Genomic DNA, 72,089 nt, shown 5'->3' with positions numbered 1-72,089 from the left:
TGGGGCGCTCCGCTCCGCTCCTTCCCTGAAAGTCTCGGGGGGATTCGTCAAGCGGGGGCTTAGAAAAAGGGGGGGTCCCTTAACGCATTTTCCCCATGCATTTTTCCATAGGACCTTTAGTCCGAGCTACAGCCCGAACGGCTGAACAGAATTACTTGTAATTTGGCAGAGAGGTAGTCCGCAGGTCAAGGATGTGCCTTTTGTAGGTCTGGTGTAAATCTGTTCAGTAGTTCCTGAGAAAATAGCATTTAAAGCAATATATATATCTGTAAGTGCGCTCCGTGCGCTTACGGTAAGCTTACCGTACGCGTACGTTGCCGTGCGCGAGCTCAAATCTGATTGGTTGTCACATGACTGTAAACATTCGAATCGGACGAAATCAGGAAGTGTTGGCCGCCATTTTGTGTGTTTCGCACAGAAAAAAAAAGGGAGATAACGTGAAAAGGGGGCAAAGAAGAGAGTTACAGACCCCCTAACATTTGAAAGGGGGTCAAACAAGGACACAAAAGTACGAAAAATACATTTATTAATTTTAAAAAAAAATCACGGAGTGCGCGTATGGTAAGCTTACCGTACGCGTACGGCAGAAAAAAAAAATAAAAAAAGAAATAAAATTCAGATTTAAGTGTTTAGATATTAGGGGGCTCTAAAAAGAGCCGTTGTGTTTAAGAAGTGATTTTTTAGTGAAAGAGCCGTTGTGTTTATGAAGTGATTTTTTAGTGGTACCTACAAGTAAGTACTGATGCAGAGTCTAAGGTTCAAGAGGAAGACTCTGTTCCCTTCATCAGTGAAGTGTAAACCATCTCCTCTATAAATGTCTTGCATGTTGTAACGCAAGTTGTTGTGGTAAATGGAACCCATACCATAGTCTCGGAGGAAAGCAGAAACAGATTTGTTGACGTGCTTTCTTGCTTTGTCAATCTGTGGACAAAATTGATTGGACCAGTTCCATTTTTGCCTTTGGCATATGTTAGAATACGCAAAGGCAGTTTTAGGGAAAAGTGAAAACAGTTGCGCAAAGGTCTCCTTCATAAGCATTTCCAGACCTACCCCAGTCAAAGTGCCTAGGTCATTGCCACCACAGTGCACTATTATGAGGTCAGGGTGTTGGATTTGCATGAAGGATTTCACCAATGGCATCAATTGGTGCCACTTTAACCCTCTCTGACCAATCCATTTAATGTCTACATTTGGCAAAGCAAGGTCTCTCACCATACCTGTTTTCTCTGCATACTTTTCACTCCAGAAGACATAGCTGTGCCCTACAATCCACACTGTGAACATCTTCAAAGGAGATCTGGATGCACTCAGGAGGTGTATTTCAGTAGAATGGGAAAATGAAATGAAAGACAGTTTGGAAATGGAGGCATACATATTTTTTTTAAATAAAAAGAACTCATTGGCTGTTTCACACCATTCTACACTAAAAACTAGGCTGTATGTGTAAATTTATAGAAGCATGTTTTGTATTGGTACAGAAAAATGTGTTACCAAAGAACATTACTATGGATTTGCTGTTAGGTTTGAAAAGTCAAGCACTCTTGCTCTTTGGAAATGAAACATCGTGTGGTGAACTTCTGACCTGACTCCACACAGCAGTGTTCCATGAGCTGTTGCTATGGTAGCAGGCAGAAGTCAAGTTGGGGGAAGGGTACTTTTGGAAAAGGGTTGGTTTTCAACCAATAGAAATGTGTGATTTCATTTGAAAAAAAGGGGGAAGCACTGAGATTTGTAAATTAACATGTATATGTGTGGAAAAAGAGAGGGAAACATTGCCATTATCTGGTTCAGCTGAGAGGAGAGAGGTGTACAGAACAGAGATCCTGGCTCTGATAATCTGCTGTTTGAGTGCCACATTTCTTTCACAACTAACTAATTTTAAAGGTGAGTTATGAGTTTGAGAGGGGATGTATGTGGTAAATTTAGAAATGAATAATAGAATTGGGATTCCTTTTGTTGAAGTTGTGTTTTTCATTTTGTGTTTTGGGAGAAATTTAAATGTAAGGAACATGTAAAATATTATGGACTATGTTTTCACCATAAATTAAGGTGTACTGGTATGAATGAGGAATACTGTTTTCTGCATAGAATCAGAAGATGACTCTGTGTGCAAAGAGGAATTGTTGACAGAGATTTAGGTGCCAATTCCGATCCGGTAAAAACCGGGTACGAACCGTCGGACGGAGCCTTTTCTCCGTCCGACTCGTACCCGGTGCGAAATCCATCCGAAAATGCAAGTACGATTCATACGGAAACACCATTTCCGTACGATTCGAACAAAACACCGACCGAACAGAAACTAAACACAATTCCGATCCTGAAAGGAGCCGACGTGACGTCGGTACGCATCCAGCCTACGTTTCACGAACCAGGAAGTACGATTCGAACCGACGTCATCCCGCACGGAAAATATTTACCGGCTGCCAAAAACTGCCGGGAAATCAGGACGACACACGCAAGGAGCAGCTGGACGCGACGAACAGACATGGACCCGAACCTACGTGCCATCCCTGCCCTCCTAGCAGTCCACCTGGCGTACAGGAACCGACGCAGACGCCGCAGAAGGTCAGCACAACAACCAGGGGCAAAGGGGGGGGCAGGGGCAGGACACACAACACCAACACATGGTACCAAATCACACATGGCCTGGACATACCTGACCATCAGGGCCTGGTCACTTCCAGGGGGTGGGGGCAAGGCCAGCAACGCAAGCGTCCGCCACAACGGAAGTGGATGGTCACGCGAACCGGTACGTACCCTACCCAGGCCGCAAGAGCGTGGGTACGGAACGTACCACGCGTCCCCCTACGTCACTCCAACAATAGCGGTACGGCCCGTACCCACGTCAGAAAGGCCTTGGTACAGCTCGTACCAGCATTGCTGGGGTCATGTAGGGGTACGCGTGGTACGACCCGTAGCCACGCCCCCAAGGCCTGTGTACGGTGCGGACCCCACGGCCCGCAACAATGGTGGGACGCACCGTACCCACACACCAAAGGCATGGGTACGGCCCGTACCCAGGCACGCAGAGCGTGGGCAGGGGTATGTACGGACCGTACCCCCACCCGTGGAAGTACGGCCCGTACCCCCACCCGTGCATGTACGCCCCGAACCCCCACTCGTGTATGTACGCCCCGAACCCCCACCCGTGTATGTACGCCCCGAACCGCCACCCGTGTATGTACGCACCCAAGCGCCACCCGTGTATGTACGCCCCGAACCCCCACCCCACCCTGGTATGTACGCCCCGAACCCCCACCCGTGTATGTACGCACCCAAGCGCCACCCGTGCATGTACGCCCCGAACCCCCACCCCACCCTGGTATGTACGCCCCGAACCCCCAGCCGTGTATGTACGCACCAAACCCCCACCCGTGTATGTACGCACCAAACCACCACACCAGCCGTGTATGTACGCACCAAACCCCCACCCCAGCCGTGTATGTACGCACCGAACCACCACCCGTGTATGTACGCACCGAACCACCACCCGTGTATGTACGCCCCCGAACCCCCACCCCAGCAGAGTATGTACGCCCCGAACCCCCACCCGTGTATGTACGGACCGAACCCCCACCCCAGCCGTGTATGTACGCACCAAACCACCACCCGTGTATGTACGCCCCCTAACCCCCCCCAGCCGTGTATGTACGCACCGAACCACCAGCCGTGTATGTACGCACCAAACCCCCACCCGTGTATGTACGCACCTAACACCCACCCCAGCAGAGTATGTACGCCCCGAACCCCCACCCGTGTATGTACGGACCGAACCCCCACCCCAGCAGAGTATGTACGCCCCGAACCCCCACCCGTGTATGTACGGACCGAACCCCCACCCCAGCCGTGTATGTACGCACCAAACCACCACCCGTGTATGTACGCCCCCGAACCCCCCCCCAGCCGTGTATGTACGCACCGAACCACCAGCCGTGTATGTACGCACCAAACCCCCACCCCAGCCGTGTATGTACGCACCGAACCACCAGCCGTGTATGTACGCACCAAACCCCCACCCCAGCCGTGTATGTACGCACCGAACCACCACCCGTGTATGTACGCACCGAACCACCACCCGTGTATGTACGCCCCCGAACCCCCCCCAGCCGTGTATGTACGCACCAAACCCCCACCCGTGTATGTACGCACCTAACACCCACCCCAGCCGTGTATGTACGCACCGAACCACCACCCGTGTATGTACGGACCGAACCCCCACCCCAGCAGAGTATGTACGCCCCGAACCCCCACCCGTGTATGTACGGACCGAACCCCCACCCCAGCCGTGTATGTACGCACCAAACCACCACCCGTGTATGTACGCACCAAACCACCACCCCAGCCGTGTATGTACGCACCAAACCACCACCCGTGTATGTACGCACCAAACGCCCACCCGTGTATGTACGCACCAAACCACCACACCAGCCGTGTATGTACGCACCAAACCCCCACCCCAGCCGTGTATGTACGCACCGAACCACCACCCGTGTATGTACGCACCGAACCCCCCCCCAGCCGTGTATGTACGCACCGAACCACCAGCCGTGTATGTACGCCCCCGAACCCCCACCCCAGCCGTGTATGTACGCACCGAACCACCAGCCGTGTATGTACGCACCAAACCCCCACCCCAGCCGTGTATGTACGCACCGAACCACCACCCGTGTATGTACGCACCGAACCACCACCCGTGTATGTACGCCCCCGAACCCCCCCCAGCCGTGTATGTACGCACCAAACCCCCACCCGTGTATGTACGCACCTAACACCCACCCCAGCCGTGTATGTACGCACCGAACCACCACCCGTGTATGTACGGACCGAACCCCCACCCCAGCAGAGTATGTACGCCCCGAACCCCCACCCGTGTATGTACGGACCGAACCCCCACCCCAGCCGTGTATGTACGCACCAAACCACCACCCGTGTATGTACGCACCAAACCACCACCCCAGCCGTGTATGTACGCACCAAACCACCACCCGTGTATGTACGCACCAAACGCCCACCCGTGTATGTACGCACCAAACCACCACACCAGCCGTGTATGTACGCACCAAACCCCCACCCCAGCCGTGTATGTACGCACCGAACCACCACCCGTGTATGTACGCACCGAACCCCCCCCCAGCCGTGTATGTACGCACCGAACCACCAGCCGTGTATGTACGCACCAAACCCCCACCCGTGTATGTACGCACCTAACACCCACCCCAGCCGTGTATGTACGCACCGAACCACCACCCGTGTATGTACGGACCGAACCCCCACCCCAGCAGAGTATGTACGCCCCGAACCCCCACCCGTGTATGTACGGACCGAACCCCCACCCCAGCCGTGTATGTACGCACCAAACCCCCACCCGTGTATGTACGCACCAAACCACCACCCCAGCCGTGTATGTACGCACCAAACCACCACCCGTGTATGTACGCACCAAACGCCCACCCGTGTATGTACGCACCAAACCACCACACCAGCCGTGTATGTACGCACCAAACCCCCACCCCAGCCGTGTATGTACGCACCGAACCACCACCCGTGTATGTACGCACCGAACCCCCACCCCAGCAGAGTATGTACGCCCCGAACCCCCACCCGTGTATGTACGGACCGAACCCCCACCCGTGTATGTACGCACCAAACCACCACACCAGCCGTGTATGTACGCACCAAACCCCCACCCCAGCCGTGTATGTACGCACCGAACCACCACCCGTGTATGTACGCACCGAACCCCCACCCCAGCAGAGTATGTACGCCCCGAACCCCCACCCGTGTATGTACGGACCGAACCCCCACCCGTGTATGTACGCACCAAACCCCCACCCGTGCATGTACGCACCGAACCTGCTATAAGAATGGGGTGTGCAAAACACCCCCAGCAGTGCCCAGACACAGGAGGGGTGGGTGCAGGGTCCTCCCAGCAGTGCCCAGACACAGGAGGGGTGTGTGCCTATCACTCCCAGCAGTGCCCAGACACAGGAGGGGTGTGTACCTATCACTCCCAGCAGTGCCCAGACATCGGACAATATACCCCATCAACAAGTTCAGTGACCTACAAGGGTGATACCCCAGATGCAGGCGGAGCCATCGCTGAGCCAGCATGGCTATATTGAAAGGCAACCCTCACACATCCAGGAAATGTAGACACAGCACAGCACAGCATTTGGGAGACACCCTGCAGGAAAAATGGCCTGGGCCACAGAGGACGGAACACACCTTGGGACAATGTCACCATACAGTGAGAGCAAACATGACCAAATACCATTTGCAGAGACCTTTGTGATGGCACGCAGATGGCAGGGTACACCCCATGAGCAGCACACTCCAACATTTCACAGACCCCTAACACATTATCACCACCCCAACGCAGGGAGCACCAGCACCAACAGCAAGTCCAGGAAAGCATCAGTGTGCAAAACAAAAAGAAAAGGCTTTATTCAGCAGGAAAATATATCAGAGAAAATGTCCACTATGTACAAGGGCCATGGGCCAGCCCAGCAGCAATGTCCGGGGGGGGGGTACACATCGGGACGTGTGTCCCCTAGCTTGCCTGCACAGTTCACAAGTCCATTTCATCCACAGAAGAGGGGGCATCAGGGGGGAGGGTGGAAACAGGCACCGCAGGGACAGGAGGGGAAAGGGTAGGTGTTGTGGGTGCAGGGAGGGATGAATCTGCCACAGGGGGGGTGCCAGCGCCAAAGGTGGAGGACAGAATGGCGCTGCACACGTCGGCAAGTTCCCCCAGCGACTCCCCCGTACCCAATCCAACCACAGGCCCCAAGGAGGGGGGGGGGGCAAAGGGATGGGTCGCAGCGCCACTGGGGGAGGGTGTGGACAGGGTGGGGGACTCAACTCCCCTGGCCGGGTCCCGCCTCCACCGCTTGCGGGGTGGTGTCATCCTGGGGCTGGGGGGCACACTCGCAGTGGATGATGCTGTCACTGACTGTTGGCCAGGAGAGCTAAGGGGAGTGGATTTGGAGGGAGTGGGTTGTGTGGAATGCGGACTCCCACTGTGGCTGCGTGTTCTACGTTTCCCCCCCGACCCAGTGGGTGTGCCTTCCTCACCCTGTGTGTGCGTGACAGGAGGTGTGCGCTTCGACTTCCCTGGTGGTGTGGTGCCTGTGTCTGTTGGGGTGCGTGCACGCTGACGTCTGGATGTGCGTGGGACAGGCACGGGAGTGGGAATTGTGGATGGGGCAGGGGTAGGGGGTGTTACGCAGCGCTGCAGGAGATCCAGTGCTGCAGTCAGTGTGGAGTCTATGGACCTCAGCAACTGCCGTTGGTCAGACTGCGCAGCCGACATGCCCTCCATGTATGCCTCCATCTGGGTCAGCACCTGGGTGTGGGCATGGAGGACATTTAGCATCGCAGTCTGACCAACCTGCAACTGCCTCAGGATGTCCACAGACTCCGCACTCACCGCAGCAGTGGTGACAGGGGCAGGGGGTGCGGTGCCTGGCAGGAAGGAGACATGTGGGGACCGAGCACGGAGGGAAGGGCCACGAGCATGTGGGAGGCCGGTGATGGAACCTGAGGTGGCGGGGGGATGTGGAGGGCTGCCATCAGCTGGGGGGGCAGACTCCGCCACCTCTGGGAGCTCAGCCTCGGACCCGTCTGCGTCATAGTCTGTGTTGGCAGTCAACAGGTCCTCCGCCTCACTCCCTTCGGCCTCCGTGCCACTCCATGTGCCAGACAGGACAGCACTGCTGGTACTGGTGCTCAATCTCTCCTCCCGGTCCGTGCTAGTGTCTCCTTCCGTGTCCCCCGGCGATGCTGTGGGCAAGGTGAAGAGACAGGAGAAAATCAGACACCTGTACACTTATGTCACATGAGTCAAATATACATAGGTCACATTGCATAGCCTGAAAAGCAACAGGAGTAACACCTACAAAACAATGTACACATGTAGGCCATGGAACACACAGTTTTTCTACCCACCATGCCACTGAGACACAATGGAGATCATGACACAACAGCAAATCACTGCACCTGAAATTTTAGAGAGGAGTCAGCCTCTGGGGACAAATGTGCACAGCACCTGCACCACACTGCGTCGTCAAAAAGGGATGAGCATGAATCATATCCATTTACTCTTGCCGCATGCTGCAAAGGCAATACATGAAACCAGGCCACACATGACAGGGTCACTGCACCTTGAGCGTATGTCCAGTCAAACATCACACACAGGCTAAACCCAGCAAGCAGGATGAAGCTTCTGACATGTAGGCCTTGTACGCACAAACCACCCACACCTGAGACAATCTCATTGAGACGGAGAAAGTATGTACACCTCTTACTCTGGGATGGAAACACATGGCCTCCACTAATTCATGACTGTAAACACACAGCCCCTGGTGGCCATGTCCACACATCATTGACAGGCAAACATCATCAGATTGTCTCAACAACACACACAGGTAATGCCCACTGTGAGTATGCACAAGCAAAATGGGTCCCCCTGTACAGTGGACACATGTAGCAACCTGTAGGTCCTAACAGTTGAGCCCAGGGTACAATGCCACCCTACGCAACCCATGGCAAAGACACAGTGAATGGCCATATTGTTGGATGACGCACATGATACCTAGGAAGAGGTGCCCCAGGGCACAGTAGTGCCCACACTCCTCCATGGTCCAGGATGGACATGACTGCAAATTAAGCAACCGTCCCTGCACTTAGCAGGCCTCCCACTCAGGCACATCATGTCAGAGGGCACACAATTGGACATGCATGCTGGAAGGCTGTACATTTTGGAGACACACCCCTATGTCGTGATTCACAATCAGTGCCAAGTGACATGGACACCACAATGACTGAAATTGGCCATGGCACACGCAAGGTCCCCATACCTGTGGCACATCACCCCCACACATGATGCTGATAGCATAGGGCACCTGCATGAACTGCCTGCATAAATAACCTTGTGCAAGAGTGGCGACAGACCAGGGAACACATTTCAAGGAGGGGAAGGGAGGGAGTGAGAACAGCACTGTGCTACTTTGTGGAGAAGTTGACGCACTGCACAATCAAACCCTGGCAGTGTATCCATGCAACTGCACACTTACATTGGCTGGGGACACACAACTGACACACATGTACCTACCCCCTTCCTGCTGCTGCCTCTCCTGTAGGCGCCTGTCCATATCGGGGAAGACCACCGCCAGCACACGCTTCTGGATGTGGGTCAGACGACGGCGGCCACGGTTCTTACGGCTCTCAGGTGAGTCCCCCAGCAGGAGCCGTGCAATCCTCCTCGTCCAGCACCGGATGTCCTGCCAGCGTTTCCTCACCTGAGACAGGCTCCGCCTCCGACCCTCTGTACCCCTCACGGCACTGACGGCTTCCCTCCAGATCTCCCCCTTGGCAATGGCGCCTACCTGTGAGGATGCAAAAGAGAGAATACATTAATCCACATGAGCAAAGACACAGAGACACACATATAGAACAATCCTCATTATGAACAGGCCATGGTATGCATGCAACTAATTGCACCTTTGTCATAGGGACATTATCCACTGTGGAAGGCCAAATGCACTACGTGCCAGTGGAAGCACACGGGTGGCATGAGGGGTACCACACACTCACTGACCAGGGATCACACTGTGCCTCACAGGCTACACCAGGATTATGTACAGCACCTCACAGCAGTCACCTGCCCCAGCACACTGATGCTACCTCAGCAGAGTACACAGACACACACAGGTACAGGACAATCACATGGCATTGCCAACTGCGGGTACACACCTCACTCTGCCCATGTGCCAGTAGACGGGGGTGTCACAGGTGTGGGGCTGGCTCAGCACGGCATGCACACAGCACTGCTCCCTGCTCACATCCGATGGCCAGGCCATATCCATCCCTCATGCTGCTTGTGTGCAACACTCCCCATATGCACTCACCCACATGACAGGGGACTAACACACACACCAATGTGCAGGGGACGAACACGGCCTTTGGACACTCACAGCACAGGTACACTGAACAAACACACATCCATGGGTACTGACACCTGTCACACTGGGGGGAACACAGGATCACATCAGGACTGTGGAAACAACATCCCCAGGAGGAGTATGCAGGCAGAATGTGGCATGCACCTTGCATTCATTGTCACAGTAGGCACTATGCAAGTGAGGAGTGCACACAGGAAACACAGCATGCTCTGCATGGGTGACATGAGGCCTTCCACACCCTGGGACCCACTCCAAACAACAGTGCATGTCTGTCACACATGGACACAATGCCAGAAGTCACTGTCACACAAAAGGGGCACAGTCTAAGCTAGTGGAGTCTGCACTCACCTGAACCCCTGGTCGACCATACAGGCTCTGGAACTGTGGGAGGATCACATCTATCAGGGCAAGGTTCTCCTCCTGGGTGAATGGCTGTGACCTCTCCACAGTCCTGGACATGGTGCCAGAGGAATCACTATCAGCAGCAGTGGTCATGGATGAATGGATGTGCAGGCAAGTGCTCTCTCATGGGACCTGGCTGCCTTATATATGCCTGGCTGGCCTGTTCATGTATAGGAGTACAGATTGATTGGTCAGTCACATTAGCATCCTACGTTTCATCCAATCCCTTCAAACCTACCCCAGTGTGTGGCTTTGCATGGTTTCAGTTTTGATAATGATGTCAAGTCAACATCCACATTGCAACAATGTAGATTCTTTCAAACTGACTTCTGCTGTGCACCTGGTGCTCAAATTCAAAAATTTAACTCAGTCTCCATGGCAACCATCAGGCATTTAGGCCCTTATACTTGTCCCTCATGTGTCCCCTATGTGTTTTCATACATTTACACACAGGTACGGTGCGTTCCACGCCCTAGGGCACCCCACAAGCAGTGATACCGACCGTACATGCGCTTGTACGGTCCGGATCACAATATGGGCGCTGGCGTATGCGTACGCCACAGTAGTACGGACTGTACACGCGCTTGTACGGTCCGGATCACAATATGGGCGCTGGCGTATGCGTACGCCACAGTAGTACGGACTGTACACGCGCTTGTACGGTCCGGATCACAATATGGGCGCTGGCGTATGCGTACGCCACAGTAGTACGGACCGTACAAGCGCGTGTACAGTCCGTACTACTGTGGCGTACGCATACGCCAGCGCCCATATTGTGATCCGGACCGTACAAGCGCGTGTACAGTCCGTACTACTGTGGCGTACGCATACGCCAGCGCCCATATTGTGATCCGGACCGTACAAGCGCGTGTACAGTCCGTACTACTGTGGCGTACGCATACGCCAGCGCCCATATTGTGATCCGGACCGTACAAGCGCGTGTACAGTCCGTACTACTGTGGCGTACGCATACGCCAGCGCCCATATTGTGATCCGGACCGTACAAGCGCGTGTACAGTCCGTACTACTGTGGCGTACGCATACGCCAGCGCCCATATTGTGATCCGGACCGTACAAGCGCGTGTACAGTCCGTACTACTGTGGCGTACGCATACGCCAGCGCCCATATTGTGATCCGGACCGCACAAGCGCGTGTACAGTCCGTACTACTGTGGCGTACGCATACGCCAGCGGCAATATTGGCCCAGGGACCCTATACACGCGCTCCGAGCGTATGTACGGTGCGTATAACAACTGTCAGTGGTGACAGGCGGCACACAGACAGGAATGGAGCGGACAGGTATTGCCAAGGGTGGACACCAATGCATTGTCTGTGCAATACCACCTGTGTGTGACACAGGTGTGTCAGGATGTGATGTGGCACTTTACCCCTGAGGTGTGGGCAAAGCACATGTACGATGAGCTGTGTACACATGTCGTGTGTGATGGTGCGCATTGTACCACACATCCCCTGCACTCCTTTGACATGTGTGCATGTCGTACACACTAGTGGAGCCATGAGTCACTTGCATGTCCCAGTCACGGACACCCGCACCTGTCCCCTGATGCCAGGTACACGGAATATTACATATGACACGTGTATGGCTGCGTTGCATGCTGCAACCATGTCATGTGTGTGGCATGTCTTTCCATGATTTTGCTGTAGGTGTGTGATTCAATGTGTCAGCAGTTGCTGCTGCCAACATGTGTCTGTGTGTCGATGGGCATGGCACACTGTTCCGCACACCAGCCCACATATGTGATTTGCCATGAGGTGTGTATGTATCCAACTACACGGAGTATCAACACAAGTACATATCCACATGCTCCCTATGTATGTTCTGTCTCGACATGTACTCCTCAAAGGCAATGTGTGTGGCCTGTCCTATTCCTATGACATGTGACCAGTGCATATCGCATCCAACTACCTGTCTGTACCATACGCATACTACCTCTGCACATGTGTGGATGTCTGTGAATCCTGTGATGCGTGTGCATGTTCACTTACACTGGCCCACAGCTAGTCTCATGCCATGTCATCGTGATCTTGCCCCCCTCCGTTAGTGGCTGTCCCTTGGTAGGAGTGTAACCTGACTGGCGTTCGTGTCCAGGAACTGTGGCACAGACCTGACTCACAACGTGGCATATGTGTATTGGCTGTGTAACATGTGCTCAGTGCATTGACGATGTTGTTGTACAGTGCTCACTCTTAGGTGTTCCTTCCATTTCACTGCAGGGCTCCGCCTCTCCCTCGACGTATGCCAGACATTGCTGCCCTGCATGAACGGGACTGTATACGCCGCTACAGATTCAGCCAACGGTTGATTGATGAGTTGACTGGCCGGCTGGAAGCACAACTCCTCCCGCGCCACAGGTATCCAAGTGCACTGACACCCAAGTTGAAGGTGATGGCAGCCCTACATTTCCTTGCCACGGGTACGTTCCAACATACCATTGCTGATGTCGGGGGCATGTCCCAGACGATGTTCAGCCGTGTTCTGCATGATTTCTTAGAGGCCATGTTGGTTCACCTGGATGAGTACATTAAATTCCCAAATCGTGAGCAGTTGACAGATGTCAAGCGTGAGTTCTATGCCCTGGGAGGGATGCCCCATGTCATTGGGTCCATAGATGGGACACATGTTGCGTTGGTACCACCACAGGCACAGGAGGTGGTGTATAGGAATCGCAAACATTATCACTCCATTAATGCCCTTGTGGTGTGTCTGTCCAACATGGTGATTTCACATGTCTGTGTTCGCTTTCCAGGATCAGCACACGATGCCTTCATCATGAGGCGTAGCAGGGTGCCAGAAATGATGCTGCAGCTGCGGAACGAGCGAGCATGTATTGTTGGTGGGTAGACTCTGGCAGTTCAGTGTTTGGCGTCATCTTCCAATCTCACTGCCTGTGCTGACACACTTCTGTCCATGATGTTTCCTTGTAGGGGACGCTGGCTATCCCAACATGCCATGGCTGATGACGCCTGTCCGCAACCCCAGCACGGCTGCCGAGCACCTCTACAACAACGCACATGGGCGGACCAGGAGAGTCATTGAGAGGACGTTTGGACTTCTGAAGAGCCGATTCCGGTGCCTCCACAAGACCGGCGGAGCACTCCCATATGCCCCGGTGAAGGTGTGCAAGATCATCATCGTCTGCTGCATGCTGCACAACATGGCAGTGGAGGAAGCTGTTCCACTCATACTGGATCAAGATGACCAGGACCATCCACCCGTGGAGGATGAAGGGCTTGGTGACGGGGCAAGTGATGTGGAGGAGGAGGAGGCTGTGGAGGACATGCGGAGTCGGCTCATACGCAACTTCTTTGCTTAGTGGTGAGTTCCAGTGTCTGAGTGTGCACGCATTGGGCCGTGTGTGGCATGTGTTGCAATGTGTGTGTCCATCTGCATGTCTGCCAAGTGAGTCAGTGGTGTGTATTGAAGTGTCACTCAAGTGATGGCGCAATGGAAGGATGTTGTCTGAGGGTCATCATTGTCACCTGTCATGTTAACAACATGATACGTGTTAAGTACATGCTTGCGGATGTGCTCCTTTGTGCTGAATCCTTGTGTGTCTCTCTTCCACAGGTCCATGTGCATGCTGTCTGCTGGTGGCATTGTTGTGCTCCTGCTACTCCTCATGAACACAGCGACATGTGCTGATTCAGCGTCACATGCACGGGCAAGTGTTGAAATCTCCTCAGGGTAAGGGATGCCTCACGTCGTTTTGGGTGTGTGAATTGTTTGTAGTCTGTGTGCACTTCTCCGGTTCATGTGTGTTCCATTTGCATACATGGTGATCCTACATGGGGAACATGACATGGGGCAGGCTTCACCTGGAGCCATGCTCAGACTTGGTGACTGTCATGTGGCAGGGGATTGGGGATTGTGATGAGGCCATCATTGTGTGTAACACTGGCCTCGGAAACATACAGGTTGCACCGGGTTGACATGGTGTGTGATTGCCCCATCAGGGCCTCAATGGTGTATAGCGGCCTCTCCGTGGCAGCAGGGGGTGTTTAGCTGTTATCCGTCACTTGTGTGCCAGGTCAATGGGATGCCAGCATCTGTGTTGCAATGGGGGGTGCCAGTGTTGCTCCCACATGTACATCCACATGACCTGTGTATGTGTTGACAGAGTATCATTGTCATTCCAACACACATGACTAATAAATTTGTCCCTCTGTCTCCAAGGTGCCTCTTCCCTGTCAATGGTGCCCTGTTGCCACTGTGCGTGCCGCAGGTCTGGCATAGTTTTCATAGGTGGTGCATATGTGTCTATGTGTAGAGTGACAAGATGCTAGGGGTTTGTCAGGGAGTGGGAACTGTATTATGCACAAGATGCACAGTTCCATCCACCTCAAGGCAAGAGAGACCATCCCCCAGGGAAACTACAACATCTGTGTAGAATCCTACCCTGCAGTCTACGGACATGTGCCTCACGACTCCCATGGTACTTGTCCATATCCGGAGTGCATCTGCACAGCTCTGCTACTGCGTCGGGCAACCAGGCCACATCAACGTCCTAACGGGATGGGGGGAATGTTTCACAGCCAGCTGCAGGATGACCTTCTAGATCCACGCCCACACTCATGATGCAGCCCACAACCCCAACACAACCATGTGGCACAGTGATCCTAAACTGCATTCTGGCATCTCCATGCATCCAACCTTGGCCTAGCCACCATTCTCAACATCCGCCTGACGCAAGCATGCTGCACATTGTAGGGACACATGTCTAGACATACCTGGGAGCGGCAAGCCAGGTCACTCCACATGATCCCTGACCTCTGCGCATGACTGTTGCTCCCCTGAATGTGTCTGTAGCCACAGTTGTGCGGGAACCACTCAGCTGGTTGGGCCCAGCACAGGTGAGTTTGGTACTCCATGTCTGTATCAGATGAGACATTGGGACCCATGTGTGTCCTGGGCAAGACTGCGACCCCACGGTTTGGATGGTTGGAGTTAATTCTGAGATCAGGCATGCTTTGACTGTACGACACACACATGTATTGTAATAATGTAGAATCACGGCATCATCTTGTAAGTGTGATTAATTTATTTGTGGTGGGGTACGGGTTTGTGGGGATGACAAGAGGTGCACAGCGGGAGTGTAGAATCCAAAGTTCACTGGGGGAGTTGGTATCCTTGTCGTAGCAAAATGTCAGAGTCCATGCCACAGTCTTCGTCAACATAGGTCAGACAGTGACCAGCAAGTCCATGTGGCAGAGAATGTCATGTGCTGCTATTGGGCCAGAGGGCCAGGTGCCAGGCCAGGTGACCTGGGAGATGGTGATGTTCTGCTGACTCTCACAGTCTTTTTCGTGGACGACCCACCTTCCTGCGGGGACCCTCGGAAGCAGTCCGTGACGATGTCTGTGACGCTCCGTCGGATGAATCCTCCTCCTCCTGATCCCTCCCTGTGTCTGGTAATGGCCTTCGCCTGGTGCCACAGGGAGGGTTGCCCATGTTGTCGGCAATCCGACGGAGTACACCGGTCATTTGGGTTTGCACCGCCACGAGCTCAGCCTGTCTATCCTCCATCCTTCCTTGGTGTTGCAGTTGACAGGCATGTTGCTGGGACTGCAGGGTCTTCATCTCCTGGAGGGTCCCCTTGATGTCATTGAGGGTGGACGCAATCTGGTCCATGCCCCTGGTGTCACGCCGGTATGTATCCAGGATGTTGCTGACCTGGGACACTACCGGGTCCTGAGCTGCCTGGTCAGGTTCGCGCCTCCGCCGTCCTCCACTCCCGCCACCCCTGCCCACGTGCACCTGGCCTGCCGTTGTGGGTGCATCGGGTCTCCGGGACCCCTGAGGGATGGCATCTGCGTTGCCGCCTGCCTCCTCCTGGGTGCCCGGAGGACCGTGTCCCTCCTGGGCAGACTGGCTGGGTGGTCGTGTGCGGGCAGGGCTCCTGGACGTCTCCTGGGATGTGGCAGGAATGGGGGTGGTGGTTGGCACAGTTGTACCTGACGCAGGTGCTGCAGGTGGTTGGACACCAGAGGGGCCAGGTTGGTCTGGGTCATCCACGGAGTGGTGAGAGTCATCGCTGGCGGTGGGGTCATCATCCCGCGGAGCCTGGTCCTGTGTGACTTCCCCCCCAGTGTTGGGGGGTGTTCGTCGACGTTGACCTGTGTGTGAGAGAGACAATGTTAACAGTGTCACATGTGGCATCCATGTTGCATGCATTTCTGATTTGGCACTCTTCCTCTGGGTAGTTGGATCTGTCCTGCATTCCTCTCACAGTGCACTTGTGCATGGCTATGTCCCTTGGCCACAGCTGTCAGGGCTTTACGCATGTGTGAGACACAATCTTAGTTGATGCATCTATTTGGGTACACAGTCAGCAGTGTGGTGTGCGGGCGTAGCGAGCCATGCAGAGGCGCCTTACGTGTTGCACTGTACGTGGCCAAATGGTGTTTTGGCAAGGCAATTTGATGTTGCAGGTAGGGGACTGAAGCATTTGTGACAGGGTTCTTACCGACACGGTGGGTGGGTATACTGGGTGTGTGGTTAGGTCTGTGCCTGCAGCACGGATGGACTCGTGCACAGATTGACACATGGACCGGTCTTCATCTACGGAAGGGGGGGTTGAGGCACTGCCAGACCTGGTCTGCATGCACACAGTCCACCGGCTGACGAGTGGACATGGCCACACCACCCAAGGGTGATTTAGTCTCCCTGTGTCTCCCTTCCTCCCTCCCTCTGTCACCCTCCTCCCTCCCTCTGTCGGTCTCCCTCTGTCACCCTACTCCCTCCCTCTGTCTGTCTCCCTGTGTCCCCCCTCTGTCTCCTTCCCTCTCATTCCCCCTCTCCCTCCCTCTCTTTGTCACTCTCTGTCACCTCAGGCCAGCTTCCTGGGCACACACAGTTAGCCGGTCTTTGAATGGCCATTGGCTTGTTCATGTGAGTTAGTCCCTGTTCTCCGGGCACCCATTGGGCAGTGTGTCTGAGTGTAGGCTGCTGCTGTGGCGGTGTGTGCTGAGACTCTATCAGAGCGATGCATCTTCATTGTCTGCTGTTATGTGCAAATTGTGCCTTCAGACCCATGGCATCCTGCATGGCAGCCATCATTTGCAGGCAAGACAGTACTGTGTGGGTACACACAGTTTGTATGGCTGTGCCCTGGGCCATATGGGCTGAGGGCATTGTTGTGTGCTTGTGAGTTGCTCAATGTTAGTTTTGCTGCCCCCACTCCCAGCATCGACCACATCCTGTGTTGTGTTGGTGTTTTGTGTGGCCTGTGACTTGGCATGGCCCTGATTGATGCATGGGGCATGGAGGTGCCAGTGGCATGTGTGTGTTTGTGGAGTGTTGTTGTGTCCGGTGGTGGCTTGGGGGGGGTGGCATGCATGATTGATTGTGTATGGCATCCCCCCCATGTGAGGTGAGTTGTTTGTGTACTCACCAGGGTCTGGGAGTCCTGGCAGTCCGTGTAGTCCCTCCACCGCCAGCGTGGACATCACCTTCTCCTCCCAGGGATGGTATTGTACCGGTCTGGGGGGCGGCCCTCCTCCAGTGATGTTCCCCTGGTTGTGATTGTCAGTCATCTTCCTCTTGACCGTCCTCCGCAGATCGTACCACCTGGATTGGCACTCGTGCCTGGTCCTTCTGGTTGTCCCAACAGCATTCACAGAATCGACGATCCTCTGCCACATGGCGGTTTTTTCGGATATGCTGGTCTGTCTGACCAATGTCCCAAAGAGCTGTGGCTCGACTCTGAGGATTTCGTCGACAAGGATCTCCAGCTCCTCCTTTGTGAACTTTGGATTCTTGGTGGTGGACATGGCGTGGGGTGTGGTTGTGGGGGTGTGGGTGTGGATGGCTGTGGGTGTGTGGGTGTGGTAGTGGAGGTGTGTGTGTGAATGTGATGAGGGGGTGTTTGTGTAGGTGGTTGTGTGAAGGTATGCAAGTGTGAGGTTCAAGTATGGTGGTGTGGGTCGTCTGTGGGCTCTGGCAGCAGTGGGTCTGTTGCAAAGGCTCATGGTTTGTGTGTGTGGTCCATTTTTATTGGTCCATTTGTGGGTGTGGCTGTGTTTGAAATTTGTGTGGGTGTGTTATGAGGAGTGATTGAGTTTTGGGCCTCTGTTTGGCAGTTTGGCAGTTGCAGGTGAGTGTATGTGATGTTTGTGGGGTTGTTGGGCCTGTTTGGTGGTGTGGGGAAACTCTACTTGACTCTCCTTGTGTAAATATGGTTTGTCCGGGTTCAGTACGTGTTTTTTTGGCGTCAGTACGGTCCGTACATGCACTGGTGGGGGTGCGGTCCGTACATTCCCTGGTGGGGTGGTGGTTAGGTGCGTACATACACGGCTGGGGTGGGGGTTTGGTGCGTACATACACGGCTGGTGGTTCGGTGCGTACATACACGGCTGGGGGGGGTTCGGGGGCGTACATACACGGCTGGTGGTTCGGTGCGTACATACACGGCTGGGGGGGGGTTCGGGGGCGTACATACACGGGTGGGTGTTTGGTGCGTACATACACGGCTGGTGGTTCGGTGCGTACATACACGGCTGGGGGGGGGTTCGGGGGCGTACATACACGGGTGGGTGTTTGGTGCGTACATACACGGCTGGTGGTTCGGTGCGTACATACACGGCTGGGGTGGGGGTTTGGTGCGTACATACACGGCTGGTGGTTCGGTGCGTACATACACGGCTGGGGGGGGTTCGGGGGCGTACATACACGGCTGGTGGTTCGGTGCGTACATACACGGCTGGGGGGGGGTTCGGGGGCGTACATACACGGGTGGGTGTTTGGTGCGTACATACACGGCTGGTGGTTCGGTGCGTACATACACGGCTGGGGGGGGGTTCGGGGGCGTACATACACGGCTGGTGGTTCGGTGCGTACATACACGGCTGGGGGGGGGGTTCGGGGGCGTACATACATGGGTGGGTGTTTGGTGCGTACATACACGGCTGGTGGTTCGGTGCGTACATACACGGCTGGGGTGGGGGTTTGGTGCGTACATACACGGCTGGTGGTTCGGTGCGTACATACACGGCTGGGGGGGGTTCGGGGGCGTACATACACGGCTGGTGGTTCGGTGCGTACATACACGGCTGGGGGGGGTTCGGGGGCGTACATACACGGGTGGGTGTTTGGTGCGTACATACACGGCTGGTGGTTCGGTGCGTACATACACGGCTGGGGGGGGGATTCGGGGGCGTACATACACGGGTGGGTGTTTGGTGCGTACATACACGGCTGGTGGTTCGGTGCGTACATACACGGCTGGGGTGGGGGTTTGGTGCGTACATACACGGCTGGTGGTTCGGTGCGTACATACACGGCTGGGGGGGGGTTCGGGGGCGTACATACACGGCTGGTGGTTCGGTGCGTACATACACGGCTGGGGGGGGGTTCGGGGGCGTACATACACGGGTGGGTGTTTGGTGCGTACATACACGGCTGGTGGTTCGGTGCGTACATACACGGCTGGGGGGGGTTCGGGGGCGTACATACACGGGTGGGTGTTTGGTGCGTACATACACGGCTGGTGGTTCGGTCCGTACATACACGGATGGGGGGGGTTCGGGGGCGTACATACACGGCTGGTGGTTCGGTGCGTACATACAGGGCTGGGGGGGGGGTTTGGTGCGTACATACACGGCTGGTGGTTCGGTGCGTACATACACGGCTGGGGGGGGTTCGGGGGCGTACATACACGGCTGGTGGTTCGGTGCGTACATACACGGCTGGGGGGGGGTTCGGGGGCGTACATACACGGGTGGGTGTTTGGTGCGTACATACACGGCTGGTGGTTCGGTGCGTACATACACGGCTGGGGGGGGTTCGGGGGCGTACATACACGGGTGGGTGTTTGGTGCGTACATACACGGCTGGTGGTTCGGTCCGTACATACACGGCTGGGGGGGGTTCGGGGGCGTACATACACGGCTGGTGGTTCGGTGCGTACATACAGGGCTGGGGGGGGGGTTTGGTGCGTACATACACGGCTGGTGGTTCGGTGCGTACATACACGGCTGGGGGGGGTTCGGGGGCGTACATACACGGGTGGGTGTTTGGTGCGTACATACACGGGTGGGGGTTCGGGGCGTACATACGCGGGCGGGGGGTGGTGGGGTGTTCGGCGCGTATGCGGGCACATGTCTCCATGGTTGCTATGGGAGTTCGGTTCGGACGGTGTTTTTTGCGTACGGTTGTGAAATGGGGAGGACGGGAGGGATCGTACTTGCGCAGTCGGACTTTATTTTTCCGCACGGTGGGTTTCTCGCCCGGGGACGTGTCGGTGACTTTTCCCGACCCGAGGACGTGTGGGGAAATCTTCCCAATGCGATTCGTATGGACTTTTTTCCGTTCGAATCGTACTTGGCAGTTTGTACGCTACTTTGACGATTCGGACGGAAAAAAATCCGGATACGAGTCGGACGGGGAATTTTTTTACCGGATCGGAATTGGCACCTTATTTGGTGTTACTCTGGTAATTGTAGATTTGCATTACTAGGAAAGGGGCATCTTTTTTACTGTAGAAGTAGACTCTTAGCACACACCCAGCTGCATATCCTGTAGAATCAAGCTTAGTATTTACAACTGAGTTGTGTTTGAGGTTGCAGTGAGTAATGCAAATACATTCTACTCCGGCCTATATCAAGGAGCGCCTACAACTGTACTGCCCGACGAGATCACTTCGGTCCTCGGACCTGCAGTTGTTGACTTGCTCTCGGTACAGGCTAGTGACGAAGGGAGGCAGAGCCTTCTCGGTATTGGTTCCCCAGCTGTGGAACAACTTGCCTGGAGGGCTACGTGAGGAAGGAAACCTCTTAAAATTTCGAAAGAGCCTGAAAACGCTACTGTTCAGGAGAAGCCTGAGCATGGCTTAATCCAATGCGATCTTTTGTTCTGACCTGTTGTGTTATTGTCCTATTCCATCTTTCCGGGCGCTTAGAGGCCTGCAGGTGATTAGGCGCGGTATAAAATTAAAATAACAATAACAATAACAATAAGGCTGGTTGCCTTTGCTGGAGTGTAGTCATTCACCCAGGTTACACATGTTCCTGGTCTCAAAACGCTGTTTGGACATGTGCTGTTTTCAGATTATGAAAAGTGGATTGAAAAAGTGTCAGACTGTAAAAGTACTTATCACTTGCCAAAAAAAGAGTAGTAAGTGTGCTTTCAAATTGGCAAAGAAATTTCGTTTTCTGCCTAATATCAAACCATGACTCTGTGTGCAAAGAGGAATTGTTGACAGAGATTTATTGCGTATTACTCTGGTAATTTTAGATTTGCATTAGTAGGAAAGGGGCAGCTATTTTTCAGCAGAAGCAGACTCTTAGCACACACCCAGCTGTTTATCCTGTAGAATCATGCATAGTATTCACAACCGAGTGGTGTTTGAGGTTGCAGTGAGTAATGCAAATACATTCTACATCACTAAGGCTGGTTGCCTTTGCTGGAGTGTAGTCATTCACCCAGGTTACACATGTTCCTGGTCTCAAAAAGCTGTTTGGACATGTGCTGTTTTCAGATTCTGAAAAGTGGATTGAAAATGTGTCAGACTGTAAAAGTACTTATCACTTGCCAAAAAAAGAGTAGTAAGTGTGCTTTCAAATTGGCAAAGAAATGTCGTTTTCTGCCTAATATCAAACCATGACTCTGTGTGCGAAGAGGAATTGTTGACAGAGATTTATTGCGTATTACTGTGGTAATTTTAGATTTGCATTAGTAGAAAAGGGGCAGCTATTTTTCAGCAGAAGCAGACTCTTAGCACACACCCAGCTGTTTATCCTGTAGAATCATGCATAGTATTCACAACCGAGTGGTGTTTGAGGTTGCAGTGAGTAATGCAAATACATTCAACATCACTAAGGCTGGTTGCCTTTGCTGGAGTGTAGTCAGTCACCCAGGTTACACATGTTCATGGTCTCAAAAAGATGTTTGGACATGTGCTCTCTTCTGATTCTGAAAAGTGGATTGAAAATGTGTCAGACTGTAAAAGTACTTATCACTTGCCAAAAAAAGAGTAGTAAGTGTGCTTTCAAATTGGCAAAGAAATTTCGTTTTCTGCCTAATATCAAACCATGACTCTGTGTGCAAAGAGGAATTATTGACAGAGATTTATTGCGTATTACTCTGGTAATTTTAGATTTGCATTAGTAGGAAAGGGGCAGCTATTTTTCAGCAGAAGCAGACTCTTAGCACACACCCAGCTGTTTATCCTGTAGAATCATGCATAGTATTCACAACCGAGTGGTGTTTGAGGTTGCAGTGAGTAATGCAAATACATTCAACATCACTAAGGCTGGTTGCCTTTGCTGGAGTGTAGTCAGTCACCCAGGTTACACATGTTCATGGTCTCAAAAAGATGTTTGGACATGTGCTGTTTTCAGATTCTGAAAAGTGGATTGAAAAAGTGTCAGACTGTAAAAGTACTTATCACTTGCCAAAAAAAGAGTAGTAAGTGTGCTTTCAAATTGGCAAAGAAATTTCGTTTTCTGCCTAATATCAAACCATGACTCTGTGTGCAAAGAGGAATTGTTGACAGAGATTTATTGCGTATTACTCTGGTAATTTTAGATTTGCATTAGTAGGAAAGGGGCAGCTATTTTTCAGCAGAAGCAGACTCTTAGCACACACCCAGCTGTTTATCCTGTAGAATCATGCATTATATTCACAACCGAGTGGTGTTTGAGGTTGCAGTGAGTAATGCAAATACATTCAACATCACTAAGGCTGGTTGCCTTTGCTGGAGTGTAGTCAGTCACCCAGGTTACACATGTTCATGGTCTCAAAAAGCTGTTTGGACATGTGCTGTTTTCATATTCTGAAAAGTGGATTGAAAATGTGTCAGACTGTAAAAGTACTTATCACTTGCCAAAAAAAGAGTAGAAAGTGTGCTTTCAAATTGGCAAAGAAATGTCGTTTTCTGCTTAATATCAAACCATGACTCTGTGTGCAAACAGGAATTGTTGACAGAGATTTATTGCGTAATACTGTGGTAATTTTAGATTTGCATTAGTGGGAAAGGGGCAGCTATTTTTCAGCAGAAGCAGACTCTTAGCACACACCCAGCTGTTTATCCTGTAGAATCATGCATAGTATTCACAACCGAGTGGTGTTTGAGGTTGCAGTGAGTAATGCAAATACATTCTACATCACTAAGGCTGGTTGCCTTTGCTGCAGTGTAGTCATTCACCCAGGTTACACATGTTCCTGGTCTCAAAAAGATGTTTGGACATGTGCTCTCTTCTGATTCTGAAAAGTGGATTGAAAATGTGTCAGACTGTAAAAGTACTTATCACTTGCCAAAAAAAGAGTAGTAAGTGTGCTTTCAAATTGGCAAAGAAATTTCGTTTTCTGCCTAATATCAAACCATGACTCTTTGTGCAAAGAGGAATTGTTGACAGAGATTTATTGCGTATTACTCTGGTAATTTTAGATTTGCATTAGTAGGAAAGGGGCAGCTATTTTTCAGCAGAAGCAGACTCTTAGCACACACCCAGCTGTTTATCCTGTAGAATCATGCATTATATTCACAACCGAGTGGTGTTTGAGGTTGCAGTGAGTAATGCAAATACATTCAACATCACTAAGGCTGGTTGCCTTTGCTGGAGTGTAGTCAGTCACCCAGGTTACACATGTTCATGGTCTCAAAAAGCTGTTTGGACATGTGCTGTTTTCAGATTCTGAAAAGTGGATTGAAAATGTGTCAGACTGTAAAAGTACTTATCACTTGCCAAAAAAAGAGTAGAAAGTGTGCTTTCAAATTGGCAAAGAAATGTCGTTTTCTGCCTAATATCAAACCATGACTCTGTGTGCAAACAGGAATTGTTGACAGAGATTTATTGCGTATTACTGTGGTAATTTTAGATTTGCATTAGTGGGAAAGGGGCAGCTATTTTTCAGCAGAAGCAGACTCTTAGCACACACCCAGCTGTTTATCCTGTAGAATCATGCATAGTATTCACAACCGAGTGGTGTTTGAGGTTGCAGTGAGTAATGCAAATACATTCTACATCACTAAGGCTGGTTGCCTTTGCTGCAGTGTAGTCATTCACCCAGGTTACACATGTTCCTGGTCTCAAAAAGATGTTTGGACATGTGCTCTCTTCTGATTCTGAAAAGTGGATTGAAAATGTGTCAGACTGTAAAAGTACTTATCACTTGCCAAAAAAAGAGTAGTAAATGTGCTTTCAAATTGGCAAAGAAATTTCGTTTTCTGCCTAATATCAAACCATGACTCTGTGTGCAAAGAGGAATTGTTGACAGAGATTTATTGCGTATTACTCTGGTAATTTTAGATTTGCATTAGTAGGAAAGGGGCAGCTATTTTTCAGCAGAAGCAGACTCTTAGCACACACCCAGCTGTTTATCCTGTAGAATCATGCATAGTATTCACAACCGAGTGGTGTTTGAGGTTGCAGTGAGTAATGCAAATACATTCTACATCACTAAGGCTGGTTGCCTTTGCTGGAGTGGAGTCATTCACCCAGGTTACACATGTTCCTGGTCTCAAAAAGATGTTTGGACATGTGCTCTCTTCTGATTCTGAAAAGTGGATTGAAAATGTGTCAGACTGTAAAAGTACTTATCACTTGCCAAAAAAAGAGTAGTAAGTGTGCTTTCAAATTGGCAAAGAAATTTCTTTTTCTGCATAAAATCACACCATGAGTCTGTGTGCACACAGGAATTGTTTTTAGATATTTAATTCGTGATGGTTTTATTGTGATTTTCACTTGTTGGAAAGGGGTACATATTATTTTAAGATTTGAAAAGATCATAAAAAATATAGTAATATATTTAAATAAAATAAAGGAATTTTTTTTTAGTTTCTTTCAGGTATTGCTGAAGAGCAGTGAACAAAATTTAAGATGCCTACAAAATCCAGAGTAAGGAAAAACCAGAAAAAAAATCTATATTTGAAGACAACTGGAGGACCCAAGTTAGTTGGAGATGCTCATTTTGGGAAAAAGAGAAAGTCTTCTGGTAAGCAGACAAAAGATTTTTTTTAAAATATCTTCAAAAAAAGGAAAAATGTACAAAATGTCTGTACTGGAAATACTGTTTTAAATAGAAAACTACAGGAAAAAATTGAGCATTTAGTTAATGCAAATATACCTTCAGAAACAATAAAGATTAACTTAAAAAGAAAAACAGCGTTTAAAGAGATTCGTAGAAAAATGTTTCAGAGAAGAGTTATGTCCAATTTGATAAAGGATGTGAAGAAATATAAGAAAAAAGCGAAATTTTATAAGAGAAAAAAAGAAATTGAAGCCATTGTAGCAAAGGCTTTAGAATTAAAAAGGAAACTATTCATTTTAATTTTGAACAGGAAGCGTACATTAGATAAAATGGTCAATGTACTGAAATCACAAAGCAAAAGGAAAAGACTAGTGAAAAGAACAAACTTTTGTAAAGTGTGTTTAGGAGAATGGATGCATAGTTCAAGTACTGAACCTTTTTTTAATGAAGAGAGTTATCTTCAAAGTAATAGTTTGCTGCATGCAGTTGACACCAGAGGTCGTGCTTATGAAGTGAAAAATGGTTGTATAATGGAGAAGGAGAAAATGGTTCCAAGAGATGAGGAACAAGTGATGGCGGATGAGGTTATGGGGAGACGTCCTAAAGCCCCATTGTATACTTGGAATTGTAGTAGTATTTGCACTGTGCGTCAGGAATCTATTGATAAATTTTGTGAGTTTCTAAGAGAATATAGTAACAAAAGTGTTAAACAGAAGATTAAGGTGCTTCAAAGTCTAGATCCATGCAGAGTGAGAGAGAATACTCATTTGCAAGGACACTCTCTGGCTTGTCTATCTAGGAAAGTGTGTCAAAGTGTTTTTCACCATTTTAGGATGCTGGCAGTTCATCATACTGAAATGAGAAAGTTTGTGAGACGATTGTATTTTGCTAAAAGTCCAGCAATAAAGTTAGATGAATTGAATAGGGCTCTGTTCCGTGGATCAGTATCAGATGTAGAGAAGGTTACTGATGAAATTCAGTTTAGTTACTTTGGTCCAGAACAAGAGAGTGCAGGTAATGACACAGTTATCGAGGAAGATGTGGAAGAGAATGTAGAACCCTCTGTAAGTAAGAAATTTGATAATCAAATGACAAAATTTGCAACCATCTCTAATGAAAGACCAAATATTACTTGTATTTGTTGCCGCAGAACTCATTATAAAAATCAAACCAGGAATGTTGATCTCTACAGAAAAAGTGAAGAAGAAGATAATTATAAGTGGAAGGATTTTGCAACATATATATTTCTGGAAAATTGTTTTGATTTGGGTGAAGATCAGCGTATTTGTAAATACTGTTATAACAAGTTAGAAGAAAATAAAATGCCAGCAAGAGCTGTACATAATAATTTAGAATTGCATGATATTCCTGCTGAACTTTCTGATTTAAATACTTATTAGTCTATACTCATTCAATGTGTCCATCCGTTCCAGACTATAGTACGTATGGAGCCAAAAACTGGTAAATTACCTCCTTCAGATTTACTGAGAGGTTTAAAAGGAAGAGTGGTGTATTTGCCATTGGATTTGAAAAAAAATATGGAAACTATTGATACAGATACTTTGGAAACTGAACCATTAGTTATTCTGGTTAATGGTGTACCTACAAAGAGTAAGAACATTTGGCAGGAGCTGGTAGATGTACGAAAAGTACAAAGAGCAAATTTGTATTTGAAAAAAAATAATAAATGGTATGAATCAATTTATATAGAAGAAGAAGAAGAAGATTTACAAGAAGACACAGAAACACCAACTGGTCAAATTGAAAAAGTGGACAAGTCAAAGGAAGAAGAAATTTATGAACATTTTAGCATACATCCTCTTCATTCAAAAAAAGTTATGGGAGACACTATTGATCTGTTTCAGATGAAGAAAGCAAAAGGAACTCCCGTGAGTGTATGGGAGGAGAGCTTGGAAGCTCGATGTTTTCCCCAGCTGTATCCTACAGGAAAAGGAGGACGATACGATGAACGTCCAGAACAGATTCCAGCTTCTGAGTATCGGACTACAAGACTATATGCAGAAGATCCAAGATTTCGTCAAAGTATTCCTTATTTGTTCCATCTTTTATTTGAAAGCGACTTGTCTGCATTATCTTATGCAGTAAATCACATTTTAAAAAGTGGAGTACATTTACAAAATGTGTCTGCTAAGGATTTTATGGAGAAAGTGCAGCACCGAGATGATCATTTGGAAACACAACTGATCAATCTGATGGCTTGTCAGCGTGGGACAAATGAATATTGGTACCGACGCCATGGTGAATTAAAATGCATGTTACGGAATTTAGGAACTCCAACATGGTTCCTTACCCTAAGCTGTGCTGAGTACGCTTGAGATGATTTACTGGATTTTCTACGAGAGGCAAATTCAAACATTAGAAACATCCAATACAAGACAGCAGGAGAATTGTGCTCATTGGATCCGGTTAATGTTTGCAGATATTTCAATCATAGATTTGAGGCTATGATGTCCTTCATCTGCAATAAAAAAAATCCACCTCTTGGAGAAGTTGTGGATTTCTTTTGGAGAAAAGAGTACCAAGCAAGAGGTGCTCCTCACATTCATATGCTGTTGTGGATCAAGGATGCCCCAAAGTTTGGAACAGAATCTGATGAAGCAGTGTTATCTTTCATTGAAGAATATGCAACATGTACTATACCAAAAAGCACAGAAGAGAAAAAGTTAATGGAGCAAGTTTTACGTTTCCAAAGTCATCGGTGTGGAAAATACTGTCGACGGAAGTACAAGAGCAAAGATAAATTCTACACTAAATGTCGATTTGGATTTCCTAGACCTGTTCTTTCAAAAGGAAGAGTAAACAGTTGTATGTCAGCTGTGAGACATACTATTACAAGAAAATCCCCTAAGAATACCTACAACCTAAAAAGAAAAGAAGAGTCAAAATATATAAATGACTACAACCCAGTCATTTTATCCATGTGGAATGCTAACATGGATATACAGTATGTAGCTGACAATTCCATTGCTGTTGCTCAATATGTAACGTCTTACATTACTAAATCAGAAAAGACTGAATTGAAAGAAATGTGGGAAGAGATTTCTCACGAGAAGACTGTCAGTAAGAAGCTATACAGTTTCAGTTTAAAGATGTTATCGCATCGAGAAATTGGATCCTACGAATGTTCAGATAGGTTATCTTCTGCAAGTCTCTACTCGAAATCAAGAAGAATAATTTGGGCAAGTTTAGGCCTTGCAGCAATGAGAAATCGGGTACTGAAATCTGTTGGAGAAATTGAATATTTAGCACAGTTCGAACCTGAAAGTACAGACATTTTAAAAACAAACATGTTGGACACATATTACCCAAAAAGAAGTCATCACCTTGAAAACATGTGTCTCTATGAAGTGCTGCAGAACTTCATTTTTAAACGGAATGCCACAGAAGACATCAACAATGGAAAATATAAAGTCAGTGGTGAGGAAGGATGTTTGGTGAAGCAAACAAAAGGAAGTTTGATAAATCACCGGAAGCTGAGTTGCGACACTACTGACAAAAAGGAATTTTACTACTTGGCACTTTTACAGCTGTTCAAACCATGGCGTTCAGAGGATGAACTACTTGGAGAATTCCAGAGCCATGAGGACTCATTTAATGCATGTAAAGATACGATTGAATGCAGTAATTTCACAAATTATGTCCAAATGCTAAATGAAGAAATTGAACAGGAAGCTACAATTGCAGCTGAAGTAGCTAGAGACAGTTCTCAAGACAGCCAAAGTTCCGGAACGCTCTGTCAAGATCCCCTTGGACAACCAATCGTAGAAAATGAAGCTGCAATAGCCATGACTGAAGTGGAAATGGCTATGAATCAAGCTCAAGAAGAATTAATAGACTTACCAAATTTGGAAGAACAACTGAATGAAGAACAGCAACAAATTTATGAAGAGATCAGAAACAAAATTGATCACGGATTACTACATGAAAAAAAAGAATGCACATGCACATCATTTGAACCAATCAGGATGTATGTGAGCGGACAAGCTGGAACTGGAAAAAGTTTCTTAATAAAAGTCATCAGAAGCTACCTACAGCAAAAAACTGATTCAACTTTGTCTTGTGTTGTTACTGCTCCAACTGGGTTAGCAGCATATAACATAAAAGGAATTACCTTACATCGTTTGCTAATGTTACCAGTGGAGCATGAAAACAAAATAGAATACCACAAGCTAACAGGAGAAGCATGCTTCGAAGTGTCAAGAGTGTTGAAGAAGATGCAAGTTCTCATTATTGATGAGGTGAGCATGGTATCAAACTTAATGCTTGCCTTTGTGCATTTAAGAATGCAGCAAATTCTAAGGAGAGACTATGACGTGTTATTTGGTGGAAAACATGTCATAGTTTTTGGGGATCTTCTACAGCTTACTCCAGTTAAAGGACAACCAGTGTTTAATACTGTGACACATGAAGACACAAAGAAGTCATTGGGAAGCATTGGTAATGCACATATTTGGTCCTTCTTTGAGTACAAGGAACTTACTACTAATATGAGGCAAGCAAACGATGAAGATTATGCAAGTATTCTGAAAGATATCAGAATTGGACTACTCACTGAAGTTGGCAGGAAAGCATTACAGAGTCGGTTGCTACATAATTTATTCCCAAAGGAAGAAATAGTTGCAGAGAAAATATACAAGAACATTGCAGAAAAGAAAAGTGTAATCTGCTTAATGCCAACTCTACGTGAATGCTCAATATTCAATGAGGAACTTTTGAAATTGGAAAAGGAAGAGATTAAGAAATTGGAAGCAGTGGACAAAATTCAGCATGAAAGAATTACAATTACATTAACAGGCGAACTGAGAAAAAAATTGGATTCTCTAGAGAAGAAAATTTCGAAAACAGCTGGATTAGAAAAAAATCTATATGTTTGCATGAACTGTAGAGTATTTTTAAAGAGAAATTTGGATGTTGAAAAAGGTTTAGTGAATGGAGCTATGGGTAAAGTTGTGGGTTTTGTGAACTACCAGAAAAAAGATGGGATTGAATTTTTAAAAATAAAGTTTGATCAGATTGAAGAGGTTAAAGACATTTGTCGTTGTTCAGTCCGTTTTTTGCTTGTGAAAGACTTATATGTACGTAGGAAGCAGTTTCCGTTTTCTCTAGCATATGCTGTAACTATTCACAAGTCTCAAGGATTAACTGTAGATTGTGCTTTTGTGAACATTGGTTCAACTGTGTTCAAAGAAGGTATGGCTTATGTTGCTTTGTCACGAGTGAAAACATTATCTGGTTTATTCATGATAGACTTTGATGACTCAAAAGTTAGTGCTGATGCAAATTGTGTGAAGGAGTATAATAGATTAAGAAGAACCTATGCTCCTCATTTAGGACAGTATCCTGTGTTGGAAAAACGTGTTGTTTCTCGTAAAAGGAGAATTGAGAATATCTGTAATGAGGATGTAGAGAAGAGAAAAGAAAAGAAGAGTGATGTAATTGCAAGCAAAAAGAAAAAGGACAATGTTGAAGAGGTTGTTGGTTGTCATTTTGAAAATAGCTCTGGTGTCAACTGCTACGCTAATGTAGTGCTGAATGTTATATTTTATCTTGAAAGTTTGCAAGAGCAGATAATAGTAAATCAGGAAAAAAGATTCTGTTCTGTGCTGAGTCTCCTTTTTGAAAAGCTGAGTATTGATAAAACTAAAATAGAAAGTGCTACTGAAATTAGAAAACTTTTAGATGTATGTTCAGGATGTACACAGTTTTCTCAAAATGTACAGCAAGATGCACAGGAATTCTTGATGTATTTTCTTCAGGTACTGGAAGAAGAAGGGGTACAAATAGAAAATATGTTTGGTCTCTCTTATAAATGGGAACATAGTTGTGAAAACTGTTTCAATACATGTGGCTCTAATGTTGATTCTGAAAGGTTTATTTATTTAACATTGCCAGAGAGTAAATCAGTCACTTTTACTAAATTAGTTAAAGATGCTAATCATAGCATGGAATGCGGTGAATGTAAATCTGACATGTTTTCAACGTTAATTTTAAAGGAATACGGACAGTATGTAATTTTAATGATGCAACGATGTAGAGCTGATGGTTAAAAATTGGATACTTTAATAAAGAAGTTTACAGGACAGCAATTATCAATTTCAAGAAAAACTTTTGTAACAGTTGCAATAATTTTCCATGATGGACCTACTGTAACTTCTGGTCATTACACAGTTTATCTAAAATGTGAAAAAGGCTGGACAATGTATAATGATTGTCAATTGGTTTTTAAGCAACGTTTGCCTTTTGATTTAGCAAATTCCTATCTAATCTTCCTGAAACCTAAATTTTAGAGAGATTTGGCAACATCTGTACAAATCAATTTTAGCATTTTATTGGATTACCATTGGAATTTTCAAATAAAAAGAATTTTAAAATTACCATTTGGCCTAAAGGAAAGGTAACCAATTGTATTGTGGACTTATTTAATTCCTAATTAATCTTTCGGAAACCAAAATTTTAGAGAGAATTGGTAACATCTGTACAAATCAAATTTTGGAATTTTATTGGATTACCATTGGAAATTTAATCAAAAAATAATTTAAAAATTACCATTTGGCCTAAAGGAAAGGTAACCAGATGTATTGTGGAGTTATTTGAGATATATTATTTTTGTGATTATGCTTCTGTAACAAAATTGTCAGACGGTATTTTTTAGAAATAGTTATTGTTATTAGATGATATTTTTATTGAATATTTTGCATTTCTATAATGTTATGTTTAAGTGAGAAGAGATTCTGGGCTTTTTTAAAACAATCTTTGAGATTGTTATTTTTTTTTTGCCCGCTGTTAAGTGATGAATGCAATTGCTTTCACGATTTATAGTGAAATGCAATATATTCTGAAAACAGCAAAAAAATTGCAAAAAATTGTTTTTGGAAAATATGTAAATACGTGTACTGTATTATAAAATGTTTTATTAAATATTAATACTTTTTTCTTTTTTTTCAGATTGAGAAAGACATTTTTCGAAAAATAAAACCATTTTTCTAGCAATTTAAATACAATTTTAATTGATATTTAATTTTTGGGTGGGTCAGGTAAGTCAGAAATTTCATGGTCCCTTTTTTCCACTTCTCCTCAATCAGATTTTCAGTTCATCAATCAATCAATATTTCTTTATTCGGCTCTTCAGAAAAAAAGGCCATAAAAGATACAGATAAAACTGATACATTATAAAATTACTCATTTAAAAAAAACTGTAAATTTAAAATACATGATGACAGCAGTACTTTCCATTTGGTTGTGGTACATTATAATCAGTTTAACAATAAATCAAATAGATTAAATTACCCTAAATTCAGTCTATGTCGCATAATATACTGCAAGAGGTTAGAAACAATAAAGACCATCTCCTCCCCTTCAAGTGACTGTAGGAAAATTAGGGCTGGGCGACATTTTTGAAAGCCCTGACGCTTTAATAGAGGTATTAGTAATTTTCTCCGTTGGTCTATATAGGATTTACAAAAAAGAATAGTATGGGCTGTAGACTGAGATGAACTCCCATCGCAAGGACAGGGTGGTAGTATTCTAGCCCAATTATTCTTCAACGGGAAAGTCACCAAGCGATGAAAGAGATTCAGTCTAAACCTAACTAAAAGGAACAGTTCGTATGAGGTTATGTTATAAGTTAGGTAAGGCTGAATTCCAAATGCCGTCTGGACTGTTAAACTGTGTCTAGCTGTTTGTTTCATAACCTCTGAATTAAGTCTAAGGTCTTCAAGATGATTAGAACAAAGTTTATAGAAGACCTTTCTTGTTAACTGTTGTATCTGGGGGGGATCGTTATAATATTTTTCCAGCCCGAGATCAGTTAAAAATTTTTTGACATAGACTAACCACCTAGACCTGTGTGCATTGTCTAGGCCCTTACAGTCATTGATAATTTGTTGAGTAAGGACTGTTTTTTCCGTCGTCCAGATCCGGTGCCATAATAGCAAAGGCTGGATTCTCACCAGATCTATTGCATATGGCAGTCCCAATTCCAGGTGGCAAGAATAGCTAGCAGCTGTAGTGGGTAATGCAAGAAGGTATTTCAAGAAGCCATTCTCGACTATTTGGATGGAACCCACAGCTGCATGCCCCCTTACACCAGCACCATACAGAGCTACTGAGAGGCATTTTGCTTTATAAATTTTGACCATCTCTACAGATGTTTTTTTCCCTATTTTCCTTGAGAAATTTATAAGTGCAGAGGTGGTTCTTGCAAATTGCAGTTTTCTTGCTTCAACTGCCGGTTTCCAGCTAAGTTTTTCATCAATCATGACACCAAGATAAGGATACTTATCAGTAGTTAATAATCTTTCCTTATTCAAGTAAATGGGCCTAGTTTTGTTGTTCCTACCAACACCCGCCTTCATTACAAAAGTTTTCCCAATATTGACTTTAAGGTCTAGCGTGGCCATAAATGATGCATAGGTACTTAAGGCTCTCTGAAGTTCATTAGGTGTACGTGCCAATATCACTGCATCGTCGGCGTACAAAAGGGCTGGTATGCGGCGATTTGCTACCATAGGAAGGTCCTGAGCTCCCTTTAACATCTCCCCCTCCAAACCGTTTGTGTAGAGCGTGAATAAGAAGGGAGCCAGGACACAACCTTGCCTTACGCCCTTTTCCACCCCGAACGACGCTGTGAGTTCTCCGCCAGTACCGAACCTTACTCTGGCTGATGCATCGGCGTACAGTTCCCTAATATAAGTCACTACAACCTGTTCTACTCCTAGATCTAATAGGATGGGCCAGAGTTTGGAGTGACTAACGCAGTCAAATGCAGCTGATAAGTCTACATAGACCATATATAGGGCTCCGGCCTTGATGTTAACATATTTATCAATTAATAATGATAAATTTAGAGCTTGGTCTATGGTCCCCAAACCTTCGCGGAACCCATATTGTAGATCGGATAAGATGTTATTTTCCGTTACCCACTCCTGTAAGCAGTCAAGTAATATCCGGCCCATCATTTTGCCCGTAGAGTCCAATAAGGAGATGGGACGGTAACAGGAGGGTAAATTCCTATCCCCTTTTTTGAAGATAGGGACCAATATGGATTGCTTCCACGATTCAGGGATTCCGATGGATGATAGTGAATTGAAAACCCTGGTTAAAAAAGGAATCCAGAGTTCAGAAAGCGTTTTAAAAAAATCTATGGGAACAGCATCAGGGCCCGGGGCCTTCCCTTTCTTACTTGCATTAAGAGCCCTTTCGACCTGATCGCATGTGATAGACATGTCAATAGGGAAAGCTGGAGGCTGTTGGTGGGAGGAATCATTTTCTCTGGAGGAGTTTGGTGGTAAATTAGTCCTAAAAATCTGTGAAAAATGCTCTACCCATTCTCTTTCGTCTATGGCGACCTCTATAATCGGAGAACTGTCCTTGTTATTTAAGAAAGGTGTTTTTACTACCTTCCAAAAAATAACATTATTGTTGCTAAGACAGCTTTCGTGTAGTTGGTCCCAAAGTTGCCTTTTTAGTTCTAATTTCCGTTCCTTAATGGCAATATTATAGGCCCTCCTTAATTTGGATATTTCTACCTGATCCCTATCCGTCTTGTGTAAGGCGAGTTTAAGTTTTGTATAGGCTACAGTACATGTGTGGTTGAACCAGCCCTGTCTGTTATTTTTGGGACTATTCTTGTTTACCATTAACGCTCTCTTTATGGTGTGCATCACCGTGCCAAAGTTAGTAATGACGTCATCGTCTGAAGTAGTCAGATCGAGACATTTCATTACAGATGGATAAGCTTCGGTGACCACTGAGTTGACAATTTCTATTGGGTCAACTAAAGCCCACTTCAGAGAGTAGCCATTGACTCTAGCTAATTCTAGGTTATTTTGGTCAAGAACACTAGGGATTTTAGGAGCAGGCCTAAAGGAGAGAAAAAAGGTTATACTAAGAGGGTAGTGGTCGCTCAAAGCTATCTGGTGGATGTCAAAGATAGTATCCTTCATAATCAAACCGTTTGAAAACAGGATGAAATCAATGGTAGAATTGCACCCCCTGCCATGAAAGGTGGGGGCCGGCATCATGTTTCCATTCGCTGGTTTATTAGCAAATCTCAGATCTAGGTTAAAAATTATTTCATTTAGCGAGCTACCCAACGTTGAGTGGGAAAAATGTGGGATGGGATTATCATCCTCATCATTTAAGCCACATAGAAAAGCGTTAGGAGCACCACATAGAGTCTGATTGAAATCACCACCCCATATGATGGTCACTTCCCTAGTTGATTTCTTGATTATGGATAATATTAAGGAAAAAATAAATGTAATCTTTTCCATTGCATCCCGTTCAGATAGATTATTATAGTAATTAACCAAAAGGAAAGAATCCCTGGAATTTAGTGTGAGACTAAGGAGCTGAAAGTTAGTGTCAGACTTTATGACCTTTATCTTTTCTAACTTAATCAAATTCGATATCTATATGATTAGTCCTCCTTTAGCCCGGCCAAAATTAGAATGTTGGGCGGGTGAGAAATATGTTCTGTAGCCAGCCAGGTGGGTCGCTGTTGTCAGCCATGTCTCCTGTAAACACAGGACATTAAAACTTAAAAGAAAATTAGTCCAAACGTCATTCTCTAATTTGGAGCGTAAGCCGGCCACATTCCAAAAAGCAACCGCGATTCTTAATTTACTAGTGTCTATATCAAGGGCAGTTTTAGAGTTTGGAACACGTATCGGGGATTGCAGTATTTCATCCCTTAACTCCAAAACGGTGTTTTGTACTAAAAGAGATGGTTGCTTAGTAGCTAGGGCGGTACAGGGTAAAGGTGAATAAAGAAATTCACCATATGTTTGTCTGCTCGTTGAGCCCTTAGAGGTACCCTGATTAAAGTCTTTTAGAGAAAGTCAATCGACATCCTCTAGGCCTCTAAGGGGAGAAAAACGGTTGGATGTTAAAATGTTATAATTGGAGGACCTTACTTGGGCCCATGAAGAAATATTGGGCTGTGTTGGATTTCTAGCTAGTGACTGTGGATAAAAATAGGTCAGGTCATAAGTTCTAATAGAACTTTGATCTTGACATTGAAACCAGTTAGTTATATGCCTGGTTGCTCTGTGATCTCTAAAATTTACAATAATCACATCGCCTTGGATTTCTTTCGGGCGTGGGCCGATCCAGCCTAATCTGCGAACATTGAGGATTTCCCCATTGATATTTGAAGGTAGAGGTCCATTTTGTCTCAGCCAATACATCACTTTATTTTTTAGGTCGTGGTAGCCCTCTTTTTTTCCTATTTCCAGGACCGGTACTCCTGTCAAGACTACAACATAAGGGACCGCTTCTGGAGGTAAGTCTATGTGATTGCAATTAGAACCCTTATTTGGTCTTGTAGCGGTGACAGCAGATACGTTGCATGGCTTATATCCTGGGTCACTAATTTTAGGGTTATCAATGATTAGACCTTGTGATGTTTCATTATTACTTTTTGTAAGTGGTGGCAGCTGTTTATGGCTTACTGAAACTGGTAAATTTTTACTTGCCTCTGTATTTATTTGCCTGTCTTTTGTTATTAAAGTTGAGTTGAAATTTGTAAGACTTTTTAAAGGTGCCATTGTTTTGAGCAATAAGTCTTTCAATTGGTCAGTATTTTTCTGTGTCAAATTCTCTATTGATTCTAGTTGTTTTGACAGGCCCTTTATTCTTTCTAATACAGGAAGAATAAGTGATTTAACTAATAGTTCTAATTGACTCATTAGTTCGTTACAGGGGCCTACCTGGGTATCCGAATCAGTTGTCTATTTAGCAAGAGAAGGATGATCGACAGCTTGACTTCCCATTTGATTAGACTTATAGCTACAGTTATTGTTAGGGGGTATACTGCTTTTGCTACTGTTCTTTGTTCCCCTCTTTCTTTTTTTCCGAGGTGGAGGAGCAGTAATAGTAGTTCTTGTACCCTTCTTCTTTTGGGGGTTAGCATTAGCAGGCCTAAAAGGTGATGAAACTAGCGATATACAATCGGAAGAGGGATTAGAGTAGGATTTAGAAGCAGGCGATGATAGGTGAGTGCGGGAGTGTGTCAAAGGTATTGGGTCGGAAACTGATGGAATAATTCTAAGTTCGCTTGGAGAATCGTGTATTAAACAAGAAACGGGTGCTGTAGGATTCGGAGAAACAGCAAGTTGGATCGGTCCAAGAGAGGAGCGCTTGTTTTGAGCATGTTCTGCTGACAAGCGTCTCTCTACCATGGCAATCTCCTGTTCAAGAACTGAAGCAGCCCTGGTGATGAAATTATCCAGGGTGCCACGCACGGAGCCACCCAATGAAGTTCTACTCTTCCTACTTCGTGGTGACATGTTAAATAATTAATTACTTGGCTCAAAATTGCAATAATCCACGACACAGATAGTGTTACACAATGATCAGTCACACACGATATGATGATACTATGATGAAGATCAAGTGTGACTAGGGGTAATGTACCTTATATAACGTTGGAGCACTTCTTAGCGAATGGGCCCAGCCCAGCCTCTTCCTGCCCCTGACGGCCACAGACGGCCCGCCCTTTGCCCGGGCTTAGCCCGGGCGCGGTCCCGCAACGCGGGGGTCACGATGGTCCTTTGTACGCCTCCGCGGCCGCTGATGGTTGTTGCAGCGGCGGGGGACGGAAAGGCAGCAGGAAGGAGATGTCAGAGGTATGGCAGTGTAGCACAGAGAAAGCCCAAGCAAGTCCACAGTAGAAGGTAGAACCCGCTCTGCCGGGGTCACGATGGTCCTTTGTACGCCTCCTGGCGCCAAAACTGTATCGGCGGCTCTCCAGCCGCTGAGGATCGTGGGGGTTGTAGTCTCGTCCCCGCTCCACGGCCACTGATGGTTGTTGCGGCGGCGGGGGACGGAAAGGCAGCAGGAAGGAGATGTCAGCGGTAGGGCAGAGTAGCACAGAGAAAGCCCAGGCAAGTCCACAGTAGAAGGTAGAGCCCGCTCTGCCGGGGTCACAATGGTCCTTTGTACGCCTCCTGGCGCCAAAACTGTATCAGCGGCTCTCCAGCCGCTGAGGATCGTGGGGGTTGTAGTCTCGTCCCCGCTCCGCGGCCGCTGATGGTTGTTGCGGCGGCGGGGGACGGAAAGGCAGCAGGAAGGAGATGTCAGCGGTATGTCAGTGTAGCACAGAGAAAGCCCAGGCAAGTCCACAGTAGAAGGTAGAGCGAGATTTTCAGTTTTTCGTTTTAATCCCTCAAGGACCTTGTAATGTGGTAATTGTTTTTTAGTGTTTTTAAAAAAAAAAAAAAAAAGTTGAAAGGTAAGGTTGGCTCTTAAAAGAGCCGTTGTGTTCATACAGGGACAGAGGAAAGAAAGAATGGGAATATTAGCTGGTAGGACAAATGTGCTGGTCTATTCTGTTGTTAATTAGGGGAAACTGGTCTCCCCACGAACAATTAGACCATGACAATTTGAGCACCGCATTGTAACTCTCGCAAATCGAGGGTTAGTGTCCAGAGGACCAGAAAAAGGTGATTCTCCCCCCACAGATGAAGGGCTCAGCTGAGCTGCCGAAGATGTACTCGGCTGAGCTGCTGTGGATGTGCTCGGTCGACTTACTGAAGGGTTTGCTCCAGTATGTCGAGCATTTGTCCTAGGGTGTACATCCTGAAGGTGTCTTAACATAGTGTGATTCCCGAAGGAATACTTCTTGTTAGGATTACCTCCAGAAAGTACACGCTGGCAAAGCTTGCAAGTCACTAAAGGAGCATTTACCTTTTTTTGGCCCTCTGGAAACGTAAAATACTCCCATATAAAAGAGCTCTTTTGTTTCCTCCTTCTCTGCCTGATGGTGGTGCTGCTAGCCTCACTTGAAGAAGAGGACTGCTGGTCTGCCATTGTATCCCAAAGACAACTCAGCTCCTTCTCCTAAGGGATCACAGGCAGAAATGAGGGGAATGGGTGTGGTGTAGGAGAGTTCTAGAACTGAAAGTAGTTTAAACCAATCAAAAGTGTTGTTTCTTGATCACATGACCCACCGTGCGCGTACGTTACGCTTACGGAGCGCTTACGGTAAAAGTACGCATGCGCGTATAAAAGACACGCGCACGCGCGCATGCGCATAACAGGCACGCCCCAACACTTCCGCGTAACGTACGCGTGTAACGTATGCGCTTACGCGCCGCGTACGCAGTACGCACGTCTACGTAAATTGCGTAACCATACGCAAACCCAGTAGAAATATTACGTACATAAAGCAAAACGTGCGCTTACGGTAAGTTTACCGTACGCGCACGTAAAAAAAATATATATTGCAGAATTTTTTAAATTTTACAATAGTGTTTAAAGAGAATATAAAGTAAAAATAAGAAGATGTAAAAAACCTTGCAAAAAAAAAATAAATAAATCACACACGTTAAATACAAGAATTAGCATTTAAAAAACCATACAAATTCACTGAAAAAACCATGGGTTTCACACACGTTATAGTTAGGAATTATCATTTAAAAAACCTTGCAAATTCAGTGAAAAAAACATAGGTTTCACAGACGTTATAGTTAGCTGGACATTTTACTCGTAAAAAAACAATGAAATTCCCCCGTTATAGTTAGTTAAGCTAACTATAACTCGCGCACCCGCAATCCACTGATGATGACGTCACATATAACATCACTCATGACATGGTCACTGACATCACTCATGACATCACTGATGACATCTCAAATGACATCACTGATGACATCACTGATGACATCATCCTTGTGATAAAGTGGCAGACCTCCTCTCACCCTAATATAACCTTTGATACACACATTAAAAAATAGAGACTAAAAAATAAAAAATTAATGGAAATTCCAATACCAGTTTCAACAAACTCTTCTGTAATTCTAAGAACCACATACACATCTACTCATTTACCAACAGTCCTATACAGTCACTCATACATGTACTCACTCATATGTACTCATACACCTGTACATCCTGTTACACAATGCCACTCATCCATAGAGTTACTCACACACATAGTCACTCATGCTAATAAAGAATCAAACATCCATTTACCTTCATATACAGTTATACACACACCGCCACACTTACTTCTACGGAATATTACACATACTTGGTCTTTTAAACAATCACTTATAGAAACACATACTTATTGATACAGGAAATCTTCCAATCTCTCACTATCACATATACTCACTTATATACACCAATAGTCACATATACTACTTTAAAACATAAGTAGTTACTCATGGAGACACTATTGAGACAGTCATTCACTCACTAACACACCCATACACACACTCATCCACCCATACAGTCCTGCACACATGCTGTCTTCAACACATACAGTGAGTCACTCATTCATGCACCTATGCACTACGTAATACCCCCCACCAAACCATGCAGACACTCAGACTGATACTCAAAAAACCAACTAATAACCTATATAGACACCCATGTAGCTACTCACCAACCCATGCAGCCACTTATACACAAAGTGAGAGACTGATACAGATATTTACATATTAAAACATTACTCACTAAGCCATGTATTCACTTTGATACACTTTATCAGTCAGTTACAAAATATATTTTTCAAAAAAAATCATCCATTTAGACACTTATATACCCATTTATTCTTCCATCGACCTTGAGATATACATATATAAAACATATTTAATTTTCAGAAAAACACACATTCACTGGAGCCGTTGGGTTCATAGAGGGATGGAGGAAAGAAAGAATGGGAATATTATGAGCGTCTACAAACGTGCTGGTCTATCTTATTGTTAATAAGGAAAACACTGGTCTCCCCAAAAACAATAAGACCAGAACACGTTATACACCTCATTACAACCCTCCCAAATCGAGGGTTAACACTAGGGGTGGGCGGAATTTGCGGAATTGCGCTACGCAAATCTCCGCGAAACGGTAAAAAATCTCCGCGAACACGCAGAAATTCCGCGAACACGCGGAATTGCTTGTTCGCGATGCTTTTTTCCTGTTCACAATTGCTGTTTGCGTGCTCGGGGAGAAATATCTCGCGAACACGCATTTTGAGAACGCAAGCAAACAAAAATTTCGCGAAATCGCGGAAAGCAGACTTTTGAGCAATTTCGCGTTCTCCGCGGAACGTGAAATTACGCAAATTTCGCAAATTCCGCGAGCGGAACGGAATTTGCCGCCCAGGCCTAGTTAACACCCAGAGGAGCAGAAGAAGGTGATGCTCCCACCTCAGAGGAAGGGCTCAGCTGAGCTGCCAATGATGTACTCGGCTGAGCTTCTGAGGCTGGGCTCTGGTGACTTACTGAAGAGTTTTCTCCAGTATGTCGAGCAAAGGTCCTGGGATGTTTATCCCTAAGGTGTCTCATCATAGAGTGATTTCCAAAGGAATACTTTTTCCTTGGATTTCCTCTTGATAAAACACGGTCACAAAGTGTGCAAGTGACCAATGGAGCATTGACCTTTTTCTCCCCCTCTAGAAAAGTAAAATACTCCCATACAAAAGAATTCTTCTGTTTCCTCCTTCTCTGGATGATGGTGGTGCTGCTAGCCTCACTCTCAGAAGAGGTCTGCTGTTCTGCCATTGTATCCCAAAGACAATTCAGCTCCTTCTCCAAGAGAATCACAAGCAGTAATGAGGGGAATGGGTGTGGTTTGGGAAGTTTCAGGAACTGAAAGTAGTTTCAACCAATGAAACATGTTCTTTCAAGCAGTAATGAGGGGAATGGGTGTGGTGTGGGAAGTTTCTGGAACTGAAAGTAATTTCAACCAATCAAAAGTCTTCTTTCAAGCAATAATGAGGCGAATGGGTGTGGTGTGGGAAGTTTCTGGAACTGAAAGTAATTTCAACCAATGAAAAGTGTTCTTTGTGGATCACATGACCTACCGTGCGCGCTCCGTAAGCTTACGGTACGTGCTCGTAAACAAGTACGCATGCGCAAACGTGACGCTTATGGAGCGCTTACGGAGCGCGTACGTAAGATGCACTCGCGCATGCGCATTACACGCCCCAGCGTAACCACGACGTTGCTTCCGCGAGTACGCGTACGTCACGTACGTATCACGTTAGCGCGCTGTACTTATGACGTGCGGAGCGCGTAGCGTCAGCTTACCGTACGCGTATCCTACTACGTACGCGCACCGTACTTATGACGTACGGAGCGCGTAGCGTCAGCTTACCGTACGCGCACGGAAAAAAATGCATTAAAAAAAAAAAACTATCCATAATGCAGGATATAGTACATATAATATTTTATACATAGGTTTCCAAAAATTCTCAAAAAAAAATTTGCATTTCAAAAACCGTACAAATTCACAGAAAAAACCATAGGTTTCACACACGTTATAGTTAGGAATTAGCATTTAAAAAACCTTGCAAATTCACTGAAAAAACCATAGGTTTCACACATGTTATAGTTAGCTGTACATTTCACTCGTAAAAAAAGAATGAAATTCCCCCGTTATAGTTAGTGCAGGCAACTATAACTCACGCGACCGCAATCCTCTGTTGATGCTAATACTGTATCTTTAGCTATTGATATATTACAAATATTTATTTTTCATAAAGACATATGTCATCAGTGATGTAATATCTGACGTCATCAGCAGAGGATTGCGGTCGCGTGAGTTATAGTTGCCTGCACTAACTATAACGGGGGAATTTCATTGGTTTTTTACGAGTGAAATGTACAGCTAACTATAACATGTGTGAAACCTATGGTTTTTTCAGTGAATTTGTATATATATATATATATATATATGTATATATGTAGTTTTTCTGCAAATCATCGCCCGCATACCATCACCCCGCATTATTTACAGTGCAAGTGATGTTACGACGTGATACAATCACCCCACAAACTTTCACTTCGCATATACCTTTACCACGCATGCCATTACAACGCAAAGGCATGTGTGGTGAAGGCATAAACTCTGTAAAAGTCGTTAAGCTATATATATATACTTGGTTTCTCCACGGTCCGCCGGCCCAGGTATGAAGCATTCTGGGAGTTGCAGTGTCTGCCATCGTGGCAACTCAGTGGACGATCACATGGTTGGGGGAGGCGCTTACTCCGTAAACAGGGAGTGCTGCAGAAATAGTTAAAAGCTGGGTGCTACGGACTTTCAGTTGGGCAGTGGCATCTGAAGAAGGCATTAGCCGAAATGAATTATGCCTTACCTGCTATCTATTAAAGAATCTCGTCTGAAATCCCTGCCTGTGGCTCCTTTCTTCGGCGTTGTTTTGGATTTGTTCGTGTCAGCCAGAGACATGTTAAGGAGCCCCGTTCCATTAAGTTGGCTGCCTGCTTTCCTGGTTCCTGCGCAAGCAGTTTTTGTTTTTCGCCAAGGTATTGCGGCAGTCCACCTCCAGAGTGCGGGAAAAGCAGGGGATGCTGCCGGTCGGCAGTCCGTGACTTCATGGAGGTAGCTGGTGCTTTGTAACAGGCCCATGACCCTGCGAACCTGTACCCTGCAGGTTGAAACGTAGTGCAGGGACTCAAGGGGTCCTGAAGATTTTATTTGTACTGAATAAAGTACGCCCAGCTCTCGCGCCCCTGCAATGCACTGCTGATGACGTCACATATTACATCACTCATGACATGGCCAGTGACATCACTGATGACATCACTGATGATATCTCAAATGACTTCACTGATGACATCACTGCTTGACATCAATTTGTTCTTGCAAACCTTCAAGATAAAAACCAACATTGACCACTACATTAGCATAGCAGTTGACACCTGAACTATTTTCAAATTGATAACCAACAATCTCTTCAATAGTGTCCTTTTTCTTTTTACTTGCAATCACAACATTATCTTGTTCTTTTCCCTTCTCTACACCTTCAGTACAGATATTCTCAAACCTTCTTTTTCAACCAGCCACACGCTTTTCAAATACAGGATATTGACCTAAATTGGGAGCATACACCCTTCTTAACCCATTATCCTCTTTTACACAGTTTGCATCTGAAGTATCCTTTGTCGCATCAAAATCAATCAGAAACAAACCAAATAATGTCCTGACTCGCGACAACGCAACATATGCCATACCCTCTTTAAACATGGTAGATCCAACGTTCACCAATGCACTGTCTACACTTAATCCTTGAGATTTATGAATAGTCACTGCATATGCCAGAGAAAATGGAAATTGTTTCCTACGGACATTTACATATTTAACACGCAAAAAACAAACTGTACAACAACCAATTTCTTTGACTTCTTCAATCTGATCAAATGTAATTTTTTAACATTCAATTCCTTCTTTTTTCTGATAATTAACAAAATCCACCACTTTACCCATTGCTCCATTAACTAAACCTTTTTCTACATCCAAATTACGCCTTAAAATTACCCGACAGTTTACACATGCATATAGAGTCGTTTTAGATTTTTTTTTTCTAAAGAATCCAGTTTTGTTTTCAATTTTCCAGTCAAAATAATAGTGATTCCTTCATGCTCTATTTTATCGATGGCTTCCATTTTTATAATTTCTTCATTTTCCAGTTTCAATAGTTCTTCGTTGAATATAGAATACTCGCGCAGTGTTGGCATCACTGATTTATTTTCTGCAATTTTCATGTACACTTTCTCAGGAACTACATTTTCATTTGGAAACAAATTGGAAAGTAATCGACTCTCCAAAGCTTGTTTGCCATGTTCTGTCAGAAGTCTAATTCTTATATCTTGAAGAATACTTCCATATTCAGCATCATTTGCCTGTCGCATTTTTCTTGTCAGTTCTTTGTATTCAAAATATGTCCTAATGTTCACGGTACCAACACTACCAAGAGACTTTCTGGTATCTTCATGTGCAAGTGTTTTAAATACCGGTTGTCCTTTTACCGGAGTCAGTTGCAGTTGATCTCCAAAACCTATGACGTGTTTTCCTCCAAATAACACGTCATACTCTGTTTTAAGAATTTGCTGCATTCTTAAATGCACAAAGGCAAGCATCAAGTTTGAGGCCATGCTTACCTCATCAATAATGAGAAGTTTCATTTTCTTCAGGTCTCTTGAAACTTCACAACAAGCTTCTCCAGATAGTTTGTGGTATTCCAATTTGTTGTCATGCTCTACTGGTAGCATTAGTAAACGATGTAAAGTAATTCCTTTAATATTATGTGCTGCCAACCCAGTTGGAGCAGTGACAACACAAGATAAATGCGAATCAGTTGTTGTCTGCAGATAACTTGTAATTACTTTAATTAAGAAACCTTTTCCTGTTCCGGCTTGACCACTCATATACATTCGGATAGGTTGAAATGATGTACATGAGCACCCTTTCTTTTCATAAAGTAATCCCACTCTCCCCACCCAAGTGTGAGGAGTTTGCCTCCTTCTTCACAGCCAAGACAGAATCCATCAAATCAGACTTACTCAAGGATCTGAAATCCTTATCGGACCTGACTAAGAGCCCCTCAACCCCCCTGGATGGTGATTCAACTAATATCCGCCCATTATTAAAACTCAAAAACAATGCAAACTGGCTCCATTTTGACACTTACTCTGAAGACTCCATATTAAAAACACTCAACACTCTGAAGCCCTCCAATCACTTCACGGACCCGCTCCCTGCGAACTACCTTAAAGACTTCATCCCTCTCCTACTACCCAGTTGGACTAAGATCATTAACACTTCCCTCCTTCAAAGCTCCATCCCTGACATCCTGAAAATCGGTCAGGTCTCACCTATCCTTAAGAAAACCACGGCGGACCCCTCGGACCCCAACAACTACCGTCCGATATCTAATATACCTATGTTAGCCAAACTCCTGGAAAAATGTGTTAACGTACAACTGAACAGTCACATCGATCGATACAACTTGCTGAACCAATTTCAATCTGGCTTCAGAGCAGGTCACAGCACCGAATCAGCCATGGCTCATGTTGTAGACGACGCGATTAAAATCCTAGACCAGAATGAAGCCTGTCTTCTAATCCTACTTGACCTGTCATCAGCTTTTGACACTGTCAAACACGACAACCTACTTGACCTCTTAAAACACAGAATGGGTATCACTGGAAAGATTCTGAACTGGTTCACATCCTTCCTCCAAAACAGATCCCAAAGATTTAAGATCAACCAATCCCTATCCAACCCTATGCCAGTCAAATTAGGAGTACCTCAAGGCTCCTCTCTCTCACCCACCTTATTCAACCTCTTCATGGAACCTCTCACAGATCTTCTACGCCTCACCAAGATTCACTTCCACATGTACGCAGACGACACACAAATATACATCAAGATACACTCACTAGAGGACATCAAATCGCTCAACACCACACTTCAAAAAACCCAAACATGGCTGGCAGAAAACCATCTGAAACTTAACTCTCTCAAAACGGAATTCCTGCTAATCACCCCCCCCCAACAAAACCCACACTATCCGGGACTGGATGAAACACCTAACAGCCCTAAATGGACACACGCACATAGTCGACTCAGCGAAATCTCTGGGAATAACGCTAGACAGCAACTTAAAGATGCAGAAACACATTAGCTCCGCAACTAAGGGAGCGAACTTCCAACTAAAGACCCTGAGAAAACTGAAACCCTTTCTGCCTGCACATGATTTCAAACAAGCAGTTCAAGCCCTAGTAATCCCCAGAGTAGAGTATGGAGCAGTTACGCTATGCGGCCTCCCAAGATCCTCAACAGCACCATTAAGAGCCACGATCAATGCAGCTGCGAGACTCATCACAGGCTCTAAAAGAAACGCTTACATCTCACCTGACTTGAGAGCCGTCGACTGGCTTCCATTTGAAGCCAGAATTCACCTGAAAATTGCCTGCATGACACACAAGGCCCTCTACCACAAAACTCCACAATACCTTGCACAGAAACTAGTTCTCTCTGCGGGCAACAGAGCCTCTAGGAGTGCCAAAACTCTTCTCCTTCAACCTCAACGTTTTGCCAAGAAAAAAACCTATAACCCTACCTTCTCAGGTATGGCTCTGAAGATATGGAACGCTTTGCCCAGTGACACAAGAATGAAGCCCTCCACCTCTTCCTTCAAAAAAGAAGTTAAAGCTATCCTCATGGCTAAATTCACGTGAACTCTATATCTATTCATTGTGATTTTGTCTAACTGTCTGTTGTCTATGTATATTGTACTTTGCCTCCTTCCTGCTTGTAAAGCGCTCTGATACTCGCAAGAGTCTTGTCCGCGCTATATAAAACTTTCAAACAAACAACAAACAAACAAACAATCCATGGTCAATCTGCTCTTTCACTTGTTGATATAATTGTTTCTGTTCATCATTTAGTTGTTCTTCCAAGTTTCCTAACTGTATTACATCTTCTTGAGCTTGGTACATTGCTGTTTCCACCTCATTCATGGCAATTGCTGCTTCATTTTCAACAATTGGTTGTCCTAGTGGATCTTGACTCTGTGCAGTAAAACTTTGACTGTCTTGAGAACTCTCTCTAGCAATCTCAGCTGCAATTGTAGCTTCTTGATCAATTTCATCATTTTCACATAATTTGAAAAAGCACTGCATTGTATGCTATCTTTACAAGCATTAAATGAAACTTCATAGGTCTGAAAATCTCCGAGTAATTCCAGTTCTGAACGCCATGGTTTAAACATTTGAAACATTTGCAAAAGGGCTAAATAGTAAAATTCCCTTTTATCAGCAGTGTCGTAACTCAGTTTCCTGTGATTAATTAAATTTCCTTTCCTTTGCTTCACCAAACATCCTTCGGAACCAATCACTGCATATTTTCCATCATTGATGTTCTCTGTAGTGTTCCGTTTAAAAGTGTAGTTTTGCAGCACTTCATAGAGACACATGTTCTCAAGATGATGACTTCTGTTTGGGTAATATGTGTTAACATATTCGTTTTCAAAATATTTGTACTTTCTGGTTCTTTTTCTGCTAAATATTAAATTTCTTGAACAGATTTCAGTACACGATTTTGCATTGCTGCAAGACCTAGACTCACCCAAATGATTCTTCTACTTTTGGAGTATAGACTTGCAGATGATAACCAATCTGAGCATTCATATGCTCCGATTTCACGATGCGATAACATCTTCAAACTGAAACTGTATAATTTCTTACTTAGAGTCTTCTCGTGAGAAATCTCTTCCCACATTTCTTTCAATTCTGTCTTTTCTGATTTAGTAATGTAGGACGTTACATATCGAGCAACAGCAATGGAATTGTCCACAACATACTGAATATCCATGTTTGTGTTCCACATGGTAAAAATAACTGGATTGTAGTCATTTATGTATTTTGAGTCTTCGCTTCTTAAGTTGTAGGTATTTTTTGGAGACTTTTTTGTGATGGTATGTCGCATAGCTGACATAAAACTGTTCACTCTTCCTTTGGATAATACAGGAGGTGGAAATTCAAAACGACATTTGGTACAGAACTTATCCTTTGACTTGTACTTTCATCAACAGTATTTTCCACACCTATGGCTTTGGAATCGTAAGACTTGTTGTTTTAAGTTTTTATCTTCTCTGCTATCCGGTACGGCACATGTGGCATAATCTTCAATGAAAGACAAAACAGTATCATCTGAATCTGTTCCAAATTTGGGGGCGTCCTTGATCCATAACAACATATGTATATGAGGAGCACCTCTTGCTTGATACTCCTTTCTCCAAAAAAAATCCACAACTTCTCCAAGAGGAGGATTCTTTTTATTGCAGATGAAAGACATCATAGCTTCAAGTCTATGATTGAAATATCTGCATACATTAACAGGATTCAAAGAGCACAATTCTCCAGGTGTCTTGTATTCAATATTTTTTATATTGGAATTTGCCTCTCGAAGAAATTCAAGTAAATCCTCCCAAGCATACTCAGCACAGCTCAGTGTAACAAACCATGTAGGAGTTCCCAAGTTCCGTAGCATACATTTCAGTTCTCCATGACGACGGTACCAATATTCATTAGTCCCACGCTGACATGCCATCAGATTAATAAACTGCTATTCTAAATGATCATCTCTCTGATGCACTTTATCCATAAAATCCTTTACAGTTACATTTTGCAGATGCACTCCAGTTTTTAAAATGTGATTTACTGCATATGAAAGTCCTGACAAGTCACTTTCAAACAGAAGATGAAACATATAAGGGCTACATTGTCGAAATCTTGGATCTTCTGCATATAATCTTGTTGTCCGATATTCAGATGCAGGAATCTGCACAGGACGTTCATCATATCGTTCCCCTTCTCCTGTTGGAAACAACTGCGGGAAACAACGAGCTTCCAATCTCTCTTCCCATACACTCATGGGACTTCCTGTGCTTCTTTCATTTGGAACAACTCAATTGTATTCCCCATCACCTCTTTGGAATGAAGTTGATGTACACTGTAAAGTTCATAGATTTCTTCACATCTGGAAATGTCCACTTTTTCAATTTGTCCACTTAATGTTTCAGTATCTTCTGCTAAATCTATTTCTTCTCCTACAAACACATTTCTATAGTACTCATTATTTTTTATCAGATACAATGATGCCTTTTGCACTTTTCTAACATCCACTAACTCTTGCCAGATTTTGTTATTCTTAGTAGGAACACCATTAACTAGAATGACTAGTGGTTCATTTTCTGCATGGTCTACACCAAGTTTCAATGTTTTTCTTTAAATCTAATGGTAAACACACAACTCTTCCTTTCAATCCTCTTAGTAACTCTGATGGAGGTAATTTACCTGTTTTAGGCTCCATACGAACAATAGCCTGAAAGGGTGCACACATTGAATGAGAATAGACTCATACGTATTTAAATCTATCAGCTCTGAAGGAATAGCAACCAATTCTATATTATTATGAACAGCTCTGGCAGGCATTGTATTCTCATCTAATTTGTTATAACAATATTTGCAAATACGCTGCTCAGATCCCAAATCAAAACAATCCTCTACCCAAAAATATGTTGCAAATTCCTTCCACTTATCATTATTTTCTATTTCACTTTTTAAATACAGATTGACACGCCTAGTCTGATTTTTATAATGACTTCGCCGACAACAAATACAAGAAACATTTGGTCTTTCACCTGAAATTACCTTAAACTTTGTGATTTGATCTTCAAAAATTTTTGAAATCACGGGTTCTACATTGTCTTCAACATTTTGTTCTACTAATGTGTCAGTTTCTGCACTCTCTTGCTGAGGACCAAAGTAACAAAACTCAATATCATCACAAACCTTCTTCACATCTGATACTGACCCACGCAAAAGAGCACTGTTCAACTCATTTAACTTTAGTGCTGGACTTTTTGCATAATACAATCTTCTCACTAACTTCCGCATTTGAGTATGATGTACTGCCAACATCCTGAAATGGTAAAAAACACTTTGACAAACTTTCCTAGAAACACAAGCCAGAGAATGACCATGCAAACCAGTATTTTTTCTCACTCTGCAAGGGTCTAGTCCTTGCAACACCTTAATCTTTTGTTGAACACTTTTTTTGCTATATGCTCGTAAAAAACTACATAATTTATCAATAGATTCTTGTCGTACACTACAAATACTACTGCAATCCGAAGTGTACACAGGGTGTTTAGGACGTCTCCCTAGAACTTCATCAGCTATCACTTCTTCTGCATTTCTTTCAGCCATTGGTTTATCTAGTGATCGAATTCTGTTTAATACTAAAATTAATAGTTTCCTTTTTACTTCAAAAGCCTTTTCAACAATGGTTTCAATATGCTTCTTCTTTTTATAAAATAGAGCTCTCTTTTTATATTTCTTCACATCTTTCAGCAAATTATGTACTACTCTCTTGTAAAATATTTTTTTGCGTATTTCCTTTTACTGATTTTGCCTTCTTTTACCATACTTTGTCTCCTTTGACTGTCCACTTGCTTTTTTGCTTTTCCTATTATTTTGAATATTTTTTCTAGTTGAAGCATTCTCAGCAGTTTCAGCATTCTGTACATTCTGTCTAGTCCTACAAACATTTTTAATAAATTGCATTGTGATCTTACCAGAAGATGTTTTCTTTTTAGCCACATTATGTGGTTCATTCAATACTTGTGGTTGATTTTTCTTCAAGTAACTCTCCTTTCTCTGTTCTTTTCTTTTTCTGTTTTTTTCTGGCATTATTTCTCTATTTTAATGGTGAAAAACAGTATCTGTAAAAATAATCACAAATAAATGTATATTAACCTCTTAAGTGCCCCGCCCTTTCCCCGCCCTGTGCCGGGCGTTGCATTAGCGGGCGGGGTTGATGACGAGATAGTCTCGTCATGGGCACAGCGCAACCGCGCTCCATGACGAGACTATCTCGTCATGGGCACTGAAGGGGCTAATAACTTTAAAATGTATACTTTTCTATTACTGTACAAACACATTTTATATAAATACTGACTAAGAAATTATAGCCCTGAAGCACAAGTGTGACGATGGTTAAAACACTACATGCATAGTACATACTACTTTGAAGCAGTTCATTACTACATGGTGCTGAATAAGTCAGTGAAAAGCTGCAAGGTGAGTGACAGGGTGTTTGCTGGAAGTACATGGATACTGACTGGGGAATTCAAGCTGTTAAAGACACGTGTATAGTAGGTTAGAAGCCTGCATGCATACTGGATAGACCTTTGAAGCAGTCCATGTGGAAATGCATGGTTCACTGCATGAGTACCTGCGTACTGACTGAATCATTAAACTACTGCTAGGAGACTGCCAGGGTGAAACATTTAAGTTTTTCGGTTTTGGCGCAGTGAATAGATTAGTACATGGTACTGGATCAGTCACTGTAGGAGTGCAAGATGAGTGACAGGGTATTTATTGAAGTATATAGATACTGACTAGTTAATTGAAGAAGTGAAAGACAAGTGTGTAGGTGACTAGAGGCCTGCATGCATAGTGGATAGGCGTTAAAACAGTCCATGAGCTAAGACCTCAGACATTACATGATTACCTGGGTAGTGACTGAATCATTACACTACTGCAAGGAGAGTGCCTGGGTTAATCTTGTTAAGTTTTTGTGTTTTGGTGCAGTGAATAGATTGCTACATAGTGGCAGATGAGTCACTAGAGGTGTGCAAGTGGACTGAAAGAGTGGTTACTGGAGTTTATAGAAACTGACTAGTTAATTAAAGAAGTGAAAGACAAGTGTGTAGGTGACTAGAGGCCTGCATGCATACTGGACAGACAATTGAAGCACTCCATGGGCTAAGGCGTGGGTCACTGTATGAGTACCTGGGTACTGACTGAATCATTAGAGTACTGCAAGGAGAGTGCCTGGATGAATCTTTTAAGTTTTTGGGTTTTGGCGCAGTGAATAGATTAGTACATGGTGCTGGATGAGTCACTGGAGGTGTGCAAGGGGAGTGCCAGGGTGTTTATTGGAGTATATAGATACTGACAGGGCAAATGAAGGTGTGAAAGACAATTGTGTAGGTGGTTGGAGGCCTGCATGCATAGTGGATAGACGTTTGAAGTAGTCCATGTGCTAAGGCCGGGTTCACTACATAAGTACCTGGGTACTGACTGTTCATTAGAGTACTACAAGGAGAGTGCCTCGGTGAATTTATAAGTGTTTGGCTTTTGGCGCAGTAAATGGATTAGTACATGGTGCTGAATGGGTCACTGGAGAAGTGTAAGGGGAGCGACAGTGTGTTTGCGGGAACTGTATAAATACTGACTGGGGTATTGAAGGTGTGAAAGACAAGTGTGTAGGTGGTTAGAGGCCTGCGTGCATACAGGACAGACGTTTAAAGCAGTCCATGACCTAAGGCCTGGGTCACTGCATGAGTACCTGGGTAATGACTGAATCATTAGAGTACTGCAAAGAGAGTGCCTGGAGGAATATTTTAAGTGTTTGGGTTTTGGCGCAGTGAATAGATTAGTACATGGTGCTGGATGAATCACTGGAGGTGTGCAAGGGGAGTGACAGGGTGTTTATTGGAGTATATAGATACTCACTGGGCAATTGAAGGTGTGAAAGACAATTGTGTAGGTGGTTAGAGGCAAGCATGCATAGTGGATAGACGTTTGAAGTAGTCCATGTGCTAAGTCCGGGTTTACTACATAAGTACCTGGGTACTGACAATCATTAGAGTACTACAAGGAGAGTGCCTCGGTGAATTTATAAGTGGTTGCGTTTTGGCGCAGTGAATGGATTAGTACATAGTGCTGAATGGGTCACTAAAGGAGTGCAAGGGGAGTGACAGGGTGTTTGCTGGAAGTGTATGGATACTGACTGGGGAATTGAAGGTGTGAAAGACAAGTGTGTAGATGGTTAGAGGACTGCATGCATAGTGGATAGGCGTTTCAAGCAGTCCATGTGCTAAGGCCTGGCTCAGTGCATGAGTACTTGGGTACTGACTGAATGATTAGAGTACTGCAAGGAGAGTGCCTCGGTGAATTTATAAGTGTTTGGGTTTTGGCACAGTGAATGGATTAGTACATGGTGCAGAATCGGTCACTAGAGGAGTGCAAGGGGAGTGATAGGGTGTTTGCTATAAGTGTATGGATACTGACTGGGGAATTGAAGGTGTGAAAGACAAATGTGTAGATGGTTAGAGGACTGCATGCATAGTGGACAGGTGTTTGAATCAATCCATGTGCTAAGGCCTGCCTCACTCCATTACTACTTGAATATTAACTGAATGTTTACAGTATTGCAAGGAGTGGTCCTGGGTGAATACATAAGCAATGACTGGCTTCTAATTCTACCAAAACTTGAGAACAGGAAAGGTTTTTAAGCAGTTATGTGTATGCAAATATATGAATTACCCAAATGCTTCTTTCACAGTGGTTCCCAAATTCCCACAGACTAACAGTGTGATTCTAGACAAGCAACACTATCCCTTGGACTTTACCAAAACTCATTCACTACTCTGGAAGGAGTAAGGGGACTGCACACAATCTACATATTTCAGTACTGCACTTTAGTGTCAAAGCCTGACTCATGTTATCAATGCAAAAGCAAAGACTAGCTTCTAATGCTACTAAAACTTCACAACATGACAGGTTTTAAAACAGTTATCTGTCAGCAAATACATGATGTTACCAAATGCTTCTATCACAATGGTTACCCAAATGCACACAGACTCACAGTGTGATTCTAGCCAAGCAACACTATCCCTAGGAGTTTACCAAAACTCATTCACTACTGTGGAAGGGGTAAGGGGACTGCACACAATCTACATATTTCAGCACTGCACTTTAGTGTCAAAGCCTCACTCATTTTATCAATGCATAAGCAAAGACTAGCTTCTAATGCTACTAAAACTTCACAACATGACAGGTTTTAAAACAGTTATCTGTCAGCAAATACACGATATAACCAAATGCTTCTCTCACAATGATTGGCCAAATGCACACAGACTCACAGTGTGATTCTAGACAAGCAACACTATCCCTTGCACTTTACCAAAACACATTCACTACTCTGGAAGGAGTAAGGGGACTGCACACAATCTACATATTTCAATACTGTACTTTATTGTTAAAGCCTGACTCATTTTATCAATGCATAAGCAAAGACTGGCTGCAAATGCTACTAAAACTTGACAACATGACAGGTTTTAAAACAGTTATCTGTCAGCAAATACACGATGTTACCAAATGCTTCTCTCACAATGCTTACCCAAATGCACACAGACTCACAGTGTGATTCTAGACAAGCAACACTATCCCTAGGAGTTTACCAAAACTCATTCACTACTCTGGAAGGGGTAAGGGGACTGCATACAAACTACATATTTTAGTACTGCATTTTAGTGCAGAAGCCTGACTCATTTTCCGAATACATAAGCAATGGCTGGCTTCGAATTCTACCAAAACATAAGAACAGGAAAGGTTTTTAAGCAGTTATGTATGCAAAGATATGAAGTACCCAAATGCTTCTCTCACAGTGGTTCCCAAATGCACACAGACTCACAGTGTGATTCTAGACAAGCAACACTATCCCTAGGAGTTTACCAAAACTCATTCACTACTGTGGAAGGGGGAAGGGGACTGCACACAATCTACATATTTCAGCACTGCACTTTAGTGTCAAAGCCTGACTCATTTTATCAATGCATAAGCAAAGACTGGCTTCTAATGCTACTAAAACTTGACAACATGTCAGCAAATACACGATGTTACCAAATGCTTTTCTCACAATAATTGCCCAAATGCATACAGACTCACAGTGTGATTGTGTACAGCCAACTATCCCTTGTACAAAATACATTCACTAGTCTACAAAATATAAGGTGACTGCACACATTGCAGAACATTTTCTACTACACAGTAGTACCAAAATGATTCTCTCAAAATGATTCCTAAATGCACACAGACTCACTGTGTGATTCTAGACAAACAACACTATCCCTTGCACTGTACCAAAACACATTTCTTTATCTAGAAGAAGTACTACATTTTAGTGTAGAAACATGACTCATTTTGCAAATACATAAACAATGACTGGTTTGTAATTCTACCAAAATATAAAACAGCACAGTTACCTGTCTGCCAACACATGAAAAACACAAATGCTTATCACAGAATGGTTTCTACATGCACACACACTGTCAATAATATTGTAGACAAAAAAAGTACTCCCTGCACTTTTGCAGGAAAATACATTAGTCTGATTAAAATCATAATAGACCACATACATCCCCTCACAATTAAATAACTCACCTTTCAAGTTGTTTTGTAGATTAAGAAGTATGTCAGTCACACACCAGATTTTCTTATACAGAATCTTTGCACTGTGCACCTGTCAGCAATACCAATGAATGGCAAAGATTCCCTCTCATTTTGCTCACAAATACATGTAAACATCAAATCACATTCCTTCCCACATTAATTCAAAGGCTAACACACATTTCTAGTGGTTAAACATTTCAACCCTTTCCAAATGACATAAATTTGAACCCTACCCCCAATCTGCCTTCTGCCTGTTACCATAGAAACAGGTCATGAAACACTTAACTGAGCACACAGGTCACACGTTCAGCACACAGTGTTGCTAATCAAAACAGCAAGTGTGCTTGACTTTTCAACATATCAGCTTATCATATATATTGTTCATTTCAATCAGTTTTTGTTAACCAATAAGAATCATGCGTTTAAAAAACAGAAACATGCACCCTAGTTTTCAGTGTAGAAGGTTGTCAAACAACCAATGATTTCTTCTCTTTTTTCAAAACTGCATCTTAGCCACCTATTTAGAAAAATCTTACTTTTCAAACTGCCATTTCATTTGCAGAGATCATCTGAGTGCATCCAGACCTCCCTTCAAGATGCTTAGAGTGTGGATTGTGGGACACAGCTATATTTTTGGATCCAAAGGTATGCAGAAAACAAAGGCATTCACAAAGACCTAGGTTTGCCAAATGTAGACATTAAATGGATTGGACAGAGATGGTTAAAGTGGCACCAATTGATGCCATTGGTAAAATCCTTTATGCATCTCCAACACCCTGACCTCATAATAGTGCACTGTGGTGGCAATGACCGGCACTTTGACTGGGGTAGGTCTGGAAATGCTTATGAAGGACACCTTTGCAGAATTGATTTCACTTTTTCCCCAAACTGCCTTTGTGTATTCTTACTTATAAGTACCAAAAACTCTCAATGAACACAACGGCTCTTTTTAGAGCCACTCAAGAACAAAACACTTAAGCTTGATGTTTATCTCCCAAAAATGTCAGGTTTTTTTCTTGGAGTCGCGCACCCAATGCGTTAGGAACTGCGCACCCTCTGCGAGAGAAATAGTGCACCCAACGCGTTAGGATGCGCGACTCCTAAATTTCCTGTAAAAAAATAAATATCCCCTATCATTAATTTTTATTAACCCCGGGACCCCATCCCCCGGCACTTATTAAAACACATTGGGGACTGTGGGGGGAGCCCCTATGCCCCCACAGTCCCAGCTGGCTCCCTGCATCCTTCGGGAGCCGGCATTGCTTTTCCACATGGGGAGCTGCTGACATGCAGCTCCCCGTGTGGAAAAGCAATATCGTTAGGATTTTGAAAGAGAGAGCAGGTTTCCCTGTTCTCTCTTTCAAAATCCAAACAAAGTTTGCTATGGGAGGGTGGGAGACTCCCGCCCTCTCATAGCAAACAACAGTGGCCTGGGGGTGGGCACCCCAGGACAAAGCAGGAGCTGGCCCTGGGGGGTGGTGGTCCACAGGGCCCTTGAGGACTCCAGGAGGGGGGCCACGCAGCACCCCTCCCTCAATAACTAAAGCCCTGGGGGTGGTGGTCCCCGGGGCTTGGGGGGCCGTTCATTTATTTTCTAGCCCCGGGGGGGTAGCGACCCCCCATTAACTTTTACAGATTTTGCCCCTGGGATTTGGCCCCCTGGGGGCTAATTATTAAGGAAGCGCAGAAGCCCGTGCTTCGTCTTCTGGCCGGATCCGCACACCCTCCGCGCATTTTGCCGTTTTAAAAAAAAAAGGGGGGCCCCGGGGGGTCCTTCTGGGACCCCCTAAGAAACACTAGAGGGTCAGAGTATCTCTACCCTGCCCCCTTTACATCTTTCACACACTTATTTCCCTTACATTAATCAGCCTCGCTTCTACCGAGGCACAAAATGGCTGCCAACAGTTCCTGGTTTCGAATGTTGACAGACACTTGACAGCCAATTACCATTCAGCACGTGATCGGGAAGGTGCGCTCACAGTTCGCAGAGGATGTGCTCAGGGTGCGCATAGGGTGCGCGGATTCTCCGAGGCCATATATATATATATATGTACATTTAACTCTAATTTTCTCAGAAACTACTGAACAGATTTACACCATTTATGCAAAAGGCACGAGTCTGAACTAAGGACTACCTCTTTGCCAAATTTGGTGTAATTCCGTTCAGCAGTTCGGGTTGTAGCTGCGTCAAAAGGTCCTATGGGAAATTGCATGGGGAAAACGCGTTTTGGGACCCCCCTTTTTTCTTGGCCCCAGCTTGATGAATCGCCACGAAACTTTCAGTATAGGAGTGGACCGGAGCTGGCCAAAAGTTTGGACAATTTCGCGAAGATTCAACCGGCGCCAGACTTATTGAGAATAGAATGTTGCGGATTTCCTATGGAAAATAGGTCCTAACTATAACTACCTACTGGCGACCTCCAGTAGGTAATATATAATCACCAGCTGGAGGAGTGCGTGTCCAAATGCATGGGCATTTTTGTTGGGAATACAAATCACGGCAGGTCCAAGCCATGGGAAGGTCGCACCACCCCTCAGAAATGTCACGAGGGGCCCGTCTTACCTGAATCTTTGGGGAAGAAATACGGCGCAGCTGGTTCCTTATACTGCAGGAACAGGATTTTAACTCTGAGGCCCACTGGAGGGTGTTTTTGTGATCCTGGTAAAGGTTTGAATTTGCACTAATCCACTGGAGGATGTAATTAACTCTGAATGTGAACCACTAGTTCCAGCATGCATTGCAATTTTTTCACCAAGAAGAGCACACCGGAGGCTCATTAAACTAAATGAAATGCAGGGAACTGTGGGAGAGGAAAATGTGCTCATTCGAACTGCCTCTGAGGAAAGAGCTTGTAAGCTTTGAAACGCGTCAGGCAGCAGGAAGTAATAATCGGAGAGAAAATGCCTGTTCCTTTTGAATAAATGATTTTGTTTAAATCACCAGCTGGAGGAGTGCGTGTCCAAATGCATGGGCATTTTTGTTGGGAATACAAATCACGGCAGGTCCAAGCCGTGGGAAGGTCGCACCACCCCTCAGAAATGTCACGAGGGGCCCGTCTTACCAGAATCTTTGGGGAAGAAATACGGCGCAGCTGGTTCCTTATACTGCAGGAACAGGATTTTAACTCTGAGGCCCACTGGAGGGTGTTTTTGTGATCCTGGTAAAGGTTTGAATTTGCACTAATCCACTGGAGGATGTAATTAACTCTGAATGTGAACCACAAGTTCCAGCATGCATTGCAATTTTTTCACCAAGAAGAGCACACCGGAGGCTCATTAAACTAAATGAAATGCAGGGAACTGTGGGAGAGGAAAATGTGCTCATTCGAACTTCCTCTGAGGAAAGAGCTTGTAAGCTTTGAAACGCGTCAGGCAGCAGGAAGTAATAATCGGAGAGAAAATGCCTGTTCCTTTTGAATAAATGATTTTGTTTAAATCACCAGCTGGAGGAGTGCGTGTCCAAATGCATGGGCATTTTTGTTGGGAATACAAATCACGGCAGGTCCAAGCCGTGGGAAGGTCGCACCACCCCTCAGAAATGTCACGAGGGGCCCGTCTTACCTGAATCTTTGGGGAAGAAATACGGCGCAGCTGGTTCCTTATACTGCAGGAACAGGATTTTAACTCTGAGGCCCACTGGAGGGTGTTTTTGTGATCCTGGTAAAGGTTTGAATTTGCACTAATCCACTGGAGGATGTAATTAACTCTGAATGTGAACCACAAGTTCCAGCATGCATTGCAATTTTTTCACCAAGAAGAGCACACCGGAGGCTCATTAAACTAAATGAAATGCAGGGAACTGTGGGAGAGGAAAATGTGCTCATTCGAACTGCCTCTGAGGAAAGAGCTTGTAAGCTTTGAAACGCGTCAGGCAGCAGGAAGTAATAATCGGAGAGAAAATGCCTGTTCCTTTTGAATAAATGATTTTGTTTAAATCACCAGCTGGAGGAGTGCGTGTCCAAATGCATGGGCATTTTTGTTGGGAATACAAATCACGGCAGGTCCAAGCCGTGGGAAGGTCGCACCACCCCTCAGAAATGTCACGAGGGGCCCGTCTTACCTGAATCTTTGGGGAAGAAATACGGCGCAGCTGGTTCCTTATACTGCAGGAACAGGATTTTAACTCTGAGGCCCACTGGAGGGTGTTTTTGTGATCCTGGTAAAGGTTTGAATTTGCACTAATCCACTGGCGGATGTAATTAACTCTGAATGTGAACCACAAGTTCCAGCATGCATTGCAATTTTTTCACCAAGAAGAGCACACCGGAGGCTCATTAAACTAAATGAAATGCAGGGAACTGTGGGAGAGGAAAATGTGCTCATTCGAACTGCCTCTGAGGAAAGAGCTTGTAAGCTTTGAAACGCGTCAGGCAGCAGGAAGTAATAATCGGAGAGAAAATGCCTGTTCCTTTTGAATAAATGATTTTGTTTAAATCATCAGCTGGAGGAGTGCGTGTCCAAATGCATGGGCATTTTTGTTGGGAATACAAATCACGGCAGGTCCAAGCCGTGGGAAGGTCGCACCACCCCTCAGAAATGTCACGAGGGGCCCGTCTTACCTGAATCTTTGGGGAAGAAATACGGCGCAGCTGGTTCCTTATACTGCAGGAACAGGATTTTAACTCTGAGGCCCACTGGAGGGTGTTTTTGTGATCCTGGTAAAGGTTTGAATTTGCACTAATCCACTGGAGGATGTAATTAACTCTGAATGTGAACCACAAGTTCCAGCATGCATTGCAATTTTTTCACCAAGAAGAGCACACCGGAGGCTCATTAAACTAAATGAAATGCAGGGAACTGTGGGAAAGGAAAATGTGCTCATTCGAACTGCCTCTGAGGAAAGAGCTTGTAAGCTTTGAAACGCGTCAGGCAGCAGGAAGTAATAATCGGAGAGAAAATGCCTGTTCCTTTTGAATAAATGATTTTGTTTAAATCACCAGCTGGAGGAGTGCGTGTCCAAATGCATGGGCATTTTTGTTGGGAATATATATATATATATATATATATATATATATATATATATATATATATATATATATATATATATTACCTACTGGCGGTCGCCAGTAGGTAGTTATAGTTAGGACCCTGTTTCCATAGGAAAACCGCAACATTCTATTTGGAATAACTTTGGCGCCGGTCGACGAATCCTTGCGAAATTTTCAAAATAGGTGGGGCGCTACGCTCCGCTCCTACCCTGAAAGTCTCGGGGGGATTCGTCAAGTGGGGGCTGAGAAAAAAGGGGGGTCCCAAAACGCGTTTTTCCTATGCATTTTTCCATAGGACCTTTAGACACAGCTACAGCCCGAACGGCTGAACAGAGTTACTTGAAATTTGGCAGAGAGGTAGTCCTCAGGTCAAGGAAGTGCCTTTTGTAGGTCTGGTGTAAATCTGTTCAGTAGTTCCTGAGAAAATAGCATTTAAATCAATATATATATCTGTGGCAGCTTACGGTGCGCTTACGGTGCGCTTACGGTAAGCTTACCGTACGCGTACGGTGCCGTGCGCGAGCGTGAATCTGATTGGCTGTTAGATCTTAGTAAACATTCGAATCGGTCGAAACCAGGAAGCGGCGGCCGCCATTTTCTCTCTCGCACTCTGAGGGGGGGTTGAAAAACAAAGGCCACAAACATGTAAAGGGGCTGTTCAGACAGCTCCTAAGCACATAGCCATGATGATGGAGTCCCCAAAGATCGCCCAAGGCCAAAAAGGCAATTTTAATTTTTGTGAAAATTTCACCGATTACGCTTACCGTACGCGTACGGTAAAAATATTAAATTAAAAAAAAATTATCCATACTCTCCCCACCCCGTATGCAAATGGAGCCCGAAGGGAACCATTTGTGCATGGCATATAATTTAAAAAGAAAAATTAAAAGATTACCTTTCACAACGAAGCGCATAATATGTCCTCCATGTGCGCACGGTGCGCACTAGCGTAACGTGGGCACGCGGTGCGCGTAGCGCACTGCGTGCCCACCGTGCGTGCACGGCACTAACTGTGTAAAGTGGGCGCGCGGTGCGCGAAGCGCACCGCGTGCTCACTGTGTGCCCACGGTGCGTGAAGCGCACCGTGCGTGCACGGAACGAACTGTGTTAAGTGGGCGCGCACGCCACGAATGGCGTAAAGTAACTTAGCATTTAAAAAACCGTACAAATTCACTGAAAAAACCATAGGTTTCACACACGTTATAGTTAGGAATTAGCATTTAAAAAACCTTGCAAATTCAGTGAAAAAACCATAGGTTTCACACATGTTATAGTTAGCTGGACATTTTACTGATAAAAAACCATTGAAATTCCCCCGTTATAGTTAGTGCAGGCAACTATAACTCACGCGACCGCAATCCTCTGCTTATGACATATGTGTCTTTATGAAAAAAAATATTTGTAATATATGTATAGCTAAAATTTAATGGAAGAAGACATGGGCAAATAAGTGTCTGAATACAGTATTAGCATCAGCAGAGGATTGCGGTCGCGTGAGTTATAGTTGCCTGCACTAACTATAACGGGGGAATTTCAATGGTGTTTTATCAGTAAAATGTCCAGCTAACTATAACATGTGTGAAACCTATGGTTTTTTCACTGAATATATATATATATATCACGCTCGATTCCCTCTTTTTTTCTTCAGAAAGGATGTCGCACTCTCGGGACGTTCAAATACAATTTATTCAATCAAATGACCAGCAGCACAACAGATGCGTTTCGGCGGGATGCCTTTTTCGATGTTACTAGGGCACCGGAAACGCCATGTTTTTCTAACACCTCCCATGTCCACAAAACAAAGAAGGGACTGAAATGATCGCTGCAACATCAGCGCCATTTTGTAGTAGGTGCACTTGTTGATATTCTAACATACCTTACAACAATACTGCCGTGAATCGGCTAAATATGTCCATTTACAACTGCATCATATATTTGATAACGCCGTGGATCGGCTTAAGTCCCCTCCATATATATGTGTAACCGGGATTATTGCATTTGATTATACATTGCATGTTATAATTCATTCTATTGTTTCTTTTTCATTAATTTCCTTTTAGTGATTTATATTGCAAGACATGTTTACACAACAATATAATTACTTTCAATCTTTTCAGACAAATTGAAAACTTTCCACAGGAGTTAAAAATGCTCACAGATTATAACCAGATAGCAGTTAGATATAAATCATTTATGTTCCTATGTGAACTGACAATTCCTCCCCACTGTTAAGCCCACGGGGGGACTTAGTCGATAGATCGATAATGAAACGTGACTCAAGTTTTCGTAGTTTCTTTACTCTGTCTCCCCCACGGACACTCACTGGGACATAATCTAGACCATAAAATTGCAGCAAAGTGCGATTGCTTAGATGTTTTTCTGCAAAGTGACGTGCTACGGGATATGTCTGGTCATTCTTATCAATAGCCCTTAAATGTTCAAGAATTCTGATCTTTAATTGATGGATGGTGCTACCTATATAGCGTAGCCCACAAGGGCAGACCAAACAATAAACAGCGTAAGAAGTACTGCACGTCATAAATTTTGTGATTTTCTTGGTCTGTTCTATATCAGGAATCGTATATGTTAAGACTCTTTTGCTATTAGCGCAAGCCTTACATCTATCACAGGGATAGAAGCCCATCATGTCCCTCAGAGTGCCCCCTTTCTGTGGTACTTTCTCTAAATGGCTTCTCACCAACATATCACAAATTGACCTTGCTTTTCTAAAGGTCACCAATGGAAAGGGAGGAATGTCATCGCATATGATGCTATCGGTTTTTAGGATATGCCAATTCTTTTTGAGCATGTTTTTTAAATGGTTTGCTTCAGCTGAGTAAGGGGTGATCATGCGGAACTTGCCCTTGTCTTCCACAGGCTTTTCTTTCTCCTTTAACAAATTTTCCCTCAGGATACCTCTCACCCTCTGTAACGTAGATCTTAATACACCCGGATTATATCCCCTTTGGGTAAATCTGACTATACTTTCAGAAGCTGCCTTTTTAAAATCAATCTCCTTGGTACTGTTTCTTTTTAGCCTCAAAAGCTCTCCGTATGGTATACTATTTACGAGTTTGGGGGGATGACTGCTGGTGGCAAATAATATAGAGTTCCCTGCAGTGGATTTTCAGTAGAGAGCTGTTTGAATGTTACCTCCTTCCACGAACACTTTCAGGTCAAGATAGTCCACTGCCACTGGACTTACTGTTCCCGTAAAGTGTAAGTTTATACTGTTGTGATTTAGTTTGTCTATATACCCTCGTGCCGTTTCCACTGTTCCTTGCCATATGATGAAAAGGTCATCTATATATCGATGCCACTCAATTACTCTCCCCTGATCGTTGTCACATTCGTACGTTCTGGGAACCTGCTCCTCCCACCAGCCCACGAACAGGTTCGCATAGCTGGGGGCGAAGCAGGTTCCCATCGCCGTACCGGACAGCTGTTTGTAGTGCTGTTCCTCAAATAGAAAGATGTTATTTCTTAGACAAAACTCCATGAACTCTACTAGCATTTGATTATGTTCGGAGTATCTCAATTGTCGTTTTTCCAAATAATATCTGACAGCTTTTACCCCATCCTCGTGAGCTATACAAGTATACAGGCTAGTGATGTCTAGTACCATTAATTGATATGTGGGGTCCCATTCAACATGCGTGATCTTATTAAAAAAATCTTTCGTATCCTTTACATATGAATCTAACTGAGCAACAAAAGGAAATAGGAAATGATCAACAAAAATTGATAAATGTTCAGTTAGTCCGTTGAGCGATGAAACGATTGGCCTACCAGGTGGATGCCTGCTGTCCTTGTGTAGTTTGGGAATGTGATAAAAAGTAGGAATCACAGGATTGGAGCTGCGTAGGAACAAATGTTCTTCCGGTCCCAACATCAGTCTCTTATACCATTTGTTGATGAGTTCATCATATCCCTTTATACTCATCCCATACATTTCACTCGTTGTTTTTTTATAACATTCCACATTTGACAGTTGACGCAGCGCTTCATTGCAGTACTGTTCTCTTGTCTGCAATACCACGTTGCCCCCCTTGTCCGAGGGTTTGATGATAATTGATCGATCTTGTATTAGATTCTGTAGTGCCAATTTTTCGGACTTGGATAGATTACTGAAGGATGATTTAGTTCTATTTCTATTTTTGACTCTGAATTTCAGAAGGTCATTGATCATGTTTTCGGAGAAGATGTCTATGGCATCCAGTGGCATCTGAGGATTGAAAAGAGACCGATGTTCCTGGCCCTTTGTGCCATGTTCTCAAATGCGCATTGACTTGCGTCTTTTTCCAATCTTAAACTCTCCAAGAGTTCTATTGCAGGTAGATCTTTACCCGTTAAAGCATCTGTAACGGTCAATCTTGCTGTTGCCCCTTTCTTGTCCTTCATACACGATCTTAGTTTAAAATATTTGTGTAATTTTCATTTTCGTATGAAGTGAAAAAGATCTATTCTGGTTTGTGTGTACTCTAGATGGTTACTGGGACAGAATGTTAGTCCTAAACTGAGTACTTTTTCTTCGGATTGTGAAAGGGTTTTATCCGTCACATTGACAACTGTTAAGTTGGGAAAGTCTACGTTCTCTTGGTTTGTTTCTTGCGATATGACCATCTGGATCCCCGACTTCTTCCTCTTCCTGCCGCCCCCGGCTCTTCTTGTTTTTCTTGCTCTCCTTCCGGTGGCTTGTTTTTGCCGCCTCGTAGCCATGATTGGCGGATTATTTGAAACTCGTCGTGAAAAGGGTTTGAGGTTTTCATTCCTTCCATGGATCTCCCCCCTTGGTCGTCGCTTGATTCGTTTTCTGTGATATCGGATTCCGAAGTATCTATACGTGATTGTGGCTGTCTCATTCTTATATTGAGTTCCTTCCTTGGGCCATCAAATTTTCGGGCGAATGTTAGCACCCTGCCCTGTGCATAGTCATTTTCATCCCGTGTAAATTTCTCTTGTTTCCGTTATTTGATTTTTTGTTCGTATTTAAGTAGTCTTACTTTCATCTGACCCATTAGTTCCTCCATCTTCTTCTTATTTCCTTCATCCTTGGTCATTTCCTCTTCCAGTTCTTTTATTTCGTTGAGTGCCCTGTTGCGATCACTCCAGGCATATTTGACAAGTATGCCCAGTGTCCCCTGACAACTATAACTCACGCGACCGCAATCCTCTGCTGATGACGTCAGATATTACATCACTGATGACATATGTGTCTTTCTGAAAAAAAAATATTTGTAATATATGTATAGCTAAAAATGAATGGAAGAAGACATGGGTAAATAAGTGTCTAAATACAGTGATGTAATATCTGACGTCATCAGCAGAGGATTGCGGTCGCGTGAGTTATAGTTGCCTGCACTAACTATAACGGGGGAATTTTAATGGTTTTTCACGAGTGAAATGTCCAGCTAACTATAACATGTGTGAAACCTATGGTTTTTTAAGTGAATTTGCAAGGTTTTTTAAATGCTAATTCCTAACTATAACGTGTGTGAAACCTATGGTTTTTTCAGTGAAAATATATATATATGTATATTTTCCAAATCTCCCCATGCAGAGGGGCAAAGGAGGCGCACTCGCACAGTTTGCTTTTAACTTTTTAAAAATTTTAGCAATCCTGATGCATTTCGGTCTTACAGAGACCTTTCTCAAAGGTAAGACAAGCACACACGGCACTGCTCAAATCCACAATGATTGCCTCAATTTATTTGTATAGCCCTCTGGTGGGCGCGATCACAGTTCGAAAGGCATCCTGGATCTTGTGGTTCTTTGAACAGTTTTTAATCCATACCCTCCAGTGGGCGGTGCCTCATTGTCAGAAAATTTGTAATGTTTGTTAATTTCAGCTCATACTTGTGCTCTGTGTTCAACCCATTTTCAAGGTTATTCGGATCCATACCGGAGACAGTCTTCAGTAGCGCCAGTTCACCCTTACGCTTTCGCGGGCAACAAAAATGGTTCAAGGTCTGGCAATTGTGGCGCACTTGCTGGTGGTGCATACCTCCACGGCGAAACCAAGCCGTTCAAACCTTTTCCAAATCTCCCCCAGCAAAGGAGCAAAGGAGGCGCACTCGTACATTTGGCTTTTAATTTTTTTATAATTTTGGCAATCCTCATGCGTTTTGGTCTTACAAAGACCATTCTCAAAGGTAAGCCAAGCACACACAGCACTACTCAAATCTAAAATGATTGCCTCCATTAATTTTTTTAGCCCTCTAGTGGGCGTGATCACAGTTAAAAAGGCATCCTGGAACTTGTGGTTCTTTGAACAGTTTTTAATCCATACCCTCCAGTGGGCGGTGCCTCGTTGTTAGAAAATTTGTAATGTTTGTTAATTTCAGCTTCTACTTATGCTCTGTGTTCAACCCATTTTCAAGGTTGTTTAGATCTGTACCAGAGACAGTCTTCGGTAGCGCCAGTTCACCCTTACGCTTTTGCGGGCAACAAAAATGGTTCAAGGTCGGGCAATTTTGGCGCACTTGCTGGTGGTGCATACCTCCACAGCGGAACCAAGCCGTTCAAACCTTTTCCAAATCTCCCCCAGCAGAGGAGCAAAGAAGGCGCACTCGTACAGATGGCTTTTAATTTTTTAATAATTTTGGCAATCCTGACGCGTTTCGGTCGTACAAAGACCTTTCTCAAAGGTACGCCAAGCACACACGGCACTGCACAAATCCACAATGATTGCCTCAATTTATTTTTATAGCCCTCTAGAGGGCGCGATTACAGTTCGAAAGGCATCCTGGATCTTTTGGTTCTTTGGCCAGTTTTTAATCCATACCCTCCAGTGGGCGGTGCCTCGTTGTTAGAAAATTTGTAACATTTGTTAATTTCAGCTCACACTTGTGCTCTGTGTTCAACCCATTTTCAAGGTTGTTTGGATCCATACCGGAGACATTCTTCGGTAGTGCCAGTTCACCCTTACGCTTTCACGGGCAACAAAAATGGTTCAAGGTCGGGCAAATTTGGCGAACTTGCTGGTGGTGTGTACCTCCACGGCGGAACCAAGCCGTTCAAACCTTTTCCAAACCTCCCCCAGCAGAGGAGCAAAGGAGGCGCACTCGCACAGTTTGCTTTTAACTTTTTAATAATTGTGGCAATCCTGACGCGTTTCGGTCTTACAAAGACCTTTCTCAAAGGTAAACCAAGCACACACGGCACTGCTCAAATCCAGAATGATTGCCTCAATTTATTTTTATAGCCCTCTAGTGGGCGTGATCCCATTTCGAAAGGTATCCTTGAATTTGTGATTCTTTGAACAGTTTTTAATCCATACCCTCCAGTGGGCGGTGCCTCGTTGTTAGAAAATTTGTAACGTGTGTTAAGTTTAGCTCGTACTTGTGCTCCGTGTTCAACCCATTTTCAAGGTTGTTTGGATCCATACCGAAGACAGTCTTCGGAAGCGCCAGTTCACCCTTACACTTTCACGGGCAACAAAAATGGTTCAAGGTCGAGCAAATTTGGCGCACTTGCTGGTGGTGCGTACCTCCATGGCGGAACCAAGCCTTTCAAACCTTTTCAAAATCTTCCCCGGCAGAGGAGCAAAGGAGGCGCACAGGCACTGTTGACTTTTAACTTTTTAATAATTTTTGCATACTGACGCGTTTCGGTCTTACAAAGACCTTTCTCAAAAGGTAAGCCAAGCACACAGGGCACTGCTCAAATCCGCAATGATTGCCTCAATTTATTTGTACAGCCCTCTAGTGGGGGCGATTGGAGTTCGAAAGACATCCTGTAACTTGTGGTTCTTTGAACAGTTTTTAATCTATACCCTCCAGTGGGCGGTGCTTCGTTGTTAAAAAATTTGTACGTTTGTTAATTTCAGCTCATACTTGTGCTCCGTGTTCAACCCCTTTTCTAGGTTGTTTGGATCCATACCGGAGACAGTCTTCAGTAGCGCCAGTTCATCCTTACGCTTTTGCGGGCAACAAAAATGGTCAAAAGTCAGGCAAATTTGGCACACTTGCTGGTGGTGCGTACCTCCATGGCGGAACTAAGCCGTTCAAACCTTTTCCAAATCTCCCCCGGCAGAGGAACAAAGGAGGCGCACTCGCACAGTTGGCTTTTAACTTTTTAATAATTTTGGCAATCCTGACGCGTTTTGGTCTTACAAAGACCTTTCTCAAAGGTAAGCCAAACACACACGGCACTACTCAAATCTACAATGATTGCCTCCATTTATTTTTATAGCCCTCTAGTGGGCGCGATCACAGTTCGAAAGGCATCCTGGAACTTTTGGTTCTTTGAACAGTTTTTAATCCATACCCTCCAGTGGGCGGTGCCTCGTTGTTAGAAAATGTGTAATGTTTGTTAATTTCAGCTCATACTTGTGCTCTCTGTTCAACCCATTTTCAAGGTTGTTTGGATCCATACCGGAGATAGTCTTCGGTAGCGCCAGTTCACCCTTACGCTTTCGCGGGCAACAAAAATGGTTCAAGGTCGGGCAAGTTTGGCGCACTTGCTGGTTGTGCATACCTCCACGGCGGAACCAAGCCGTTCCAACCTTTTCCAAATCTCCCCCGGCAGAGGCGCAAAAGAGGCACACTCGCACAGTTGGCTTTTAACTTTTTAATAATTTTGGCAATCCTGATGCGTTTTGGTCTTACAAAGACCTTTCTCAAAGGTAAGCCAAGCACACACGGCACTGCTCAAATCCACAATGATTGCCTCAATTTACTTTTATAGCCCACTAGTGGGGGCGATGAAGTGAATAGAAGATGTGCTTGTATAGCGCATGGCTACCCGGAGGCATCCCAGCGCTGCGGAGTGCGGATCAAGGCGACGGCGGGTTTATGGAAAAAGCCATGTTTTGAGTTGTTTCCTGAATGACAGATGGTTGGCTTCCCTACGAATGGTGAGAGGAAGGGTATTCTAGAGTATTGGGGCATTGTAGGAAAGAAGTCGACCTCCTGACCGAGCCCTTCTGATTCTGGGGACCTCCGTTAGATGAAGTTGGTCTGAGCGGAGATTTCTGGTGGCTTTATAGGGTTTTATTAGGTTTTTGATGACGGGAGGGCCTTTATTATGAAGTATTTTGTGTGCGATGCAGAGGGTCTTAAAGTGTATTCTCTCTTGTATTGGAAGCCAATGAAGTGTCTTAAGGGCAGGCTTGGCTGAGCAGCGGTTATTAATGCCGGGGAGTAGCCTGGCGGCTGAATTTTGGACAACCTGAAGTCTGGAAATGACTGCTCTAGGCGCGCCCAGATAAAGGGCATTGCCATAGTCCAACTTGGAAAGCACGAGTGCCTGGACTACAAGCTTTCTTGAATGGGCAGGCAAAAGAGGGAGTACTTTCCGTAAGGTGCAAAGCATACCATAGCAAGTGGCGGCCGTTTTCCTTGCTTGGGTTCTGAAAGTGAGGTCATGGTCGAGCCCATGCCCAAGCTTTTTATTTCCTGTTTGGGCACTGGTGCAGGCCCCATGCATGATGGCCATGAGTTGCTGGGATTGAAGCTTCCTTGATTGCCCAGCAACATGAGCTCGGTTTTGTCACCATTAAGCTTAAGGTGAGAGAAACTCATCCAGCTGGTAACTTCTTTAAGACATGAGCAGAGATTGGTGGAAGACTGCTCTTCTTGATTCAGGGCCACAATGAGCTGGGTGTAGTCTGCGTAGGTGACCAGTTGGATTCTAAAAGGGGCAACTATCTGTGTTAGTGGGGACATGTAAACATTAAAAAGAGTGGGGCTCAGGGAGGAACCCTGAGGTACCCCGCATTGGAGAGGAACTGGTTGGGACCGGATGTTCCCTTCAAATACCTGGAAGAATCTTTCTTCCAGGAATGACTCCAGCCAAGACAGGGCTTTACCTGTTACTCCCACATTTCTGAGACGGTGAATCAAAATACGATGGTTCACCGTGTCAAAGGCTGCACTTAGATCTAGGAGGATGATGGCTGAGGATCCTCCAGCATCCACAATCTTCTGTGACTCTCCCACTACCGCTATTAATGCAGTTTCGGTGCCCTGGCCAGGGCGAAAGCCTGTCTGAGAGGTGTGGAGCAGGTTGAAGGTTTCTAAGTGGGTGGAGAGGGCATGGTTAACATATTTTTCTGCGACCTTGCTGACGCCGGGGAGTAGTGAAATGGGGCGATAGTTGCCCAATTCCAGGTGGTCCAGGTGGGGTTTCTTTAAAAGCGCCCTCACCATGGCATTCTTCCAATCTCGAGGGACTATGCCTGAGGCTAAGGAGGCATTGATTAAGTTGGCAATGGGAGGAACGATATTCGGCATTGCCCGTTTCAGAATGTTGAAAGGAGCGGGGTCGCTTGGGGAGCCACTTTTTATTGACTCTACGATGTGAGGGAGGAGTTCCTCGGAAAGAGGAGCAAATGCTTCGAGGCAACTGTTGTTATTCTGAGGTTCTGATTTGAGCAATGGATCCCTTATATTAGGTGGGAGAAGGTTGAGGATGTTTTTAATTTTTGTGGAGAAGAAGCCTGCCAGGTCTTCACAGTGACGGCCGGTATGGTCGGCAACAGGTGGGGGGTCAGGGGTTCGAGTGAGCTTTTTTACGATCCGAAATATTTCTTTGGGAGAGTTGGCAGATGCTTGGATTTTCTCCTCGTAGTTAGCGGCCTGTGTTACTCTGAGTGCGGTTTTGTAGGATGTGATGAATGTTCTATAGGCTAATTTTTTCTCGCTAGAATAATCTTTCCTCCAGGCTCGGTCTAATTTTTTACATTGCTGTTTTAATTCGCGTAGGTCGGGGGTGAACCAAGGAGATTTGTTAGGTCCGCTTTTTTGTAAGCTGTTTTTGCGAAGAAGTGTATTGAGTGAGATTTCCATCCATGAGCAAAACTTTCTGTTAGCAGTTACAGGATTGGGGTCAGGAATAGGTACGGTCTGTTCAAGTTCGTGGACCCAACCCTTAATGTTAAGTTTGGGCCAGTGGCCTGCCCAAGTGCAGGATGATAGCAGGTGAGTGTGTGTGAGGGGAGGGTGCCATGAGAAGGGGATCAAGAAGTGGTCTGACCAAGGGAGGGGGATAGGATCCAGTCCCTCTAACTCTGTTATGTTTGAAAAGATAGGGTCAAGAAGATGGCACTTCGAATGCGTGGCAAGGTGGTTTTTAAGATGTAGCTGATAGGCTGCAAGGTCCTGGGTAAGGTCAGTCGACACTTTGTTTGAAAGCTCATCAAGGTGTAGGTTAAAGTCTCCCAGAAGG

Source organism: Triturus cristatus, chromosome 3_1, assembly GCF_964204655.1.
Source record: "Triturus cristatus chromosome 3_1, aTriCri1.1, whole genome shotgun sequence".
Taxonomy (NCBI): Eukaryota; Metazoa; Chordata; class Amphibia; order Caudata; family Salamandridae; genus Triturus; species Triturus cristatus.
This window is presented reverse-complemented; position numbering follows the sequence as displayed.